This window comes from Pistacia vera, unplaced genomic scaffold, assembly GCF_008641045.1.
Source record: "Pistacia vera cultivar Batoury unplaced genomic scaffold, PisVer_v2 Contig277, whole genome shotgun sequence".
Taxonomy (NCBI): Eukaryota; Viridiplantae; Streptophyta; class Magnoliopsida; order Sapindales; family Anacardiaceae; genus Pistacia; species Pistacia vera.
In genome coordinates, this window is record NW_022196087.1 from 1,211,408 (window position 1) to 1,283,496 (window position 72,089).

The window sequence follows — 72,089 nt, forward strand, 5'->3', positions numbered from 1 at the left end:
AGATCCATTATTAGTCGTTGAAAAAAAGAGTAAAACGGGGTATTGGGCCTACACGGCCTTCTGCCTGTTTGTCATCAGGTTTTCTATGAGATCGACCTTGTTTTCTGCCTAAACTCAATATTGATTATACAAAAAAGAAAACGCTCAAAAATGAGTTCTCGATTGACTTGAAATGGAGATCCATTATCAGCGGTTGAAAAACTAAGTAAAACGATGTATCAGGCGTACGCGGCTTTCTACTTGTTTTGTCATCAGGTTTTCGATGAGATCAACCATGTTGTCTTCCTAAGCTTATTATTTATTATACAAAAAAGAATACACTCAAAAACCAGTGCTCAATTCACCCACAATCGAGATCCATTATTGGTGGCTGAAAAACTGAGTAAAATGGGGTATCGGGCCTATATGGCTTTCTGCTTGTTTTGTCATCAGGTTTTCAACGAGATCAACCCTGTTGTCTGCCTAAACTCAGAATTTATTATATAGAAAATAAAACACTCAAAAACTAGTGCTCGATTCAGCCACAATCGAGATCCATTATCGGTGGCTAAAAAACTAAGTAAAACGGGGTATCGGGCCTTTGTGGCTTTCTGCTCGTTTTTTCATTAGGTTCTTGACGAGATTGACCCTTTTGTGTGCCTAAACTCAGTATTAACTATACAAAAAAGAAAATGCTCTAAAGCTAGTGCTCGATTCAGCCACAATCAAGATCCATTATCGGTGTTTGAAATTTTGAGTAAAACGAGGTATCGAGCCTATGCGGCTTTCTACTCGTTTTGTCATTAGGTTATCGACGAGATCGACCTTACTATTTGCCTAAACTCACTATTGATTATACAGAAAAGAAAACGCTAAAAAACTAGTGCTCAATTCACCCACAATCGAGATCCATTATCAGTGGCTCAAAAACTGAGTAAAAATGGGGTATCGGGTCTATGCGGCTTTCGGCTCATTTTGTCATCAGACCTACGATGAAATCAACCCTATTGTCTGCCTAAACTCAGTATTCATTATATGAAAAAGAACATTCTCAAAAACTAGTGCTCGATTCGCCCACAGACGAGATCTATTATCGGTTGCTGAAAAACTGAGTAAAACAGGGTATCGGGCCTATGCGGCATTCTGCTAATTTTACCATCAGCTTTTCGACATGATCAACCATGTTGTTTGCCTAAACTCAATATTTATTATAAAAAATGATGACGCTCAAGTACAGGTGTTCGATTCACCCACAACCGAGATCTATTATCAATGGCTGAAAAACTGAGTAAAACAGCGTATCGGGCGTATGCGACTTTCTGCTCATTTTGTCTTTTAGTTATTAATGAGATTGACCCTGTTTTCTGCCTAAACTTAGTATTGATTATACTAAAAACATAACACTCAAAAACTAGTGCTCGTTTCACACATAATCGAGGTCCATTATCGATGGCTAAAAAACTGAGTAAAACGGGGTGTTAGGCCTATGCGACTTTCTGCTCGTTTTGTCATCAGGTTCTTGATGAGATCAACCCAGTTGTATGCCTAAACTCAGTATTGATTATACAAAAAAGAAAATGCTCAAAAAATATTGCTTGATCCACCCACAATAGAGATCCATTATCGACGGCTAAAAAACTAAGTAAAATGGGGTATCGGGCCTACACGGCTTTCTGCTCATTCTGTCATCAAGTTCTTGATGAGATCAACCCCACTGTTTGTCTAAAATCAGTATTGATTATACAAAGAATAAAGTGCTCCAAAAATATTGCTCGATTCACCCACAATCGAGATCCATTATTGGTGGCTGAAAAACTGAGTAAAACATGGTAGCGGGCCTATGCAACTTTCTTCTCGTTTTGTCATTAGGCTTTCAACGAGATAAACCCAACTATTTGCCTGAACTTAGTATTTATTATATGGAAAAGATGACGCTAAAAAACCAGTGCTCGATTCACCTACAGATGAGATCCATTATCGGTTGCTGAAAAACTGAGTAAAACGGGGTGTCAGGCCTATGCGACTTTCTACTCGTTTTGCCATCAGGTTATTGAAGAGATCGACCCTACTGTTTGCCTAAACTTAGTATTGATTATACCCAAAATAAGACTCTCAAAAAATATTGCTCGATTCACCCACAATCGAGATCCATTATCGGTGGCAGAAAAACTTAGTAAAAAAGGGTATCGTGCTTATGCGGCTTTCTGCTCGTTTTCTCATCAGGTTTTCGATGAGATCGACCCCATCGTCTACCTAAACTATGTATTGATTATACAAAAAATAAAATGCTCAAAAACTAGTGCTTGATTCACCCACAATCGAGATCCATTATCAGTGGCTGAAAAACTGAGTAAAACGGGGTATCGGGCCTATGCGGCTTTCTACTTGTTTTGTCATTAGGTTATCGACGAGATCGACTTCGCTGTTTGCCTAAACTCAGTATTGATTATATGGAATAGAAAAGGCTCAAAAACTGGTGCTCAATTCACCTACAATCGAGATCCATTATCAATGGCTGAAAAATAGAGTAAAACGGGGAATCGGGACATTGCGGCTTTTGGCTCGTTTTGTCATCAGGTTTTCGACGAAATCGACCCTACTAGTTTCCTAAACTTAGTGTTGATTATACAGAAATGAAGACATTCAAAAACTAGTGCTCGATTCACCCACAATCGAGATCAGTTATCGATGGTTGAAAAACTGAGTAAAACTGGGCATCGGGCCTATGCGCCTTTTGGCTCGTTTTGTCATTAGGATTTTGATGAGATTGACTCTGCTGTTTGCCTAAACTCAGTATTGAATATACAAAAAATAAAATGTTCAAACACTAGTGCTCGATTCACCGATAATCGAGATACATTATCAGTGGCTAAAAAACTGAGTAAAACGAGATATCGGGCCTATGCGGCTTTCTACTCGTTTTGTCATCAGGTTTTCAGTGAGATTGACCTAGAAGTCTGCCTAAACTTAGTATTGATTATAGAAAAAATAAAATGCCCTAAAAATATTGCTCGATTCACCCACAATCAAGATCCATTATCAGTGGCTGAGAAACTGAGTAAAACGAAGTATCGGGCATATGCGGCTTTCTGCTCGTTTTGTTGTCAAGCTTTTGACAAGATCAACCCTACTTTTTACCTAAACCTAGTTTTGTCATCAGGATTTTGAAAAGATCGACCATGCTGTTTGCTTAAACTTAGTATCGACAATATAGAAAATAAAATGTTCAAAAACTATTGCTCGATTCATCCACAATCAGGATCCGTTATTGGTAGCTGAAAAACTATGTAAAACGGGGTATTGGGCCTATGCGGCTTTTTGCTTATTTTGTCATCAGGCTCTCAACAAGATAAACCCTGTTTTATGCCTAAACTAAGTACTAATTATATGGAAAAGGTGACGCTCAAATACCAGTGCTCGATTCATCCACAATCGAGATCCATTATCAATGACTGAAAAACTGAGTAAAACGGGGTATCAAGCTTATGCGTCTTTTCTACTCATTTTGCCATCAAGTTTTCGATGAGATTGACCTCGCAGTTTGCCTAAACTCATTATTGATTATAAAAAAAAAAAAAAAAAAAAAGGCTCAAAAAATATTGCCTGATTCACCCACAATCGAGATCCATTATCATTTGCTGAAAAATATAGTAAAACGGGGTATCAAGCCTATGCGGCTTTCTGTTCATTTTATCATCAGGTTTTAGACGACATCAGCCCTATTATCTGCCTAAGCTCAGTGTTGATTATGTGAAAAATAATACGCTCATAAACTAGTGCTTGATTCACCGACAATCGAGATCCATTATCGATGGCTGAAAAACTAAGTAAAACGGGGTATCGGGCCTATACGGCTTTTGGCTCGTTTTTGTCGTCAGGATGTTGACAAGATTGACCATGCTATTCTCCTAAACTCAATATTAATTAAGCAGAAAAGAAAGTGCTCAAAAACTAGTGTTTGATTCACCCACAATCGAGATCTATTATCAGTGGCTGAAAAACTGAGTAAAACGAGGTATTAGGCCTATACGACTTTTGGCTCGTTTTGTCATCAAGATTTTGACGAGATCAACCATGAAGTTTGCTTAAACTCAGTATTGATAATACAAAAAATAAAACATTCAAAAAATATTGCTCGATTCACCCACAATCGAGATCCATTATCGTTTGCTAAAAAATTTAGTAAAACAGCGTATCGAGCCTATGCGGCTTTCTAATCGCTTTATCATCAGATTTTAGACTATATCAGCCCTTTTATCTGCCTAAACTCAATGTTGATTATGCATAAAATAATAAGCTCAAAAACTAGTGCTCGATTCACCCACAATCAAGATCCATTATTGGTTGCTGAAAAACTGAGTAAAATGGGGTGTCGGGCCTATGCAGACTTTGGCTCATTTTGTCTTCCCATTTTTGACGAGATTGACCCTGTTTTCTACCGAAACTCAATATTGATTATACGAAAAACAAAATTCTCAAAAACTAGTTCTTAATTCACCCACAATAGAGATCCATTATCGGTGGCTGAAAAACTGAGTAAAACAGGGCATCGGGTCTATGCGGCTTTTGCTCATTTTATCATCAGGATTTTGACGAGATCAACCATGCTATTTGCCTAAACTCAGTATTTATTATACAATAAAAAAAAAAGACTTCAAAAACTAGTGCTCGATTCACCCACAATAGAGATCCATTATCGGTGGCTGAAAAACTTAGTAAAACGGGGTATCGGGCCTATGCGGCTTTCTCCTCATTTTGTCATCAGGTTTTCAACGAGATCATTCCTTCTATTTGTCTAAACTCAGTATTGATTATACATAGAAGAAAAACCTCCAAAAATGTTGCTCGATTCACCCACAATCGAGATCCATTATTGGTGGCTGAAAAACTAAGTAAAATGGGGTAGCAGGCCTATGTGGCATTCTACTCGTTTGATCATCAGGCTTTCAACAAGATAAACCCTGATGTTTGCCTAAACTCAGTATTGATTATATGGAAAAGAAGACACTCAAAAACCAGTGCTCGATTCACCCACAATCGAGATCCATTATCAGTGGCTCAAAAACTAAGTAAAACGAGGTATCGTGCCTATGCAGCTTTCTGCTCGTTTTGTAATTATGTTTTTGATGAGATCATCCCTGTTGTTTGCCTAGACTCAGTATTGATTATACAGAAAAAAAAATGCTCAAAAACTAGTTCTCAATTCCCCCACAATCGAGATCCATTATCGGTGGCTAAAAAGCTGAGTAAAACAGGGTATTGGTTCTATGTGGCTTTCTACTCGTTTTGTCATCAGGTTGTCGATGAGATCGACCCTAATATTTGCCTAAAATCAGTATTGATCATACCCAAAAGAAAACTCTTAAAAAATATTGCTCAATTCACCCATAATCAAGATCCAATATCGGTGGCTGAAAAACTAAGTTAAATAGGGTATCGTGCCGATGCGGCTTTCTGCTCGTTCTGTCATCAGGTTTTTGATGAGATCGACCCTATTGTCTGCCTAAACTAAGTATTGATTATATGGAAAAAGAAAAGGCTCAAAAACTAGTGCTCGATTCACCCGCAATCGAGATCCATTTTCGGCAGCTGAAAAACTGAGAAAAATAGGGTACCAGGCCTATGTGGCTTTCTCCTCCTTTTCTCATCAGGTTATTGATGAGATCGACCTTGCTGTTTCTTAAACTCAGTATTGATTATACGAAAAAGAAAATGCTCAAAAACTACTACTCGATTCACCCACAATCGAGATCCAGTATTAGTGGCTGAAAAACTAAGTAAGACAGGGTATCGAGACTATGCAGCTTTTGGCTCGTTTTGTAATCAAGTTTTTGACAAGATCAACCATGCTGCTTTCCTAAACTCAGTGTTGATTTTACAATAATGAAAACATTCAAAAACTGTGGCTCGATTCACCCACAATCGAGATCCATTATCGGTGGCTGAAAAACTGAGTAAAATGGGGCATCGGGCCTATGCTGCTTTTGGTTCGTTTTGTCATTAGGATTTTGATGAGATCAACCCTGTTATTTGCCTAAACTCAGCATTGAATATACAGAAAAGAAAATGTTCAAAAACTAGTGCTCGATTCGCCCACAATCGAGGTCCATTATCGGTGGCTGAAAAACTGAGTAAAACAAGGTATCGAGCCTATACGGCTTTCTACTCGTTTTGTAATCTGGTTTTCGATGAGATCGACCCTACAGTTTGCGTAAACTCAGAATTGACTATACAAAAATGAAAACACTAAAAAAATATTGTCTGATTCACCCACAATCGAGATCCATTCTCGGCAGCTGAAAAACTGAGTAAAACAAAGTATCGGGCCTATGCGACTCTCTGCTCATTTTGTCATCAAGCTTTCGACGAGATCAACCCTATAGTTTGCCTAAACTTATTATTGATTATATGTGAAATAAAACTCTCAAAAACTAGTGCTCTATTCACCCACAATCGATATCCATTATCATTAGCTGAAAAATTGAGTAAAACCGGGTACCGGGCTTATGCGGCTTTCTGTTTGTTTTATCATCAAGTTTTAGACGACATCAACCCTGTTATGTGCCTAAACTCAGTTTTGGTCATACGAAAAATATTACGCTAAAAAACTAGTGATCGATTCACCCATATTCGAGATCCATTATCGATGGCTAAAAATTGAGTAAAACGGGGTGTCGGGCCCATACGGCTTTTGGCTCATTTTGTCATCAGGATTTTGAAAAGATCAACCATGCTGTTTCCTTAACTTAGTATCGACAATATAGAAAATAAAATGTTCAAAAAATATTGCTCGATTCACCCACAATCAAGATCCATTATTGGTGGTTGAAAAATTAAGTAAAACAGGGTATCGGGCCTACGCGGCTTTCTGCTCGTTTTGTCATCAGGCTTTCAATGAGATCAACCCAGTTGTTTGCCTAAACTCAATATTGATTATACAAAAAATAATGATGCTCAAGTACCAGCGCTCGGTCCACCCACAATCAAGATCAATTATCAGTGCCTGAAAAAGTGAGTAAAACGGGGTATCAGGCCTATGCAGCTATCTACTCGTTTTGTCATCAGGTTTTCGATGAGATTGACCATGCAGTTTGCCTAAACTTAGTATTGATTATACAAAAAAGAAAATGCTCAAACAATATTGCTCGATTCACCCACAATCGAGATCCATTCTAGGTGGCTGAAAAACTGAATAAAACAAAGTATCGGGCCTATGTGGCTTTCTACTCGTTTTCTCATCACGCTTTCAACGAGATCAACCCTACCTTTTGCTAAAATTAGTATTGATTATACAGAAAAGAAAATGCGCAAAAACTAGTGCTCGATTCACCCACAATCAAGATCCATTATTTTTTGGTAAAAAATTGAGTAAATTGGGGTATCGGGTCTATGCGGCTTTCTATTCATTTTATCATCAGGTTTTAGACGACATCAACCATGTTATCTGCCTAAACTTAGTGTTGATTATGCAGAAAATAATATGCTCAAAAACTAGTGCTCGATTCACTCACAACTGTGATCCATTATCGGTTGTTGAAAAACTGAGTAAAATGAGGTGTCGGGCCTATGCGACTTTTAGGTCGTTTTTTCATAAGATTTTGACGAGACCGACCATGCTATTTTCCTAAACTCAGTATTGATAATACAAAAAATAAAAACATTCAAAAAATATTGCTACATTCACCCATAATCAAGATCTATTATTGGTGGTTGAAAAACTGAGTAAAATTGGGTATCGGGCCTATACGGCTTTCTGCTCGTTTTGTCATCAAGCTTTCGACGAGATCAACCCTATTGTTTGCCTAAACTCAGTATATATTATAAAAAAAATATGATGCTCACGTACCAGTGTTCGATTCACCCACAATCGAGATCCATTATCAATGCCTGATAAAGTGAGTAAAACGGGGTATCAGGCCTATGCGGCTTTCTAGTCATTTTCTCATCAGGTTTTCGATGAGATCGACCCTGCAGTTTGCCTAAACTTAGTATTTATTATACAAAAAAGAAAACACTAAAAAAATATTGCCTGATTCATCCACAATCGAGATCCATTATTGGTGGCTGAAAAACTAAGTACAACAAAGTATCGGGCCTATTCGGCTTTCTACTCGTTTTGTCATCAAGCTTTCGAAGTGATCAACCCTACTTTTTGTTAAACTTAGTATTGATTATAAGGAAAAGAAAACGCGCAAAAACGTGTGCTTGATTCGCCCACAATCGAGATCGATTATTGTTTGCTGAAAAATTTAGTAAAACGGGGTATCGGGTCTATGCAACTCTCTGTTCGTTTTATAATCAGGTTTTAAACAACATCAACCATGTTATCTGCCTAAACTTAGTGCTGATTATGCAAAAAATAATATGCTCAAAAACTAGTGCTCGATTCACCCATAATTGTGATCCATTATCGGTTGTTGAAAAACTGAGTAAAACTGGGTGTCAGGCCTATGCGACTTTTGGGTCGTTTTTTCATCAGGATTTTGACGAGATCGACCATGATATTTTCCTAAACTCAGTATTGATAATACAAAAAATAAAACATCCAAAAAATATTGCTCCATTCACCCACAATCAAGATCCATTATTTGTGGCTGAAAAACTGAGTAAAACGGGGTATCAGGCCTATGCAGCTTTCTGCTCGTTTTGTCATCAGGCTTTTGACGAGATCAACCCAATTGTTTGCCTAAACATAGTATTGATTATACGGAAAAGATGACACTCAAGTACCAGTGTTGGATCCACCCACAATCGAGATCCATTATCGGTGCTTGAAAAAGTGAGTAAAACGAGGTATCAGGCCTATACGGCTTTCTACTCATTTGTTCATAAGGTTTTCGATAAGATCAACCTTGTAGTTTGCCTAAACTCAGTATTGATTATACAAAAAAGAAAACACTCCAAAAAAATTGCCCGATTCACCCACAATCAAGATCCATTATTGATGGCTGAAAAACTGAGTAAAACAAAGTATCGGGCCTATGCGGCTTTCTACACGTTTTGTAATCAAGCTTTTGACGAGATCAACCCTACTATTTTCCTAAACTTAGTATTTTTTATATGGAAAAGAAAACGCTAAAAAACTACTACTCGATTCACCCACAATCGAGATCCATTATCGTTGGCTAAAAAATTGAGTAAAACGGGGTATTGGGCCTATGCGGCTTTTTGCGCATTTTATCAACAGGTTTTAGCCGAGATCAACCCTATTATCTGCCCAAACTCAGTGTTGATTATATGAAAAATAATACGCTAAAAAACTAGTGCTCGATTCACCCACAATCGAGATCCATTATCGGTGGCTGAAAAACTGAGTAAAACGGGTGTCGGGCCTATACGGCTTTTGGCTTGTTTTGTCATCAATATTTTGATGAGATCAACCATGCTATTTTCCTAAACTCAATATTTATTATGCGGAAAAGAAAACGTTCAAAAACTAATGCTTGATTCACCCACAATCGAGATCCATTATTGGTGGCTGAAAAACTAAGTAAAACAGGGTATCAGCTCTATACAGCTTTTGGCTCGTTTTGTCATCAGGGTTTTGAGGAGATCGACCATGTTGTTCGCCTAAACTCAGTATTGATAATACAAAAAATAAAACATTCAAAAAATATTGCTCGATTCACCTACCATCAAGATCCATTATTGGTGGCTGAAAAACTGAGTAAAACAGGGTATTGGGCCTATGCAAATTTCGGCTCGTTTTGTCATCAGGCTTTCAACAAGATCAACCCTGCTGTATGCCTAAACTTAGTATTGATTATACAAAAAAGATGATGCTCAAGTACCAGTGCTCGATTCACCCACAATCGAGATCCATTATAAGTGGCTGAAAAACTGAGTAAAATGAGGAATAAGGCCTATGCAGCTTTCTGCTCATTTTGTCTTCCAGTTTTTGACGAGATCGACCCTGTTTTCTGCCTAAACTTAGTATTGATTATACAAAAAAACAAAACGCTCAAAAACTAGTACTCGATTCACCCACAATCGAGATCCGTTATCGGAGGTTGAAAAGCTAGGTAAAACGGGGTATCGGGCCTATGCGTCTTTTGGCTTGTTTTATCATCAGGATTTTGACGAGATCGACCATGCTATTTTTCTAAACTTAGTATTAATTATACGAATAAGAAAACGTTCAAAAACTAGTGCTCGATTCACCCATAATAGAGATCCATTATACGAATAAGTAAAACGGGGTATTGGGCCTATGCGGCTTTTTGCTCATTTTGTCATCAGGTTTTCGACGAAATCAACCCTACTATTTGTTAAACTCAGTAATGATTATACGTAGAAGAAAAAACTCCAAAAATATTGCTCGATTCACCCACAATTGAGATCCATTATTGGTGGTTGAAAAACTGAGTAAAACGGGGTGGCGGGCCTATGTGTCTTTCTGCTCGTTTTGTCATTAGGCTTTCAATGAGATAAACCCTTCTATTTGCCTAAACTCAGTATTGATTATAAAAAAAAAAAAAAAAGACACTCAAAAACCAGTGCTCGATTCACCCACAATCGAGATCCATTATTGGTGGATGAAACGAGATATCGAGCCTATGCGGCTTTCTCCTCGTTTTGTAATTAGGTTTTCGATGAGATTGACCCTGTTGTTTGCCTAAACACAGTATTGATTATATGGAAAATAAAATGCTCAAAAACTAGTTCTCGATTCACCCACAATCGAGATCCATTATCGGTGGCTAAAAAACCAAGTAAAACAGGGTATCAAGTCTATGCGGCTTTCTACTCGTTTTGTCATCAGGTTATCGATGAGAACAACCCTACTGTTTTCCTAAACTCAGTATTGATTATACCCAAAAGAAAACTCTAAAAAAATATTGCTCGATTCAGCCACAATCGGGATCCATTATCGATGGTTGAAAAACTAAGTAAAACAGGGTATCGGGCTATGCGGCTTTCTACTCGTTTTGTCTTCCGGTTTTTAATGAGATCGACCCTATTTTTTGCCTAAACTCAGTATTAATTATATAAAAAAAAGGCTAAAAAACTAGTGCTCGATTCACCCAAAATCGTGATCCATTATCGGAGGCTGAAAAACTGAGTAAAATAGAGTATCAGGCCTATGTGGCTTTTGGCTCGTTTTATCATTAGGATTTCGACCAAGCTATTTGCCTAAATTGACCAGATCGACCATGCTATTTTCCTAAACTCAATATTGATTATATGAATAAGAAAATGTTCAAGAACTACTGCTCGATTCACCCACAATAGAGATCCATTATCGGTGGCTGCAAAACTGAGTAAAACGGGGTATCAGGCATATGCGGCTTTCTGCTCAATTTTTCATCAGATTTTCAACAAGATCAGCCCTACTATTTGCCTAAACTTAGTATTGATTCTACATAGAAGATAACACTCCAATAATATTGCTCGATTCACCCACAATTGAGATCCATTATTGGTGGCTGAAAAATTGAGTAAAACAGGGTAGCGGGCCTATGCAGCTTTCTGCTTGTTTTGTCATCATGCTTTCGATGAGATAAACCCTTCTGTTTGCCTAAACTCAATATTTATTATAAAAAAAAAAAAAAAAAGATGCTAAAAAACGAGTGCTCAATTCACTCACAATCGAGATCCATTATCAGTGGCAAAAAAACTGAGTAAAACAAGGTATCGGGCCTATGCGGCTTTCTGCTCATTTTGTAATTATGTTTTCGACGAGATTGACCCTTTTGCTTGCCTAAACTCAGTATTGATTATAGAAAAAACAAAACACTCAAAAACTAGCTCTCGAGTCACCCACAATCGAGATCCATTATTAGTGGCTGAAAAACTGAGTAAAATAAGGTATTGGGTCTATGCGGCTTTTGGATCATTTTGTCATCAGGTTTTCGACAGGATCGACCCTGCTATTGTCCTAAACTCAGTATTGATTATACGGAAATGAAAACATTCAAAAACTAGTGCTCGATTCACCCAGAACCCATAATCGAGATCTGTTATCGGTGGTTGAAAAACTGAGTAAAACGGGGCATTGGGCCTATGCAACTTTTGGCTCGTTTTGTCATTAGTATTTTGATGAGACCAGCCCTGTTGTTTGCCTAATCTCAGTATTGAACATATGGAAAGGAAAATGTTCAAAAACTCATGCTCGATTCACCCACAATCGTGATCCCTTATCGGTCTATAAAAAACTAAGTAAAACGGGGTATCGGGCCTATATGGCTTTCTACTCGTTTTGTCATCAGGTTTTCGATGAGATCGACTCTGCAGTTTGCCTAAACTCAGTACTGATTATACAAATCAGAAAATTCTCAAAAAATATTGCCCGATTCATGCACAAGCAAGATCCATTATTAGTGGCTGAAAAACTGAGTAAAACGAAGTATCTGGCCTATGCGGCTTTCTACTCGTTTTGTCATCAAGCTTTCGGCGAGATCCACCTTATTGTTTGCCTACACTTAGTATTGATTATACAACAAAGAAAACGCTCAAAAACTAGTGCTCGATTCACCCACAATTGAGATCCAATATCGTTGGCTGAAAAATTAAGTAAAATGGGGTATCGGCCTTGCGGCTTTCTGCTCGTTTTATCATCAGGTTTTTGACAAGATCAGCCCTATTATCTACCTAAACTCATTGTTGATTATGAAAGAATAATACGCTCAAAAAATAGTGCTCGATTCACCCACAATCGAGATCCATTTTCCTAGGTTGAAAAACTGAGTAAAACGTGGTGTCGGGCCTACGTGGCTTTTGGCTCGTTTTGTCATCAGGATTTTGACAAGATTGACCATGCTATTTTCCTAAACTCAATATTGATTATGCAGAAAATAAAACGTTCAAAAACTAGTGCTTGATTCACCCACAATCAAGATCCATTATTGGTGACTGAAAAACTGAGTAAAATGGGGTATCAGGCTTATGCGGCTTTTGGCCCGTTTTGTCATCAGAATTTTGATGAGATCAACCATGCTGTTTGCCTAAACTCAGTATTTTTAATACGAAAAATAAAACATTCAAAAAATATTGCTCAATTCACCCACAATCAAGATCCATTATGGGTGGCTGAAAAACTGAGTAAAACAAGGTATCGGGCCTATGCGGCTTTTTGCTCGTTTTGTCATTAGGTTTTTGACAAGATCAACCCCACTGTTTGCCTAAACTTAGTATTGATTATACAGAAAAGATGACGCTCAAATACCAGTGTTTGATTCACTCTTAATCGAGATCCATTATCAGTGGCTGAAAAATTGAGTAAAATAGGGTATCGGGCCTTTGCGGCTTTCTGCTCGTTTTGTCATTTGGTTTTTGACGAGATCGACCCTGTTTACTGCCTAAACTCAGTATTGATTACACAAAAAACAAAACACTCAAAAACTAGTGCTCGATTCACCCACAATCGAGATCCATTATCGTTGGCTGAAAAACTGAGTAAAACGGGGTCTCGGGCCTATGCGGCTTTCTGCTTGTTTTGTCATCAAGCTTTCGACGAGATCAGCCCTGCTTCTTGCCTAAACTCAGTATTGATCATACGAAAAAGAAAACTTTCAAAAACTAGTGGTCGATTCACCCACAATAGAGATCCACTATCGATGGCTGAAAAACTAAGTAAAACGGGGTATCGGGCCTATGCGGCTTTCTGCTTATTTTGTCATCAGGTTTTCGACAAGATCAACCTTACTATTTGTCTAAACTTAGTATTGATTATACAGAGTAGAAAACGCTCCAAAAATATTGCTGGATTCACCTACAATCCGGATCCATTATTGGTGGCTGAAAAACTGAGTAAAATGGGGTAACGGGCCCTTGTCCCGGTTCTACCATTCTAAGGACATATATCGATACATACAGATATGATTTACATGAGATAAAACAAAAATGTCTTTTATTGATCAATGAACATTATTACAAAGAGTCAATTCTACAATAATTGATTGGCTCTAGGGCACCTACTCTAGCAGAATCGAGCACTAGTTTTTTAGTGTTTCTTTTTCGTATAATCAATACTGAGATTAGACAAATAGCAAGGTTGATCTCGTTGCAAACCCAATGATAGAGTGAGAAGAAAGCCGCATAGGTTTGATACCCCATTTTACTCAATTTTTTAGCTGGTAACAGATCTCCATTTTGGGTCAATCGAGCACTAGTTTTTTCACCTTCTCTTTTCCCTGTAATCAACACTAAGTTTAGGTAAATAGCAGGGTCGATCTAGTCAAAAACCTGATGACAAAATGAGCAGAAAGCTGCATAGGCCTGATCCCCGTTTTATTCAATTTTTCAGCCGCCGATAATGGATCTCGATTGTGGGTGAATTGAGCACTAGTTTTTTAGAATTTTATTTTTTGTATAAGCAATACTAAGGTTAGGAAAATAGCAGGGTCGATCTTATCGAAAACCGGATGACAAAATGAGTAGAAAGCCACATAGACCTGATACCCTGTTTTACTCATTTGGTCAACCGTCGATAATGGATCTCAATTGTGGGTGAATTGAGCACTAGTTTTTGAGTGTTTTCTTTTTCATATAATCAATAATGAGTTTAGGCAAACAACAGAGTCAATCTCATCAAAACCTTGGTGATAAAACAAGCAAAAAACCGCATAGGCCCGATATCCTGTTTTACTTAGTCTTTCAGCCAGTAATGGATCTCGATTTTAGGTAAATCGAGCACTAGTTTTTTAGCATTTTCTTTTCTGTATAATCAACACTGAAGTTAGGCAAACAACAAGGTCGTTCTCGTCAAAAACCTAATGACAAAATAAGCAGGAAATCACATAGGCCCGATACCCTGTTTTACTCAGTTTTTCATCTAATAATAAATATCGATTGTGGGTGAATCGAACACTAGTTTATGAGCATTTTTGTTTCCATCTAATCAACACAAAGGTTAGGCAAACAGCAGGGTTGATCTCACGGAAAACCTGATGACAAAACTGTAAGTAAGTGATTAGGTTCGCGCAGCGGAACAAGCGTAATATTAAAAACAAAAAGATCACTTACTCGAACTAAGATCCGAGTACAGATTATAACATTTTTCATGCATAAACTAAAACGTAAAATAAAATTTGTTTAAAGCAAATCCATATAAGGATTTAGTTCATAGTGACATTTGGAGGCTCCTTCGAATATCTCTGACTTTGCTTAGGAATACTATTCACCAAGTACTGTTCACTAACACTGTTCACTAATCGATCCAATGTAGAATCACACTCACAAAAATCCACATGAAAATAATCCGAAGAACCAACAATTATTTTACTAGAACAATTGCTGACTTTAAGAATCAAGAACAATCAAAGGGAAAAGAAATTTTTTTCTTTTCACTCAAAGGTGAAAATGTGAGAGAGAGGGAGAGATAGGGTGGCGAAGGTTTTTGTTTTATAAAAGTATATCTTTGTGTTTTAATTAAGTTGTACTTATATAGTCCAACTAATTAAAACCATATTCCAATCAGGAATACCCATGGGCACCAACCCAAACTTACCAAACACCATATAATTGGTATTTTAAATTAATTAATTATTATCATAATTAAAATCAATTAATATATATATAATAATATATTAACATTTAATTAATAATAACAATTCATTTAAATATATGCATACATATATTTAAATATAATCTCACGTATTTAATTTTAATATCAAATTAAATACAGGCAACAACCTCAACAAATTTAATTGCACTGCGAGATTACCAAAATACCCTTTCGTCTTGAAAGACGAAAATACCCTTCTCACAAAATGATTCTTAAATTATCTTCTAAGTGTGTGACCTATAGGCTCCTCATCATATCGGCAGTGTATAGTATTGCGATTAACACCAATTAATCATCTCACTACACATAGACCAAGATTGGCCCCTAGCAAGGCATCATGATCACTCGATAGATTCGGATTCAGCAAAACCGCAGCCTATTAATGATATGGTTACTATGCAATCAAATCCTTTCATCAACTGTTATCTAATCGAGACTGAGGTACAGAAATAGTGTCAATCTCAGATATCCTCGACATGTTTGTATTCAATTACTAAACCAATGACAAGAATATTAAATTGGATTGAGCAACAACTCAATCCCACTGTGGCCACAGATTTAGTGTCATTACCATTTACTGAATTACCTAGTGAAATAACTTCTCCCGTACCCAAGAGTGATGAATCCTTTGTCGATCCACCATAGTCTCGATACACTTCTCAATGTAGTCAATCACTACCGTATTGATAGCTCTAAGTAGAACTACATTGGGCTAGTGTCAAACTACACCAATTAGTACACAAGGCACTCTAGTGATCTCAAGTCTAAGGATCACATGCACCACCATCCGCTAGAGGATTTATTCCGTAGACACTAGGGTTACCATCCATATGGGATCCTCTAGTGGGTCTGTCCAGTGAACTTGCCTCTAGCAAGCACCTATGCGTTGCACCAGGTTATCGACAAACAACCTTGACAAGTGAGATCAGTCACTGCCTTTCAACAGGGCCGTTCAACACTATGATAGCCTTACCATATTATCTATGTCCTTGTTCAGAATAATACTGGGGCTATGGACATTTCTAGAATGGCCACCATATGTGATCATAGGGTTCTCACTATCAAGATTTGAAACACTTGATGCCCTCATCACGGTTCTACCATCCTAAGGACATATATCAATCCATATAATATGATTTATGAGATATAGTGGATAATGCCTCTGATTGATTAATAAACATTATTTCAAAGAGTCAATTCCACAATAATTGATTAGCTCTAAGGCACCGACTCCAACAATCTTCCACTTGCACTATAGCCAATCATTCATGTATTTAACATCGAATGACCCAAGTGCCCATCATGCTTCTGCTCCAATAAAAACTTCAACTGTGGGTTAATAGGTATTCTGCAAATCTGCACATTCAACTGTGGGTTAATAGGTATTCTGCAAATCTGCACATTCTCTTTTTGATTGACTACTTAGATTAGGTTGAATCAACTATGTAAATGTTTAGATTATTGGTGAGACCGTGATTCCTCAACCACAACAATGGCTCCATTGTTATCGCAATAGTACTTTACTGGATCACCAATGCTTGGAACCACATCAAGTTCAGTAATGAACTTCTTGATCCAAACCACCTATATGGCTGCATTAGACAATGCAATATACTTAGCATCAATAGTTGAATCTACTACAATACTTAGCTTCGAACTTTTCCAGCTCACTACAGCTTTATTTAGACAAAATATAAACCTGGATTGCAAGTGAAAATCATCTTTATTTGTTTTGGAGATTAGCATCACTGTATCTTCTTACAGTGAGCTCATCTACCCCTCCAAAATCCAAGAACAAATCTTTAGTCCTCTTTAAGTACTTAAGGATGTCTATTGACACTCATCCAGTGTCACTCACTTGGATTTGATTGATACCTTTTACAAGTACTAAATGCACATAAGACATCAATCCGAGTATATGACATCACATTGCTCACTTGGATCCAATCGTTATCTACTACAAGTGCTCAATGCACATGAGATATTAGTCTGAGCATACAATCAGAGCATCGCTTATTTGGATCCGATTGATATCCCTTACAAGTGCTTAATGCACATGAGATATCAATCTAAGCATACAAGATGGATCCAATTACTGAAGCATTTGGGATCCTCTTCATTCTATCTCTCTCATTGTGTGGTTTAGGATACATATCCTTAGAGAGATAGACAACATGTGCCACCAGAAGAGATCCCTTCTTGGATTCTTCCATACTAAATCTCTTCAGTGCCTTGTCTATGTACTCCGACTTGGGCTAAGCAAACTTCCTGATCTATCATGATAGATCTTCATTCCGAGAATTTAAGTTGCTTTTCCTAAGTCCTTTATGGAGAATCACTTGGATAACCAAGTGTTTATCGACTACAAGCTCAATATATCATTCCCGATCAAAAGTATGTCGTCGACATACAACACCAGGAATGTCACTGCACTCCCCCTTACTTTCTTATAAAAACAGGTCTCACCTTCGTTCTTGATAAAATCGAATTCTTTTACGGCTTTACCAAAGCGAATGTTCCAGCTCCTTGAAGCTTGCTTGAGTCCATAAATGGACCTCTACAACTTGCATATCTTATCAGCTTGTCCATCAATAACGAAACCATTGGGTTGTGTCATATACACATCCTCTTCAAGGTTTCCGTTCAGGAAAGCCATATTGACATCAATTTGCCAAATTTCACAGTTGTGATATGCAACAATCGCAAGCATAATCTGGATAGACTTAATCATGGCAACCGGCAAAAAAGGTTTCTCCATAGTTAATTACCATGAATTTGTTTAAGACCTTTGGCAACCAGTTGTGCCTTATAGGTATGCACCTTGCTATCCATGTCAATCTTCTTCTTCAAGACCAATTTATACCCTATGGGTTTTACCCCTTCTAGTGGATTCACCAGAAACCATGACTGGTTCTGGTACATGGAGTCCATCTCAAATTTTATGGCTTTAAGCCATTTAACGGAATCTGGATCCGTACAGCTTCATCGTAGGTTCTAGGTTCATTGTCTTGGTAGAACAGTACATCACCATGTTGAGTCACGAGAAAACCATATCTCTCAGGCTCACGACATACTCTCCCAAATCTACGTAGCTCTTGTGCTACCTGAGGTGGTTCACTTTGATCCACAAGTTGTGGAGTAACCTCCTCCTGATGTTCAACCACTCCCTGTGGCACATCATCCTGTCCTTCGTCTAATGTATCTTATGGTACTAGAATTTCATCGAGTTCTACTTTTTCTCCCACCAGTACTTCTTAGAAAAAAATTTCTTTTCTTGGAAGACACCAGTACGAGCAACAAAAAGTTTTGTGCTCTTTTGGATAGTAGAAATAGTATCCTTAGGTCTCCTCAGGGTACCTCACAAATACACTTTCGTAGGATTCAAGCCCAGCTTATTCAAAGTCAATTTCTTGATATAAGCTTCGCAACCCTAAATCCTTAAATAAGCCAAGTTGGGCTTTTGCCCACTCTATTGTTTATATGGAGTCTTATCTACAAACATTGGCAGTACATGGTCTAGTGCAAGAGTTGCAGTCTCTAGGGCATAACCCCAAAATTATGTGGGTAGATAAATAAAACCTCATCATGGACCTAACTCCCACATTTCTTTAGGTGTGTTTAACTCAACTTGCCACGTTCGGCGTATGTGTGACTTTGAGAATATTCTTATTGTCTATTTTTGAAAACATATTATTATGAAATAGTTCCATAGAATATTATTTATACTAAAAGACAACAATCCATTAGTAAAGCAATATTCTTACTTGTCCAAAGTGGACACAGAAAAATTATTTCTAGAAACTGAACGAATATCATAACAATCCACAAGTTCCAAGTAACAAGCCCGTAGGCAAAATCAAACAATAAGATCCTACAATTAATGCAACATCATGTGCTCCATCTCCAACTAGTAGGTCCACCTCTCCCTCAGCGAGAAATCTACTCTGCCGTAGTCCTTACACATTAGAACAAATGTGAGTACCACATCATGTTTCAATGACCCAAGATGTTGACGGGAGAAGTTAATCTTAACCAAGAACATACCTAATGAAGAAGTAATATTTTTCTTCCTTTTTGTTAGAAAGGCCTTGCAATGTTTCTTCTAGTGGCTAGGATTCCCACAGTGAGGACAACGCCCTTTTCTATCTATAATAGTTCCTTCCAATGACTTCTGAGCCCTTACCTTCACACTTGAGTTGGCTTCAACCAATGTCAATGTTTCTAACATTCTCATGCTTGACTAGCATTCAACATATCCAAAAGCTCAGAAATGGTATTCTTCTTATCATCCTCAATGAAGTCATAAACAAATTGAGAGTAAGAATCTGGCAAAGACTGTAATATTAGGTCTATTGCTAAACCTTCATTAAGTCCACATCCCAAAATCTCAAGCCTATTCATATACTTGGTCAACTTGAGTACATGATCGCCAATTTTGGTACCCTCTTCCAACCTACATCTAAATAATGACTGAGACACCATATGTTTCTCATTTCTCTAAAGAAAATGAAGAATAGAAGCTAAGTCCATTTTCTGGCACTGCTATCGCAATAATGGTGTCATTGATGCAAGCACAGTGTATCTAGTCATTTTTGCTTTCTTATCAAGTGTATGCTTCACATATACATACCCAGTCTCATGGAAAGAACTATTAGCAGGCTCTGGTGGCAAAGCCTACTCAATGGTGTATAATCTATCACTTGACTGAAGTATATTGTTTATACTTCTATACCAATCGACGAAATTCTCACCATTCTATTTCTCTCCCAGATCGATGATTTGTCGCAGTGATGTTGGGATCATTTTGCTCAATTAAATTGAATCTACAAGTGTAGAATAAAGCAAAATTATTATCATGTTCATTTATATTTTAATAAGGCCTTTTATTAAAAACGCTCCCACAATTTTTTTCAAGCCAATAGCCCTTACTATTAACTCGAGAAAGCCCGTTGGCTTTCCCAGTGGACTGAGATCCCATCTGGCCCATTTCAAACCTTCGCTATGGCGAATAAGCCAAAATGGGTTGATTAGGTAGGCTAACAAACTTAATCCACACCAGTTGATAGCTCCCACTACCAACCTCAAATGTGAAGCAAGCCAACAAGCCAATCACACAATCCAACGGCCTAGCCATCATCTTCAAGTGTGATTCCCAGTATCAGTACAGTGGACACTACATGTCGCCATGTACATAGAACATGTGCACTTCTCTACTAAGCCTATGACTGTTTATCAACCTTCGCTGTGGCGAACAAGCAAAATTGTCATTTTAGGTCGACCCATCACCATTAAGGAAAACTCCAATGAATTTTAACCTCTCACTGGTAGAAGTGTACCCTTCGCTGTGGCAAACAAGGTTCCGACGAATAGTGGTTTGATTAAAACCATAGTGATGGAAGGCATACGTAACTTAATATACTTTATTTGAGAGTTTTTATTTAATGTCTCATCAGATTATTATCTTTGTTAGAATGACACTGTTTGACATGTTATTGAACATTCAACCTTAGCATACATTCTAAACAAAAATTAAACGTGCTGGTACATGGCCCAACTAAAACTGATTTCCTCGAGCCTAGAGGAATCGGTAGGTCAATCTAGGGTTTAAAAGTAAATCTTGGGTCTTCAAGTTATTCCTCTTCATAGATCCTTCGTTTCTTTCTTCACGATCATTACAAAGAATTTTATTACAAAAACCTATTTTAATTTACATCAATAGAATAGATACCTCGCGTTACATACGAGAGGAGTGAGATGAGAAGAAGAAATACATAGAGATATAAGAAAGAGAGCACGACACGCAAGTCCTGTTTCTTTATAAAATTAGAAACAAACCCTATAAACAATAAACAATGGGTCTAAGGCTCATATACCGGGCACCATTCAATTAATATCAAATAAGAACATTGCAGGCTGCGTTTGGCTTATTATTTCTACCCATATTCCCAATCCTATTCTCCAAATAATGTTTGGCACATTATTCCAGAAATATTAGCCTATTTTTTAATTACTTTTAGACCCCATAAGGTTATTAATTTCATTAAATACCCCCTAAAAAAAGTTTAAAAATTAACAAAAACACCCCGTGACCCATACTTGCCAGATTCCGGCAACCACTGTCGGTGGTAGCCAGAATTTGCCACAACGGTGGATTACCAACCGGAACTGGCCGGTAATTCACCGATCTGGCCGGTAATTCACCGATCTGGCCTTTTCCGACCAGATCTGGCCGTCGCTGACGGCCAAAGATGGCTTTCTTTGGCCTTTTTCGACCGTTGATGGCCACATATGACCGTAGATCTGGCCTTTTTCGCCATAGCGACGCCATACCGGCCAGATCCAGCCGGTATGTGTCGTTACGCAATTTTTTGTCCAGATTCCAACGGTGGTGGCTGGAATCTGGCACTGCTGGTGGTGGGGGTCTTTTTTTCATTTTACATATTTTTATGTATTGGGGTATTTATTAAATTAGCAAACTTAGGGGGTTTTTCTATAGATTTTTAAATTTTACCTCGTAATACTCCCATATTCAATTATCCAATACTATCTCCAAAATCTTATCCAAAATAATAAACCAAACGCACCAACATATATTAAAAAACAATCAATTTTTGAATTTGGGTGGCTGAATTATTAATTACCCTCTGACAATTTGCAAATCTACATTTGGTCCAAAAAGTTTTGAAACTTTTCACTTTGGCCCCAGCGCACTCGAAAGTACGCTTGCTGCAGCGATGGATTGTATCACTGCGGCATGTGTTGATTTTCATCACGTACATGCATCACGTGCAATCGTCGCGGCGATGGGTTATATCATTGCGGTGAGCGCTAATTTTCATCAACGCACACCTTAGATTACAATCGCCACAGCGATGGGCTATATCGTCACGGCGAGCGCTAATATTCAATCAGTGATCACGCTAAGGACGATTGCCATGACAATGGTTTATATCGCCACGGCAATGCTGATTTATGATCAGCGAGTACGCCAAACAATGATTGTCGCAGCGAGCGTACACTGATCTATAACAAATCAGTTCAACCAGTAGCAAACAAAATGCCAATCAGATTTTTGCAATCAATCTAAACTTTTGATCTCAACAAAAATCCGTATCCAATATACCAATCTAGCAAATCATCAACAAATTAAATTAATTTCTTAAAACGTGCTTTCAAGGCAGATTTTACGGATTTTAAAAATAGTTTATACTAACATGTTATCAAACAAGCCACATGTTATCAAACATCAGTGAAAACGTTATAGTCTAGTACTCGAGGCTCTGATACCACTGTAAGTAAGTGATCAGGTTCGTGTAGCTGAACAAGCGTAATATTAAAAATGAAAAGATCACTTACTCGAACCAAGATCTGAGTATAGATTATAACGTTTTTCATGCATAAACTAAAACGTAAAATAAAATCTGTTTAAAGCAAATCCATACAAAGATTTAGTTTATACTGACGTTTGGAGGTTGCTCCAAATATCTCTAACTTCACTTGCAAACACTGTTCACTGGCTACTGTTCATCAGTTACTATTCACTAGATACTGTTCACCAGATACTGTTCACCGAACTGTTCATCGAAACTATTCACCGACACTGTTCACTAATCGATCCAATGTAGGATTGCACTAACGAAAATCCACACGAAGATAATCTGAAGAACTGCCAATTGTTTTGCTAGAACAATTATCGGCTTCAAGAATCAAGAACAATCAAAGGGAAAAGAATTTTTTTTCTTTTCACTCAAAGGTGAAAATGTGAGAGAGAGGGAGAGATAGGGTGGCTAGGGTTTTTGTTTTATAAAAGTATATCTTTGTGTTTTGTTGTAGATAATCATGCAAAATCTTATAGATATTGCATGATTAAGTGTATAAATCTATAATAGGATATTAGGATTGTAATCAATACGTAATAGGAACAAATCTGTAAAATAGGAGTGTATAAATCTATAATAGGATATTAGGATTGTAATCAGTACATATTAGGAACAAATCTGTAAAGTAGGAAGTTATATTTTTATTTCCTAGATTAGATTATTTATTTCCTAGATTAGTTCTTTATTTTCCTATATATTGATGTATAATTTGTCAATACAATATGAAAAATATTACAATCAGTTCTCTGTTTGTAACATGATATCAGAGCAATTCTAGGGTGTTTTTCTTTTCAATTCGTTTTTTTTCTTTTCTGCCCAAGTGAGCATTATTTGTAAGTCACCTTGGAGAGTGGCCATTTTTTCTCACCGCCTGCCTAGGAAGAAGCCTCTTCTACCGATCGACCATTCCTTGAATTCCAGTCACTGGAGGGATAGCGCGTGTGTCTCACACGCCGCCTTTTTCATCTGCATCAGTATCCACGTGTGGGCGCGTGTGACAGAGGAAAGTGCTTCGATCACCCTTCTCGGCTTCGTCTTATTATTTCCAGCAATTCTGTGTGATTAGTTCTGTTGAAGTAGGTGCCCTAGAGCCAATCAATTATTGTAGAATTGACTCTTTGTAATAATATTCATTGATCAATAAAATGCATTTTATTCTATGTCGCGTAAATCATTATTATTGCAATATGTATTGATATTTGTCCTTAGAATGGTAGAACCATGACGAGTGTATCAAGTGTTTCAAATCTTGACAGTGAGAACCCTATGAGCACATATGGTGGCCATTCTAGAAACGTCTGTAGCCCTAGTATTATTTTGAAGTAAGGGCACAGATAATACGGTAAGGCTATCATAGTGTTGAACTACCTTTCGAAAGATTGACTGATCTTACTTGTCAAGGTTGTTTGGTGACAACCTGGTGCAACACATGGTTGCTTGCTATAGGCAATACACACCGCAAGTTCACTGGACTGACCCACTAGAGGATTTGATATGGATGGTAACCCCAGTGTCTATGGAACAAATCCTCTAACGAATAGTGTGCATGTGATCCTTAGATTTGAGATCATCGGAGCACCTTGTGCCCCGATTGGTGCAGTTTGACACTAGCCTAACCAGTTCTATCGAGCTGTCAATACGGTGGTGATTGGCTACATCAAGGAGTGTATCAAGACTATGGTGGATTGACAAGGATTCATCACTCCGGGGTACAGGAGAAGTTATCTCACGGCGTAATTCAATATATGGCAATGACACAAAACTGTGGCCACAGTGGGATTGAGTTGTTGCTTTATCCAGATTATAATACAGGTCATGGTTTAGAAACTAAATACAATATCGAGAGTAACCGGTTGACACTATTTCTATGCCTTTGTCTCCGAGATAACAAATGATATGATCGAATTGTACGGTAACCATATCATTGACAGGTAGCTACTTTGTTGAATCCGAATCTATCGGGTGGCCATGATGCCTTGCTAGGGGCCAATCTTGATCTGTGTATTAGTGGGACGATTAATTGGTATTAATCGCGATACTATAACCTGCCGGTATGATGAGGACCTATGGGTCACACACATATAAGATAATTTAAGACTCAGGAAGAAAGAATGGCGTTTTCATCTTTTAGGCGAAAGGGTATTTTAGTAATTTCATAGTGCAATTAAATTCGCTGAGGTCGTAGCCTTTATTTATTTATTTAGAAAAAATTAAATAAGTGAAATTACTTTTAAATATGTGTTCGCATATTTTAATTAAATCATCATTATTGTTAAATGTTATATATATATATATATATTAATTGATTTAATTGAGATAATGATAAATAAAATATATCTAATTGGGAGTGTTTGGTAACATGGGTGTTTGGGTTGGAGCCCAAGCCATTCCATAAGGAAATAGGAATTAGACATTACTATAAAAGAAATGTGAGTTTTTTTCATTATGTCATTTGATTGAAAAGAAAGAAAGCCTCTGGCCACAAAACACTCCCACGGCAGTATTGCATTTTCCCCAAATCAATCATTTGATTTTCTTCTTTAATCTTAAAGCTAAGGAGGATCTAGCAAATCCCTCTTAGTTTTTTGTGATTCTTCATGTGGACTAAGTCGGTTCGATCCTACACTTGGTCGTAGCAAAAACGTTCAAAGACAAATTTGGAGGAGCCTCCAAACGTGTGTATTTTTTTCTAAACTCATGATTAATATTTCTGCAGATTCTTATTATGATAAAATTGTAAAATTATACCCTTGATCTTGGCTCAATGGAACAATCCTTGTATTATGATTTTTGTTTTTCTGCTGTGTATATGGACCGTTTCCTAGCAAGTTCCTCAGTATCTCAGCCAAGTCAGAATAGTTTCTTGGTTTCTGTTGGTATAGAGTTCGTTCTTTGAAGAGTTTTTTGTTGGCTATTTTGTCTTCTTACCATGACTGACAAGTCTATAATTGATATGTCCCTGTAATGTCAAAATTACGAAACATAAGCTTAATGGGTCTGATACATTTGATTGGAGTAAGACAATTCGTCTTTATCTGCGAAGCATTGGTAAAGTAATCATCTCACCAAAGATTCGTCTGAAGACGATTCAAAGCAAACATGGTTAGAAAGATGCTCGTTTGTTCTTGCAGATAAGGAACTCCATCAACAGTGAGGTACTGGGTTTAATTAATCATTGTGATATGTGAAGGATTGATGGACTATCTAGTTTTTTGTATTCTGGGAAAGGAATGTTTCTCATATTTTTTATGTATGCAAACTTTTTATCGAGCTAGAAACAAGATAGGTCTCTTACGCCTATTTTATGGATTTTAAAAGGATATGAGAACTTACATTCTTCTACCGGTGAGTGTTGATGTGAAAGTTCACCAAGCTCACGAGAGAGAAATGGCGATTATGACTTTCCTTGCTGGACTCCCTTCTGAATTTGAATCTGCTAAATCTCAGGTTCTTGCTAGTTCTGAGATCACCTCCCTCCAAGACATATTTACTAGGGTTTTTCGTACAGAAAGCCACTCCATCTGTTCAATTGAGTAGTGCTCTTATAAGTTAGAATCATGACACCGGGTATTCATATAACAGACAATAATAGAGGAGGGAGTTCGAATTATCGTAGAATAGTCAAGTCGAGGGATTGTTGTGCTACTATTGTCATGAACCGTCATACAAAGTGCACATGTAGAAAGTTGAAAAATGGCCTAGAACCTTAGTCAGCTCATGTTGCCACTATTGATACTTCTGAGAAAAGGTTAGATTTCAGCTGATGATTTTACCAAGTTTTCTCAGTATCAGAATCATTGAAGTCCTCATCTACTTACCCATCACTACTCATGCCGAGTCGGTAAACCAAATACATGTCTTATTTCCTCTCCTCCCAATGGGTCATTGATTCTGGTGCCACGATCATATGACAGGTATCCTAGTCTTTTTCATCAATCAGTCACATAATTCCTCGTCTAATGTTACTTTAGCTTATGGTCAACTTCTTGTGTTCTGGGTTTGGGTCTGTTAACCCAATCTGTTAATTTCCCTATCCTCTGTATTGAGTCTACCACAATTTACTTTTATTTAATTTATGTGAGTAAACTCACTCTGCTCTTAAATGTTGCATCTTATTTTTCCTGATCATTGCCTGTTTCAGGATCTTACATGAGCAGATTATTGGTAAAGGCATCAATCCGGAGGGCTTTACATCCTTGACACATAGGTGCCCAGAACCATTGCATGTTCTAGTATTTCGACCCATTTTGAGGCGCATTGTCGGTTAGGACATCCTTCTTTACCATTTTTAAAGAAACTATGTCCTCAGTTTAATAAATTATCGTCGTTAGATTGTGAGTCATGTCAATTTGCCAAACACCACGTCTTTCTTCAAGTCCAAGATCAATAAACAGCTAGTGTCCTTTTGAATTAGTTCATCAGATGTTTGGGTCTGTGTTCTTATGTCTAACCTGGATTTAAATATTTTGTTACCTTGTTGATGACAACTCTCATGTAACGTCTTATTGTAAATGAAAAATCGTTCTGAGTTGTTTTCTCCTATTTTTGTGCCTTTTGTACTAAAGTTAAAACTCAATTTAATACTTTTGTCTAGACATTAGAGGCTATAATGCCAAAGAATATTTTTCGAGTTCTTTTCAGTCGTATATGAGCCAGCATGGCATTCTCATCTCAATCCTCTGGTGTTGACACACCGTCCCAAAATGGAGTAGCCGAGAGGAAAAATGGCACCTTCTTGAAACCGCTCGAGCTCTATTATTTCAAATGCAAGTTCCTAAACAGTTTTGGGCCGATGCAGTGTCCACACCTATTTTCTAATTATCGTTGCCTTCCTCTATTCTAAATGGTTCCGCTTCTTACAGTGTTCTCTTCCCGTCTGAGCCTTTGTTTCCTATTGCCCCAAAATATTTGGTAGTACTTGTTTTTGTTCGTGATGTTCGACCCCAGGTACCAAGAGATTCCAAATCTCTTAAATGTGTTTGTCTAGGTTACTCTCGCCTTCAGAAGAATATCGATGTTATTGTCCTAGTCTTAATAGATCTGGTGTCACCTGATGTTACATTCTTAGAAAACACCTCTTTTTTTCCTACTTCATCTACCTATACACGTTAGGGGGAGGACGATGACTTACTAATCTATACTGTCACATCCCTACCTACCAGGCTCTCCCACACCTAAGGCTTCCCCACCTACTGTTCCTCCTCAGGCACCACCACATGTCCGTCCACTACCTCTATTTCGCATTGTCTATTCTTGTCGACAGAACCTCTTGTACTATTCCCTTCGTCGTTAGACCAATCTCCAGTGATCCTAATCATGTGTGCCTCGTCAAGAAGATAGTCAGACTTCATGTCCACCTAAGACTCTTCGTCGTTAGATCCAACTAAGTGATCTTGATCTTCTTATTGCTCTTCGGAAAGGTAAACGTCAGTGTACTATCCTACTCTTCATTTTGTTTCTTTGATCACCTATCATCTTCTTCTTGTCTTTTGTGGCATCACTAACTCTGTCTCCCTTCCTGCAACTGTTCATAAAGCCTTATCTCATCCTAGTTGGTGTGATGCTATATAGAAGAGATGAATGCTTTAGATGTTAATAGTACTTAGAACTTGGTTGACTTACCTATTGGAAAGACCTATTGAATGCAAATGGTGTTTTGCTGTTAAAGTAATCCTGATGGGTCAATGGCTAGGCTTAAAGCTCGTCTTGTAGCTAAAGGCTATGCTCAAACTTATGGAGTGGATTATTCTGACACTTTTTCCCTGTGGCTAAATTGACTTCTGTTCGCTTATTTTATCTCTATGGCGGCTACTCATTCTTGGCCATTACGTCGTCGTTAGACATAAAAATGTGTTTTTACATGGTGACCTTCAAGAAGAAGTCTATATGGAGCAACCACCTGGATTTGTTACTCAAAGGGGGTTGAATTTTGTCATCTTCACAAATCATTGTATGGTTTGAAACAGTCCACGTGCTTGGTTTGGAAAGTTCAGTGAGGTAGTTGCAAAGTTCGAATGACAAAGAGCAATTTTGACCACTCAGTCTTTTACAAAACATCGACAGTTGGCATTATTCTTCTTGTTGTATATGTTGATGACATTATCATCACGGGGAGTGACACTAGGGATTTCATTACTTAAGTCATTTCTTCACACTCAGTTTCATAAAAGATTTAGGAATGTTGAAGTATTTCTTAGGGGTTGAGGTAACAAGGAGCAAGAAAGGCATTTTCCTCTCTCAAAGAAAATATGTCCTTGACTTATTAACTGAGACAGGAAAATTGAGTGCTAAGCCATGTAGTATGCCAAGTTTCCTATTCGCAACTTACCAAAGATGGTGACTTTGAAGATCCTGAGAGGTATAGAAGACTGGTTAGAAAGTTGAACTATCTAACAGTCACTCTCCTGATATTGCGTACTCTTTTAGTGAATAAGTCAATTCATGTCTTCTCCTACCATTGACCCATTGGGCAGTGTTAGAACAGATTCTGTGTTTTCTGAAAGGAGCTCTAGGATGTGGTATTTTGTACGGAAATCATGGACATAATAATATTGAGTGCTTCTCTGATGCAGATTAGGCGGGTTCTAAAATAGATAGGAGATCCACTATACGGGCTACTATGTTTTTATTGGTGGAAATTTGGTCTCATGGAAAAGTAAGAAGAAAACTGTTATATCCCGATCTAGTGCAGAATCGGAATATAGGGCTATGGCCCAGTATGTGTGTGAAGTAAATATATCAGTTTTTTACTGAAGTTGGTCTTATGGCCTCTTTGCCAGCAAAATTGTGGAGTGATAACCAAGCCGCTCTTCATATTGCTTCTAATCCCGTATTTCATGAATTAACTAAGCACATTGAAATTGACTGTCATTTCATTCGTGAGAAGATACAGCAAGATTTAATTTCTACAGGATATGTGAAGACTAGAGCGCAACGAGGAGATGTTTTCACTAAAGCTTTGAATGGGGTTCAGATTGATTATATTTGTAACAAGCTGGGCATGATTAATATCTATGCTCCATCTTGAGGGGGAGTGTTGTAGATAATCATGCAAAATCTTACAGATATTGCATGATTAAGTGTATAAATCTATAATAGGATATTAGGATTGTAATCAGTACATATTAGGAACAAATCTGTAAAGTAGGAAGTTATATTTTTATTTCCTAGATTAGATTATTTATTTCCTAGATTAGTTCTTTATTTTCCTATATATTGATGTATAATTTGTCAATACAATATGAAAAATATTACAATCAGTTCTCTGTTTGTAACATGTTTTAATTAAGTTGCACTTATATAGTGCAATTAATTAAAACCCTATTCCAATAAGGAATACCCATTGGCACCAACCCAAACTTACCAAACACATGTAATTGGTATTTTAAATTAATTAATTATTATTATAATTAAAATCAATTAATATACATATAATAATATATTAACATTTAATTAATAATAACAATTCATTTAAATATATGCATACATATATTTAAATATAATGTCACGTATTTAATTTTAATATCAAATTAAATACAGGCAATAACCTTAGCAAATTTAATTGCACTGCGAGATTACCAAACTACCTTTTCGTCTTGAAAGACGAAAATACCCTTCTCACAAAATGATTCTTAAATTATCTTCTAAGTGTGTGACCCGTAGGCTCCTCATCATATCGGCAGTGTGTAGTATTGCGATTAATACCAATTAATCATCTCACTACACACAGACCAAGATTAGCCCCTAGCAACGCATCATGGTCACCTGATAGATTCGGATTCAGCGAAACCACAGCCTGTCAATGATATAGTTACCGTGCAATCAAATCCTTTCATCAACTGTTATCTTATCGAGACTAAGGTACATAAATAGTGTCAACCTCAGATATCCTCAACATGTTTGTATTCAATTACTAGATCAATGACAGGAATATTAAATTGGATTGAGCAACAACTCAATCCCACTGTGGCCACAGATTTAGTGTTATTGCCATTTACTGAATTACCCAGTAAGATAACTTCTCCTGTACCCAAGAGTGATGAATCCTTTGTCAATCCACCATAGTCTCGATACACTTCTCAATGTAGCCAATCACTACCGTATTGATAGCTCTAAGTAGAACTACATTGGGCTAGTGTCAAACTACACCAATTGGTGCACAAGGCGCTCTAGTGATCTCAAGTCTAAGGATCATATGCACCACCATGCATTAGAGGATTTATTCTATAGACATTAGGGTTAGCATCCATATGGAATCCTCTGGTGGGTCTGTCCAGTGAACTTGCCTCTAGCAAGCACCCATGCGTTGCACCAGGTTGTTGGCAAACAACCTTGACAAGTGAGATCGGTCACTACCTTTTGACAAGGTCGTTCAACACTATGATGCATTACCGTATTATCTGTGTCCTTGGTCAGAATAATACTGGGCTACGGACATTTCTAGAATGACCACCATATGTGATCATAAGTGGTGTGCTGTCGTAGGCAACCAAGATTAAAAAACTTCCTAACCTAACTACTGAACTGTAAATAAGGTTAGCAAAGGTCGATCCCACGAAGAGTGTCTAGCCGAATTTTCGATGATGTGAATAAGGCTGGGGGTTTTTGAGTAAAACAGAAAACAATCTTAGCCAAAAACAAAAACAATTCAATTCGAAATCAATTAATATAACGAAACTTGGTCTTCGTCAACATCCACCATCGGAATCTTACAACTGATCATTGATACAAAAGTAAATCAATTCTTACTTTGAATATTCACCGTTGGAACTATTTTCCTATCTCTCCTTAATTGTAATTAATTAGGAAACAAGCAATCTTAATTAATCTTACCATTAAACAACCCTAGACAAGCGCTAAAGATTTAATCTAATGGCAACCTTAAGAATTAGAGAGATCGATGAAGCTAAACAATACAAACTCAAGCGGTTGTATTTAATTTAGTCGAGTGTTCCTCTTAAGATTACTAATTCCTGACGTGGCAAATTAATAACCCTAATTGCTTCACAAGTTAGAGGGATCAAACAATTATGGATTTGATGTCTAACTTAGCAGTAGGTTGTAACAAATAATAACCTAGTAGGCCTCCTAGCAATTAAATGAAACAATCATGAAAATAAGCATAGAAGAACATCCAATACTCAAAGAATAAAATTGAACACTGAAATAAAACGGATTAGATCTCACAGTTATTGATTCCAAGGCCTCCGTTTCCTTCGACCAAGTTATAAAAATTAGCCTCTCATGGCCATCACGAAAATTCCAAAGGAAAAGTTACAGAGAAGACAAGAGAGAGGCGTGTGTCATATCTGTCGTAATCCCTAATCTGATCTCTCTTTTAAAAATATCTAAATTCGAATTCGAATTCTACTCAATCTCCTCAAAATATTCTAATATCCTAAAGTAACATTTATCCTAATCTGATTAATTGGAAATAAAATAATAAAGTCCTAAAATAAAATAGGAAAGTGGTGTTTTCCAGCTGTAATTTGCGTGCAATAGGTCTTCAAAACTTCTTGTAATAATCTGCCTATTTGAATTGCATGACAAGGCGGAATGTTCCAGAATGTCGGTAGTGTAGGTGTGTCAACTTCAAGCTCGATTACAACCTTGATCCAGCGATTCTCTCTCCAAACTCAAAACATAAAAGTTGTAGATCTCTTCCTTATCGTTCCACAAAATTTTGAATCATCTCAATCGGAGCTCGGATGAGAGAGTTATGCCCAGATTATGAAACAATGTCGAAACTGTCCGAATTCACTTAATTAGTTCCGTGTTTCAAATATTGATAGTGAGAACCCTATGAACACATATGGTGGCCATTCTAGAAACGTCGTAGCCCTAGTATTATTTTGACCAAGGGCACAGATAATACGGTAAGGCTATCATAGTGTTGAACGACCCTATCCAAAGGTAGTGACTGATCTCACTTGTCGTTTGTTGACAACCTGGTGCAACACATAGGTGCTTATTGTAAGCAAGTTCACTAGATTGACCCACCAGAGGATCCCATATCGATGGTAACCCCAATGTCTATAGAACAAATCCTTTAACAAATGGTGGTGCATGTGATCCTTAGACTTGAGATCATCAGCGTGTCTTGTGCACCGATTGGTGTAGTTTGACACTAGCCCAATGCAGTTCTATTCAGAGCTGTCAATACGGTAGTGATTGGCTGCATCGAGGAGTGTATCAAGACTATGGTGGATCGACAAAGGATTCATCACTCCTGGGTATGGGAGAAGTTATCTCACGACGCAATTCAGTTAATGATAATGATAATAAATCTATGATCATAGTGGGATTGAGTTGTTGCTCAATCCAATTCATTATTTTGATCATTGGTCTAGTAACTGAATACAGATATATTGAGAGTAAACTAAGGTTGACACTATTTCTATACCCTAGTCTCGATGAGATAACAGATGATGAAAGGATTTGATTGCATGGTAACCATATCGTTGACAGGTAGCTATTTTGCTGAATCGGAATCTATCAAGTGGCCATGATGCCTTGCTAGGGGCCAATCTTGGTCTATGTGTAGTAAGACGATTAATTGGTGTTAATCGCAATACTACTTACTACCGGTATGATGAGGAGCCTACGGGTCACACACATAGAAGATAATTTAAGAATCAGTTTGTGCAAGAGCTGTCTTCATCTTTTAGGGCGAAAGGGTATTTTGGTAATCTCACAATGCAATTAAATTTGCTGAGGTTGTTGCCTATATTTAATTTGATGTTAAAATTAAATAAGTGAGATTATATTTAAATATATGTACACATATATTTAAATGGATTATTATTATTATTAAATGTTAATATATTTTAATAAATATATTAATTGATTTTAATTAAAATAATATTATTAAAATAAAATATCATGATTGGGAGTGTTTGGAGATAAGGGTTGTTTGGGTTGGAGCCCAAGCTTATTCCTCATTGGAATAGGGTTTCACATGCGCTATATAAGTGCACGTGTTTTGTGATTTATGTGGTAAATTAATTTTTGTGATTATTAAATAATTGAAAGGAGGCAGCCCTCTCTCCCATTTCTCTCTACTCTCACACCACCTTTGGTTTATTGAATCAAAGTTTTCTTTGATTCAATTTGGTTCTTGAAGCTAAAGAGGATCTAGCAAATCCCTCTTTAGCTATTCGGGTTATCTTCATATAGACTACTGCTGGTTCGATTTTATTTTGAATCGATAGCAAATCCTAGTCAAAGACAAGTTTGAAGGAGCCTCTAAACGTGTGTATGAACTCTAATCTTTACTTTGATCGTTAATGTTACTACAGAATTTTGATTTAACTTATAAACTGTATAATTTGTACTCTGATCTTGGCTTTAAAGGAATCGATCTATGCTTTAAATTTTTGTTTCTCTGCTACGTTTGTTAGATTGTTTCCTTACAGTGGTATCAGAGCCAGACCCTAAACCCTAAACCCTAAACCTTGAACCCTGAACCCTAAAACCTGAACCGTAAACCCTGAACCCTAAAACCTGAACCGTAAACCCTGAACCCTGAACCCTGAACCCTGAACCCTGAACCCTGAACCCTAACCCTTAACCCTTAAACCCTAAACCCGAAACCCTAAAACCCGAAACCTGAAAACCCGAAACCCTAAACCCGAAAACCCGAAACCCCAAAACCCTAAGCCCTAAACCCTAAAACCCTAAAAAACCCTAAACCTCTAAACCGAAAACCCCAAAACCCTAACCTCTAACCCCAAAACCCTAGATGGAAAACCTTCATCAAGAATTGTACCATTCAGCATCCACTTAAGAAAGGGAGAGAGAGAAGAAGGCTATACACTATGTGGGAACTTGCAAGGTTCTACATCAACTATTTTCAACTTGTGGAGATTCACTCAGATATAATTACCAAGGTTTTCTCCCCTGCTTGTTTTGCTCTATATGAAACAACATTACAACCATTCAACATAATGAATAAATTAAAAAGAAGAGGAAAAGAACATAGGCTTTAAATTAGAGATAAACTTAACAAATAAGAGGAGATAATGTGTCACATCAATTTGTGGAGAATAGTTTGTATAATTAGTTTGTACATGTAGAATACTCTTGATTAATTCATGCTTCTATTGTAAAGTACATAAGAACCCTTTTGGGTAGGTTATATATGTAAAATATAGAGAAGTAAATTTCCCAAGGAAAAGATCTAGAAATTCATAAATATCAATAAATAGACTGCTTGGGCAATTATGACTTATCTCACCCATAGATACTCCAAACAAGAAATTCATGTATTTAACAACATGCTCATAAATTTACTTTAATGATATTCCCACACATATGCAACTATTCATTTTTATATAAACTAATAATAGTAATAATAAATTATAAATCATGGGAATAAAAATATAGATAATTCAACATGTATGCTTCAAACAGTATAAAAATCAATGATTCATTGTACATTCCCACTATTAAATACATTATTTCTTATCATGAGAATAATTGAAATATGAAAAATATCACATATGATTTCCATACTTAATTCAATAAATCAATAAAATAATTTTTTTTTCAGGTAAAGCGATAATTGCATAAAAAGAATTAAACAAATACAATCAAATACTCGTAAAAAGACATAAGGATACAATCCATTAAAATCAAAGCCCATAACAAAAACCAGGCCTTGGCAAAAAGAAAGTCAAAAAGTTGTACAAGCTACAAGTAACAAGCCCAAAAGAATCCTCCACGTTCAGCCCATGGCCAAGGAGAAGGGAGAGCCTGTCATTCACAACTAGACCCGATCCAAAACTTGGGAAAATAATACAGGGTGTGGGTCTTTAAACTTCAAATCGTTTTGTATCAACCTGTACTCGGACTGGCCCGTTTTGCCAGCAGGTCACATGAGTCCACCCACGGGTACCCGTTTTTTATCCAAAAAATTAAAAAACCCTTTCCCTTTCCCTTTCATTTTGCCCCCAATCGTGAAACCCAAATGAATCCCTAACTTTTTCTCAAACTCAGTCTCTCATCTCATCAGCCTTCTCTCAAATGTCATCTCTCATTAGCCTTCTCTCAAACGTCATCTCTCATTAGCCTTCTCTTAAAGACTCATTGTCATCATCCGTCTCTCATCGTCAGTGCCGCTTCTCCTGTCTCCATTGTCCACTCTCCTGGCTCCATTTCTCCTGTCTCCATGGCTAGATTTTTCTTTCGCAAAAGTGATTTTCACTTGATGAGAGTGATGAAGAATTTGCAGTTATGGCGAAATTCGAAGGAGGAAGTTTGAGTTTATGGAGAAACGTAGACAATAAATGCAGTAAAATGGACTTGGGAATCTAGGATTGACTTTGGGTTGAGTAGGATATTCGGAGGAGGAAGTTTGAGTAATTGAGTTTATCGAGAAACATAGACAATAAATGCAGTAAAATAGACTTGGACATCTGGGATTGACTTTGGGTGGAGTAGGAAATTATTTATGAATTTTTAATAGATGTTTTGTTTTAATCGAGGATATTATTTGGTGTAGTATTATATGGGGGTGTAATTGTAAAAAATGAAAATCGTAGAAATTTTGGGGGTGTAACTATAAAAATTGAAAATTAGAGAGAGAAAAAACGAGCACCAGCGGGTCCACCTGTACCCGCATATGATGGGGTCTGAGTCTAACATTTTAGACCCGTTTAATTTTACCCGTTTTGGACCCGTACCTGTGAGACCCATACCCATTAGGACTCGACCCCAACCTGGCCTACCCGCCTGTTTTGCTAGGTCTATTCACAACCAACCTCTACAACTTGGTCTAGTCGAGAGTCCTAGACTGACCCAAATCAAAGAGCTGCTCCATAAAGGCCCATAAATCATTTTGCTTCTTCTTCATTAAAAGCCCAGGGAAACCAATAAAATAATCAGACAACAAGAATAGTCACAATAGCTCAGCAAAGTGATGAAGAATGCAGCAACTGAAGATTTGAAACTCTCTTTTGATCTGAATCTGAAGATTGAAAATTCAAATTCAATTTTGTTCAAATGTTGAATGTGAATCCGTTCCGATTCTAGGTAAACAAGTGATTAAATGCTACTCTTATTATTCGATTTTTTCACTTAATTTTGAAGTTCTTTTGAAAAAAATTTAAAATTTGTACAGGTAAAGTTGTTGTTGTGCGCGTTTGAAGATGGCAGATGTTGTGGCAAACCAAGTGGTAATTTTTATTTGTGGAGTGTTAATTGCTTTGGCCTTAATAATTACTAAGAACAAGAATTAAGAAATGAAAATTGAATTAAAGATGATTTCAATTCAAGGAGTGCATTTAAAACTCATCTCCAAACAATGATCTTTTTTTAGTAATACTGTTTAGGCCAATTACGAGTCTTTCTAAACGTTGATAGTTCAAGTCGATGTGTGCGTCTTTATGGGCCTGAGAAAAACATCAGAGAATTTCGATATTTTATCTCTAGTAGCCACAAACATTATGTTTAATGACGTTTGCCACATTAAACATGTTTAATAATTATGTTATTGAGTATATGAATGGTAAAGAATTTAATTTTTATTTCAAAAATTTAAAATTTTTTTTTTAATCCAAACGTGCATAAATTATCTGATTGCATGAAAAAAAAATTTACTAGAATAATTTATTTTTTAAAAATTTCCCAAATTATACATATTTTTCAGAAATATAATTAATGACAGCCCAGAACATCCTTAATTATTTTGTACGCCAATTATAAAACAAAAAATCAAAATAACCTTTAAATAGTTTTTTTTAAGTAAAATGATAAATTAATAATAATTATTACTGTAAAAACATTTTCATTTTTAATTAAAAACTTAAAACATAAAATAAATAAAATAAAATAAAAGCAATCGCTTTCCGGTACCTTTAGATTCCTTAGAGAGAAGAAGAGAGAGAAGGGTTGTTGTTGAGGAACCTTCCCATTTCCTTTTAATCTTTCTGTTTCCTCGTCAACCCTCGCATTTTCTCCATTTCTTTCTTTATTCCTTTTGTTCTGATTTTGATCTCGTCCTTATGGCCACCGCCGGAAACAAAACATCAATGCCAAATTGGTTAGCTTTTTGTAATTTTGATTTGTTTCATTTCTTTATTTTGGTTGATTCTCACATGGTCTGGATCAATTGTTGGCATTTTGTTTTGTGGTTTTTTAGGCGAATTTTGATGGGGTTTGTTTTAATTTTTCAGATTATGATCGGAATTCTGCATGTTCTGATGTGGGTTTACTTCGTATATTGGTATCGATTGTTTGTGCATAATTTTGATGGAAATTCTGATGGGGCTTGCTTTGAAATTTAATTTTGATTCAGCAAAATTCATATAACAATTATGTTTATTCATTAATTGCTATCATAGAGCTTATTTTACCATTTATCTTTTTAGTTTGTTTATGGTGATGGTGTGTTATGAGTTTCATGTTTAATTAAATGTTTGATTAACATGATGGCTACTAAATTGAATGAGTTTTAGGGCAAGTGACTTTTGGCTTGTTTCATTTGCAAAATAATCATGTGGGTTTTCTCTTCACCTCAGCAACTGAAGATCTGAAACTCTCTTTTGATCTGAATCTGAGATTGAAAATTCAAATTCAACTTCGTTCAACTGTTGAATGCGAATCGTTCCGATTCTAGGTAAACAGCAATTAAACGACTACCCTTATTTTCGATTTTTTTCACTTAATTTTGAAGTTCTTTGAAAAAAAATTAAAATTTGTGCAGGTAAAGCTGTTGTTGTGCACGTTGAAGATGGCAGATGTTGTGGCAAAACCAGTGGTAATTTTTATTTGTGAAGTGTTAATTGCTTTGGCCTTAATGAGAATTGGGATAGTTTGTTTGTTGGGATTTTAAATAACAAAATTTATTGTATGTAGGGTGGTTCTTTGGTGATGCAACGATGCCAGACAAATGTGTTTGATTTAGGCGCATTGTGGGGGACTTGAATTTTGAGGAAGATGCAAGTGGGTAAGTTAAGAAATGTAGAAGCTTTTTTGTATAATTTATGTAGAATTTTGTTCGTTGATTTGTTTAAGATTTGATATGTGTTTCAGAGAATTTGACTATTCTCAAGTTTTCCTGAATGTTTGAGTAACAATAGTTAGTTAAACTAGCATAAAATAAGGAATAAATGGTGGGTGATTGTAAGTTCTTGGGTGAGTTGATTGAGGTGCTGAAATCTTGGAAATGGCTGGAAACTTGAGAGGGTACTTTGGAAGCCTTTGCCGGTGACCAAGTGTCACTCTCTTTCAATCATGTAGTGATGCACTGAATTTAATTTGTAACCTGGAAAAGAAATAAATTTTCTTTCCTTTTTAGAGATTAGAAGATTCTTAGGAAAAGTTTGTGGGATAGGTCAGGAGAGTGCTATTAACTGTAAGGGAAGAGTTGTAAACTGTCCTGTATTTTTGTTCAGACTACTAGATATTTTTTGTGAAGATGTTGATTGCTGTTGTTGTTTTTGGCAGATGATAATCACTAGAAGGACTGAGAAGGAGCTTGAAGAATGTAAAAGCTATGACGTGAGTAACTTCTGTGTTGTTTTTTTATGAAGCTATAATCTCGTTTTTTGTGGTTTTTGCATGCTAGTTGGTATATGGGGAACTAGGGTAAGGTAGCATTGTATTTATAACTTACTGTTTGAGATAGGATCCTGCTGGTTGAGGATAACAACAGTGAAAGTAGGGTGGGTGATCTTGTTCTTTAATGTTTGTGACTCCTTGAGTTGACATGGTGTAAATTTGTACAATAGGCTACATAGATTAGATCTATGAGTTCGTATGCTTCTTGGCTTTTTCATGATGATTATTGTGTGAAAACACTATGGAAAATTGTGATATCTTGATGTATGATAGAGATAATCTCTGATGTTTGTTAAATTAGGGTTGTCTTGTTCCTCAGAGTTGAAATTTTGCCTATAGTGTCTTAAGTATTTGCAGAGCAAAGTGATTCAGATGTTAGTATAAAATAAATTGTTAAATGAGAACACAGGAAGCGACAAATTGCACTATCTAGTTAATTCTTTTAAGAAATTTGAGAGTACTTATCAATAAAAGGAATAACGTGTCGGATTACATTTCTTATTATCTGGTAGTTTGGTCCGAAGTCTGCATACTATGATCTTCTTGTACTTGCCACATGAAGTTTGCACTATCCTGTCTTTAGTATTTTATATTTGTTTCCATAATTACTTTGCTTAACTTCATATTTTATACCTTAATGTATGAGTCTATGTGTTCATATAGGTAGTTGAAAACATATTGTCTAAAGGTACACACTAAGGGAGTACACGAAGGGGGTTGAGAATGATCTACGCCAAGTTGAGTTGGACTCTATTCAGGTCCGTGGTTATTTTGCTTTGCTGAGATGCTTTGTATGTAATGCTGTGGTGTCAATTGATAAGATCAAGTACTTAAGTGTTTTACACATATTTTTTTTTTTTTTTTTAAACAAAAGTAATTCAGTTATTTTATCTGTGTTTTATAAAAAATTGTACTGAATCATTTATGCCTTTGTTCCTTATCTTCGATTTCTGGTGTGCCTATCACTCAGTGAGGGTTATGTATAGCTGAGATGCTCTTTAATTATCTTCTTGTATCTTACTTTTATGGTTTTTCATTTATAATTATATTGATTGATGCTAGAACTTTTTCAATGCTGCAGGATATATTAAGGAAAGTGATAACTTGGTGTCCCTTCATGATAAATGTGATTGCGATGCTATCTTGTCACAGATGGAGACTCTTCTCAGCGGTTTTCAGGTACGTTAATTCTTGCTGGGCAAGCCAGAAAACTTGCATTCATCGTCTCGAGATAACAGCTTTTATTTGTACTGTTGAAAAAAGTATTACAGTTACACTTTTTAAGGAATGTTTGTATTTACTAGTTGCTAGTTAATGAATAGTAAAGTTCTGAAGGTCAAGAATTATATATGACTGATTACATTAGTGTTGTTCCAATGTTGTGACTTGAAACTCCTGTTTGACCTTAGTTCGTAAGTGCTGTATGGAACACTCTCATGTAGTAGTTGATGCTTATTTATGCAACTTTGCAACTGAAAAAAAGTAATAAGTTTTGCAAAGGGTCAACATTTTCAGTAGTAGAACCTGTCATGGATTGCAAATTGTTACCAAGTTGAGGAGGAAAGGAGCAAGAGGAAATTTTCTTTGTTATTCTTGATAGGAATCTGTGTAACAATGAATGCTGGATGCTAAAATACTTATTGCTGTCAGAGCGGTTGAATCATTCCATATAATAAAATTAGGTTAGGGACTTTGTAGGACACACAAAGAATATACCAATCAGTTGCTATTTCTAAAATTGCTTGGTATAGCTGACAGAACTACTAGCTTCATATTTGCTGCAGCTCGAAGAAAAAGGTTTAAAAAATATGGTCTTACTTTCTGTTTATATCACAAGACCCATGACTAGTGGTAAAAGTCTGTTGAATAGCAAAAGTCACTGCTAAATGTCACATAAATGGTTCAAGTTCGAGAGCATCTCCACTTCACACAAAATGCTGAAAAGGACTCTTTACTAATTTAGCCCTCCCAGGATATGAATTCATTGGTATCATACATGATACCAAATAATGATCCTTGATACAAGCATTATTAGCATCTGAGAATCGCACATTAGAGGCTTTATTCATTTATTTGGATAAGAACATTCAGGATATTTCAAATATTATCCTCTCTCATTCATTCTTCTTTGCTTACATCAATTTTTCAAATAGGTTTCTGGTGTTTATTTACAGTTTGTTGCTTAGCTTTTTAGTTGTCTTGGTAATATTGTTATTATGGTTATTATTATTCAAGGGAGAGCCACCTCTTTTAACTGTGTTTCTTTGTTCTTGTTTTAATTAGATCTTGTATGATCAGGAGTACTAACCACTTTTAGCAATTTTGTTCTAGTCTGAGATTGGTTCTATAAGTTCAGACATAAAAATACTCCAAGAGAAGTCAATGGATATGGGTCTGAAGCTGAAGAATCGCAAGGTATGGTTTCTATTGGGGAAGTTTTGTATCCCAGAAAATTCTGCTGTTATCTTAAGTCAATGGAGGCTATGATGGTGTCAAGGAGCAACATCCAGTTCTGTATTTTAATAAAATTAGTTTTTTCCTCAGACTTTGTTAATCATATTGCTCTCTCAGGGAAGATGTTGCTCAAAGAATTGTTTTAGGTGGTCTAGCTAAACTTTTCAGTGGGTGTCCTGTCCAGTTTGGAAGGAATTTTTCTGTTTAGGAAATATTAACCTTTGCCTTCTATTATATTAAAAAATTTGTACCTACCTTTTTCCCTTTTCTTGGTGTGTGGGATGAACATGGATGAACTCTATGCCTATGAGTATCATTTTTGAGAAAATGCTGCTCGTCAGATAGTTAATTAAGTTACAGCATCAGTAGTTCTACAAAAAGAACTTATGCTTCTGAAGTACCTTTATTAAGCAAGACAATCAATGGGAAGCGGTTTTGGGTTAATTTTGTGCTTGACGTTGATTTTTGAATTGTCCTGAGCTTTGTTTGAGCTTTTCATTCTGTTGTATAGATTTTTTTTGTGATCCTCTAAATGGATCCTAACTTTTGTGGACAATTTGTTCACTGTTCTGTCATTAATTTTCCAATCAATAGTATTCTCTTTATTTCTTTCTTCTCAAAAGAATTAAAAAAAAAATAATAATTGTATATTATATCCAAAAGGTGTTGTTTTCATATGTGGGATTAATGGAGGGACCTCTAAGTGTTTTTTTCTCTCTTGCAATAAATTATTTCATGTGAATTCGTGAAAAAAAGTGTTGATATTTTATTTGGTTGTTTTGATTAGTGTAAAAACGTACTAAGGAAGAATATTCACACTTCTCATTCATAGATTAAAAGTATACATATTTATATACACTTGTAGTGTTTTAAACTAGGTAGGTGATCAATTCCTATTAGGATACAAGATCAATGTGAACCCTATAATCCTGGATATCAATGTGATCCCTATAATCCAGGATATCAATGTAATCCCTATTATCTAAGAAGTTATATACATCTGTAACACTCCCCCTCAAGCTAGAGTATAGATATCAATCATACCTAGCTTGTTACAAAGATGATTAACTCGAATCCCAGTTAGAGCCTTTGTGAAGATATCTCCCAACTGTTCTCCAGTCTTCACGTACCCAGTGGAAATCAGACATTGCTGTAGTTTCTCACGGACGAAATGACAATTGATCTCAATGTGTTTCGTTCGTTCATGGAACATTGAATTAGATGCAATATGAAGAGTCGCTTGGTTATCACACCATAATTTCGTTGGTACTGAAGTTTCAAGGCCTATTTCAGTCAGGAACTAATATATCCACATTATTTCACAAACAGCTTGTGCCATAGCCCTATATTCCGACTCTACACTTGATCGTGACACGACATTCTGCTTCTTGCTCTTCCATGATATTAAATTTCCTCCGACAAAGACACAATAGCCTGATGTGGATCTTCTATCTACCTTGGAACCTGCCCAATCTGCATCTGAGAAACATTCAATATGAGAGTGACTATGATTGGCATATAATATACCACGTCCAGGGGCTCTTTTCAAATAACACAAGATCTGCTTCAAAGCCGCCCAATGATGAACTGCTGGGGAGGCCATAAACTGACTAACAACACTTACTGAATATGCAATATCTGGATGAGTCACTGTAAGATAGTTCAACTCCCGGACCAATCTTCTATATTTCTCAGGATCTCCAAATAGTTCACCATCTTTCGTAAGCTGCATATTAGGAACCATCGGAGCATTACATGACTTTGCTCCCAATTTCCCTGTCTCAATTAATAAGTCAGGCACATATTTCCTCTGAGAGAGGAATACACCTCGTTTGCTCCTTGTAACTTCAACCTCCAAGAAATACTTCAATATCCCTAAGTCTTTTGTGTGGAACTGGGTATGGAGAAAAGACTTAAGAGATGTGATGCCCACACTATCACTCCCAGTAATAACATTATCATCCACATACACAATTAGAAGAATGATGCCAGTTTCAGACCGTTTGTAGAAAACAGAATGGTCAGTTTTACATTTCAACATACCAAATCTCTCAACAGCCTCACTAAACTTTCCAAACCGAGAACGAGGACTCTGTTTTAAACCATCCAGAGATTTGCGAAGATAACATACTTTCCCATACTCCCCCAGAACAACAAACCCAGGAGGTTGCTCCATATATACCTCTTCCTGAAGATCGCCATGAAGAAAAGCATTCTTGATGTTTAGCTGATGCAAAGGCCAATCATAAGTAGCTGCCATAGAGATAAACAGCCAAATAGAGGTGAACTTAGGCACAGGGGAAAAAGTATTAGAATAATCAATTCCGTAGGTCTGAGTAGGGGTATTCGGTTCCGGGTACCCTACACTTTTTGAAGGAACCGGAATCGGAACCGACGGTTCCTTGAAGTTTGGAACTAGAACCGGAATCGACGGTTACGGTTCCGGTTCCGGTTCCTAGGTATCCAGAACCAAAACCTGTAACAACGGTTTTGGTTCCGGTTCTAGGTACCCTGTAAAATTACATGAACCCCCAAAAGTTTTTAAAATGGAAAAAAAACCCTTAAAAACTTACAAATACACCCCCCCACCAGACACTTGTTAACAAAAATAAAATTACAAATTATAAATTCAAAATTACAAACTCCATTACTTTGTAAAGGTAGATTCTCAAAAGTCAAACCAACTTACTTTAAATGTTATTAAATGTAAATATAAATGTATTCACATTACTTTTTTTACAAAAGTTTTTATTAACCCCCTGATATTTAATTTTATTTTATATTAGTTTCGATTCCTGGTTCCTGGTTCCGGTTCCTGTTTCTAACTACCAAAACCGGAACTGCATAGTAACGGTTCCAAAAATTTGGAACTGGAACCTACCCATTGACGATTGGTTCTGGGTAGGAACCGGAACCAAACCTAGGGTACCCGCCGGTTCCGGTTCCAACCGGTTCTTTTGAACACCCCTAGGTCTGAGCATATCCTTTAGCAACCAGATGAGCTTTTAGTCAAGCAATTGACCCATCTGGATTAACTTTAACTGTAAACACTCATTTGCATCTAATTGCCTGTTTCCCTGAAGGTAAATCTACCAATTTCCAAGTACTATTGTCAGCTAAGGCATTCATTTCCTCTATCATTGCATTACGTCAACCAGGATGAGAAAGGGCTTCATGAACAGTTTAAGGGATAGTAATAGAATCAAGGGAAGCAATAAAGGAGCATGATGAATGTGACAAATGATCATAAGAAACACAAGAAGAAACAGGATAAGTACACTATCGTTTACCTTTTTGCAATGCAATAGGAAGATCATCACTTGAAACTGAATCGGATGACGAAGAAGTTGGTGTCGGACATGAAACAGGAGGAGGTGGACGACGAGAGTAGAATTTCATAAGAGCAGGATCAGAGATAGGAGCCGATGCAGGAAGCGCAAGAATAGTGACAGGGAGCCGGTTCAGATATCAGTGCAGGGAAAGTGAAGGTATAAACTAACAAGTCATCATTATCATCATCCTTCTGACGATCTGCAGGAGAGGACGGAAAGTATGGTGTGTCTTCTAGAAAGGCAACATCAATAAAAACAAGATATTTATTAAGACTTGGACAACAACACCGATATCCTTTCTGAAGTCGAGAATAACCAAGAAAGACACATTTTAATGACTTGGGATCTAATTTAGTGACTGATGGTCGAACATCCCGAACAAAGCAAGTGCTACCAAATACCCTAGGTTCAAGAGGAAATAATGCTTTGTTAGGAAAAAGAATACTGTACGGGGTCTCACCATGAAGGATAGAAGACGGCATGTGATTAATCAAAAAGCAGGCGGTGGAAACTACATCAGTCCAGAATGGTTTAGGAACATTCATTTGGAATAATAAGGCTCTGGCAGTTTCAAGAAGATGTTTTTTTTTTCCGTTTTGCTATTCCGTTTTGAGATGGAGTATCAACACATGATGTTTGATGAAGAATGCCATTCTGAGTCATGTTATTTTTAAAAGAAATTGACAGATATTCTTTTGCATTATCACTGCGCAATGTATGAACAGAAACATTGAATTGAGTTTTAATCTCAATACAAAAAGCACAGAAATAAGAAAACAAATCAGAACGATTTTTCATTTAGAATAACCAAGTCATACGAGAGTAATCGTTCACAAATGTAACAAAATATCTAAAACCAGTTTTAGACAGAATTGGATAGGGACCCTAAACATCTGAGTGAACTAATTCAAAGGGAGAATTAGCTCTTTTATTGACTCTAGGACTAGAACTGACACGATGATGTTTAGCAAACTGACACGACTCACACTCTAATGTAGACACTTTGTTAAACTGAGGACACAATCTCTTAGTGAAGGAAGAGATGGATGGCCCAAACGACAATGTGCTTGAAACGGGGATGCAACGCTAGAACTAGTGACAGGTGTAGATTTTGGTCTATCAAGAATATATAAACCTCCAGATTCATGTCTTTTACCAATAATCTTCTTCATCGTAAGATCCTGAAACAAGCAATAATCGGGAAAGAATAAAACACAACAGTTAAGAGCATGAGTAAGTTGGCTAATAGAAATCAAATTGAAAGAAAAATCTGATACATGTAAGACATTTGACAAGGGAAGCTGTGGGGTAGGGGTAACTGTGCCAGACCCAAGAACGCAGGATGGTGACCCATCTGCTAAAGTCACATTCGAAAGGGTTTTTGATTAATAAGTAGCAAAGAGACTGGGATTACCTGACATGTGATCTGTTGCACCAGAGTCAATGACGAATTTGGAGGATGAGGAAATGAGACATGTATTTAGCTTACCTGAGTCAGCCATAGCTGTGACAGGAGTAGATGAAGCTTTTAATGATTCCTGGTACAATGAAAACTTGGCAAATTCATTTGTAGAGATAAGAACTGACTGATCTGAAGTATCATTGGTGGATGCAACATGGGCAAAGGGATTTCTTTTATTTCTATTCTGAAGCTTTCTAAAATCACGCTTCATGTGTCCTGGCTTATGGCAATAGTGACATAATTCCTCCTATATTACTATTTGACCTTTCTCCTTTGTTGCCACTTCCAAATTGTGATCGCCCAGATTCATAGTCATTCTTTTGACTGATGAGAGCACCACTAAACTGAGTCAGTGGGGTACCTTCTGTGCGAAGTACCCTACTAAAGACATCTTGCAATGAAGATATCTCTGGACTGGCTAGAACCTGAGACTTAGCAGTCTCAAATTCAGAAGGAAGACCTGCTAGAAAACTTGTGACTGCCACTTGCTCCCGTTGTTTTTGTTGATCTTTGACATTAGCACTTAAGGGTAACAACATGTTCAACACTTCACAAGTCTTCGTAAACTCCATAAAATAAGCTGTAAGAGACTTATCTTGTTTCTCTGCATGGTAGAATGCCTTACACACTTCATAAATATGAGAAACATTCCCTTTTCCAAAATACAGAAACTCCAAATAATCCATCAGTTCTTTAATAAACTCACAATGATTAATTAGGCCAAGTACCTCACCGTTAATAGAGTTTCGTATTTGTAGAATCAACGAAGCATCATCTTGGAGCCATGTCTTTTTCGAATCATCCTTAGGTGGATCATCAGTCATATGATCATCTTTATCAATACACCGCAAATACAATATAATAGTTTTACGCCAATCATGATAATTAGTTATACCAATGAGTTTATGTTCTGTAATTTTCAACATCGTCAGTATCATTTCCATCATTAGCTTTGTATCAGACATGTCTTAAACAAACTATAATCCCAATGCACACCAACAAATGGTTAAAAAAAAAACAAACTAACCAAACGTTAGTGACACATCAAATCAATCAATAGCCACCACCAACCAGAGGCAAAGCACAACAACAAAAAAAAAAAAAATCCAGTAACCAAACGAAAGCAGAGTGCCAAAAAATCACAACTAAATCCTCATAAATATCCAAACAAAGAATAGCAATAACCGGTAAGAGATTACCCAATCTAGCACGAAAATGTGTTGTACAAGTGCTGGTGAAGCAGACGAAGAGAGTCGGAGGAGACGTCAACGGTGGATGCGCTCTCACGCGCTGGCATGTGGTACTGTTGACCGGAGTTTCGGGTGGTGCGTGGAGCTCACTCTCGGGGATTCTGATGATCGGAACTCAGGGTTTTGCCGATCGGCGGCTTCTAAATCTCCTTAGGGTGGCGGTGTCGAACAAATCTCAAACTAAACAAGTGTTCCCAATTTGAAAACCCAAACCCTAATTACTTTTTTTAAGGCTCTAATACCATGTAAAAACGTACTAAGGAAGAATATTCACACTTCTCATTCATAGATTAAAAGTATACATATTTATATACACTTGTAGTGTTCTAAACTAGGTAGGTGATCAATTCCTATTAGGATACAAGATCAATGTGACCCCTATAATCCTGGATATCAATGTGATCCCAATAATCCAGGATATCAATGTAATCCCTATAATCCAGGAAGTTATATACATTTGTAACAATTAGAAAGCAATTGCCGTGTGGATTATCAACATGTGGACTGACTAGGATACAGAACACTAAGTTTCAATTGCTGTTCTCATATGCACCTTATGTTTCAATTTCTTAAATGTTTGTTGCTCATTAAGGGAAATGATTTTTATGCCACTAGGTCAATACTATTATTATTTTCTCATGCATTTCCATCTTTTGAATATATGTGGTAATTGGTTATATTCTTTGAATAGGTGGCGGAGTCGAAACTAGCAAAATTTGTTGAAGACATTATAATCCCTCCAAGGATGGTAGATATAATTGTTGACGGAGAGGTATTTTGTTGTTTATTTGGATTCTCATTTAAACATGATGGTTTTATTATTTTATTTTACAACTGCTCATATGTTTTCTTCCTAAAGCTTTCCTGGGTTAGTGGCGCTCTCTTTATGTGGTCGAAGTTTATGTGTGCAAGTCCTTGTCATGATTCAGTTTTTGATCCATATAGATTTTAAGATATCTTTTTCTTGGGAGGGCATGAGTTGTAGTAGTTACAAAAAAATGTATTGTGTTTTACTTATCTCATCACTTGTGTGTTTGTGTGTAAAGGTGATGGAGAGTATCAATAATACTATCTGTCTTCTCACTGAAGTTCTGATGTCATCTCTTTAGAGCAGCTAGGTTGGTGAGGGTCATTATGAGTCTTGTATATTCTTGATTTGGGAGTATTTCTGCACTTTGGTGGGGCAGAAAATCTAAAAGTTTTTATAGCGATGTTAGTGCTTGCAACCCTTTGGATGATATGGATGGAAACGGATTTTGGAGGATGCTATAATAGGAGAGATTTCCTTCTTGTGGGCAGAGCTTGTCTTTTGATATCCTTACAGGTTTTTTAAATAAAGAATTTCAGGATTTTTCTTTGTTTTTCATCTTTGGAAAGTGGTGGCCTTTTGTCCAGTAATGTTGGATGCTGAATTGTGTATTGAGATTATAGAGTAGAGGCATTTTGTACCACTGTTGTTTTGTATGTCTTCTCATGGATCAATGGTTCACCTTACTGTATAGCAAAAAATATTGTACTGTATCTTAACCCAAAAAATAAAAGTTTTACCGGTTACCATATTTGTTAGGAAAAGCTTTGCAATACTAGTACTTGTTCTTAGGGTTTTCATGAAATCTATGTGTAAGCCTTATCGATTTTAGATGGGATGCAGACCTGAAATGGAAATATAACCAATTGAAGATTGTAAAAGATTGTTTTAGATCATCTCTATTTTGAGCACTCCTTCCTTTGAACTCTATGTTCATCCCTTCTTTTTATAGATATAAAATATTTTATGTACTCCTTTGGTCAGTTTGGTCTTCTTTCTTCTTTGAAGTGCCCTAACCCCTAGAGCTTAAATCATATTTATTGAAAGATCTAGACTTCACTTGTTCCTTTTAGTTCATTTCTTAAATCGTAACCTATGATTGGTCAAATTCCATAATTTCACCTTATACGTGGATACATACACATATATGTCCTCAAGTATTTCCTTATTCACCATAAATGTTGCTTTGTTATCCTATTTAATGTGGAAGCCACTGGTTTTCCTTTCCTTCATCATACTAACATATTTTCAGTGGAATTTTCATTTAGGTCAACGAGGAGTATATGAGAACACTTGAGATCTTAAGTAAGAAGCTGAAATTTGTTGAAGTGGATTTTATGGTTAAAACTTTAAAAGCCCTTAAAGATGTTTAGCCGGAGCTTGAAAAACTGAGGCAGAAAGCAGTTTCAAAGGTAGTTAAATGGTGTTCCCAGGTGTTCACCTGAGCTTGGTTTAGAATTATGACTTCTCTTACGAAAACAATGATGATAGTTTTGAATAGGGAAGTAAATGATGTCAAATGACCATGCAGTGAACTTTTCTTCACTGCACCTTTGTTTGCTAACAAGGGCACAAGAATTCATTGTGACTATCTTTATCGTTTTGCAGGTTTTTGACTTCATTGTCCAGAAGCTTTATGCATTGAGAAAACCCAAAACAAACATTCAGATCCTTCAGCAGAATGTTCTTCTTAAATACAAGTGAGCTATCTATATGGTGCATTTATCTTTTTGGTCCTGTGTTTGATCATTTTTCAATATCTTGATTCTACTCTATAACTAGAAGCGTTATTGGAGTTTATCATAACTGAACAGTTTTAGTTTGTATGACATCTGATTTATGTGATACCATTAGCTACTGATTTAAGTTGGATGCTATTAGTAGTTTGATTTTTAAAAATTATTTTAGTTTATTTTACATATTGCACCACTGTTTCATGGTTGTTTGTCCTTGATAGGTTGGTTAGTAGTGTTATTAAATTGTCAGTAAAAAAGTGTCACTATTCTTTTTAAGCTTTTAATTTTTTTCTTGTACTCTTAATTTCACTCTTTTCACCATAATTTGATGAAAAAAACTTGACAATGTAGGTATGTTATTTCTTTTCTTAAAGAACATGGCAAGGAGGTTTATAATGAGGTTCGTGCTGCTTATATTGACACAATGAACAAGGTGATTGCTTTAGAACTTATCATGCATTTGAAGCACAATTTTGCCATGACTGCAACCTTTAGATTTTTACTATTTGTGTGGATTATTTGGGCCATCTGCTGTTTCATATGTTAACTTTATAATTGTTCCTTGTTTTATACTTTTTTCAAAATTTTCCCTTTATCTTCTATTCTTGATTTTTTATGAATCAGGTAATTTGTATTAGTTTTTTTTTCTCCTCTCTGGGAAAGGATTGCACCATACGGGGGAGCATTTGTTCTGAAACTCTATGAAGAATTTAATAGTAACAATAGTTATTCTGCTTAGTAATTCTTAGCATACCTATCAATCATTTTCTTGTCTTTATGGCCACTAAAAAATTTTAGTGAGTAACCAATTGGTCGGGAGAACTCAACCTTTCTTTCTGTTGAAGTTTAGCTTTCAATATTTCTCTTGAAATATGTGGAAGTGTATTTTCTATCAAGCTAGCAAACTTTGAAGATAATTTAATCTCAAAACTTGACTTGGGACCTTAAAATTGTAGTGACCTAGTCCTAAATAGGTACTTCTTTTAATCTTTTTGGCACGTACCAAAACTACCACATTTTTTAATTGGTTCCGCTGAAAATACAATTTCGGAATATCTTTCTTGAATGAAGAGTTAGTTCATCATATATCTTCAAATTAGTGCCCAAAAACTTCAGACTTTTGGATGATGTTCTTTTAGATAATTGACACTGCTTACCACCTGTATGTTGTGCTTGTTCTTTTTGTTCTTGTTTAAAATATTAATACCTGTACCTAAGGCTTCTGGGCTCAACTTTTTGTTTGACCTTTTTGCCATGGTTGCTGATTCTTAATGGCAAACTAGCGACTATGAAAGGGTATTACTTGAAGCTCATTTTTTGAGTAAATAAGCTCACACTGTGCTTTGATTTGTGGTGGATTTATTGAGGACAAGCTTAAGCAAGTAAAGCTGGATTCATTTTAGGTTGTGGAAAGTTTGGATGGCTATTTTGTAACTTCTTGTGTTGTTAACTTCAAAAGCTAAGAGATTTTTTTTTAAAGATCATGGATTAAGTAGGTAGCTATGTTGCAGCTGGATATAGAAATATATTTGTTAGTGCAATTAATATGACTGTTGTTTTGATTTACCGTATCCAATAATATGCCACTTAAGTTTTGCTGAGATACCTATCTCTACTTTGGAAGGACAGAATGGTGGATCTATTTTGAATTTCTGTGTTAATGGTTGTGCTGCATATATTACAGTGCTAAGATTTTATGTATCAGATCACTTCTAATGTAACTGTTATTTAGTTAATCACTTCCTGAAAGATAAGCATATGTTGTTCTACATGTATTACACCCATGTTTCTTTAATTGCTATCTGCATATGATGAGATTATGACATTTTAACAGATGAAAAGATCAGGATGATTCTTACAGATTCTAGTGTAAGAATATTCTCGCATATATTGATACTTTGCTGTTCCATTTGCAGGTTTTAAGTGCACATTTCCGTGCTTATATACAAGCGTTGGAGAAACTCCAGTTAGATATAGCAACATATAGTGATTTGATTGGTGTAGAGACTAGAAGCACTAGTCTTTTTTCAAGAGGAAGAGAACCACTGAAGAATCGTTCTGCTGTTTTTGCTCTGGGGGATAGGATCAACATTTTAAAGGTTTAATTTTATTTCACTGACTGTGAAATATTGTTTGCCCTGATATTTTGGATTATACGTTGAGTTTCTCACTGGATCGCATGGTAAATCAAATGTGTTGTGATCTTTAATCACTGATTGTTTTACCTTGGCCTCTTCTTGGGAATATTACAGAAAATATACATGTCTGATTCTTATTCCAATTTATTGGATGGGCAATCTTTGTTAGGTTTTGTTTTGTAGCAGTCTTATTTAAATTTTTATGTTTTGATTATAATGGATCCAATTCTCCTCAATTGGGCCAATATAGAAACATAGAATGCCTGTTGAAATATATCCTTTCCTGTCTTTGTTGCTTTGGTTAAGTAAATACCAAAGACAATATAGTAGTAAAGGAAATCTGAGCCTATTTTTCACATACTCAAAAAAATGTGGTGTCTGATAAGATAAAGAATGTGAATTATGCTGTAAACTTGTGTTAATTACTTTTTGCTGTGTTTAAGATTTTAGTGGCATCAGGTCAGGTTATGATTTTGCAGTGTGCAGAAGAATTGGAATATTGTTGAAAATAGGCTCTCTTAAGATTTTTTTTCCCCTGCTATTTCATAGTCGTTTCTGTTTCCTACTTTTCTCAGTTTTCAAACACCTGCACCCCCACTTTCCCCACTTTATAATTAGATACGTGTATTAAACTTTTTGTTTTTTCCTTAAACTGTCCCTAAATTTATAATTTATTATATCTATGAAAGATGACAGTTTTGTAAAGAGATGTGAAATGATGATATCTAGGGGGGTGGGGTGGGAAGAAAAGAAGAAAAGTGATGTGTGGGATATGTCTCCTGTGTATGAACGAAATGTTTCACTATTTATGAAATCTATCATTCTTTGCTGGCAAATGAGGTTCCATGGTTTGAATCTTTTTTTGGTTTCAGGAAATTGATCAACCTGCCCTGATTCCACATATATCTGAAGCCAGCTCCTTAAAGTATCCTTATGAGGTCCTTTTCCGGAGCTTACACAAGCTGCTTATGGATACTGCAACTTCTGAGTACCTTTTTGCCCTGCTCCTTGATTTTGTTTTCTAGATGTAAAGTGAATGTCAAGTCTGTTGTATAGTTTATGACTCTTTTGTTCTCTAATTTGCAGGTATCTTTTCTGTGATGATTTCTTTGGGGAAGAATCTATATTTTATGAAATTTTCGCAGGTAATAAATAATAAGGTCAAGATATGCATCAGAAGAGGCCTAGCCTAAGAACATGTCTAGTATGCCAAAAGAAAAAAACATCAAAAAAAGAAAAGACAAAATGCAGAGGAGAGAGAACAGTATATTTGACATGCAACTGATACTGACTTATTTGCCTTTGATAATCAATGGTACTGATAGGATTGTTATTTGCATTTATTAAAAAATCCAAGGGTTGGGCATAGTGGTAAAATCCCTTAATTGTAACTGAAGAGGTCAAGGATTTAAATCCCCTAGGGGCCACCTACTTGGTATATTATATATCACTTGTTTTCTGGGTAACAAGGTTGTAGGGTTGGGAAGTAGCCTTTAGTTTAGATTTCGATGCCCATGCAGGGAAAACTTGAGGGATTTCTGGGTATAAACAAAATGCATTTAGTAAATGTATATTGTAAATGCACTTAAGAGTTTTTCCAATAATCTTGAAGTTGTAAATCATTTATTTGCCTGATGGACTGAGGATGAATATCATATTTTTGAGTACGAGACATTATATAAGAACTTCTCATGTCATCTTTGATATTATCAGGTCCATTTGCAGTCATTGATGAGCACTTCAACTCAATACTGCCAAATTGTTATGATGCTATTGGGTTAATGCTTATGATTCGCATAATACACCAGCACCAGGTGATGTTACAAGCTCTTGTGATTGCAGTGTTCTTGTGTTAAGAGTCTCTTAAAAAGTCCTATTTTCAAATTGTTAAAGACTCTCAGCATATTTTTGCAGTGTCTTTTTTCAAATTTGCACTTTTAAAAGAGAGCTAGTAGAGTTGTCTTTGCAATTACAATCTGAACTTGCCTCTGATGTTCTTTTTTCTTTTTCATTTTCTGTTACAGCTCATCATGTCTCGGCGGCGGATCCCATGCTTGGATTCATATTTAGACAAGGTCTGTTATCTTTTGTACCTTGCAGGCAAAAGTTATCCCAAAATAGGCTAACTTTTTTACTGAATATGAGCAGGTCAATATTTCCCTGTGGCCTCGTTTTAAGATGGTTTTTGACTTGCATCTTGGTAGTTTGCGTAATGCAAATGTGAGGACACTGTGGGAAGATGATATTCATCCTCATTATGTAATGAGGCGTTACGCTGAATTTACAGCTTCTCTTATTCACCTCAATGTTGAATATGGAGATGGCCAGGTGAGATGCTTTTGAGAAACTGAACTCATAAACTGTTATTTTGTTTGACTGTTTCAGTAAGAGTACTTAAATATGCAGCCTTCTGTATCTGCAGCTTGAATTGAATATGGAACGGTTGAGAATGGCTGTAGATGAATTGCTTATGAAGCTTGCAAAAATGTTTCCAAGACCAAAATTACAGATTGTGTTTCTGATAAATAACTACGACATGACAATTGCTGTACTAAAGGTGAGAACTATGATTCTTCATGCTGGCTATTACAAAATTTTCATATGCACAGAGGTGGAGATCCTGTAGGGTACTTTTTGGAGAATTTTCTTGGCTTAGGCTGTTGTACCTTTTATAAGGAGAGCAGTTGCTCCTGTTGTGCAGAACAATTATATTATTATGCCTTGTGGGGCTCTCTGTTTCTAATTAAATTGTCATTTGGATGCCAGGAAGCTAGCCCTGAAGGTGGGAAAATTCAAATGCACTTCGAGGAATTGTTGAAGAGCAACACAGCATTATTTGTGGTAAGCAATGACTAATTCAAGTTCTAGATTTTGTTTGCATGCAAAATGAAAATTTATTGTTGATAGAAAAATTTAATAATGGCAGCTAACCCTTGGCTGCAAGTTTTCTTTTCTTACTGCTTGTGTTAAAAATAAGAACATAAAGCGAAGCAAAAGGAACGGAAGCTACCTTTTTCTGTTACTAATTCTGAAGGATTGAAAGCAATCTCCTTCAAACTTCTAACTTGCATTCTTGTTCATGAAACACACATGTTATGTTTGTCAAAAAGACCCTTTTCAAAAGATAGTGTTACACCCCAAAGCGGACTTACGTTTTTGGTTCATGGCTGTGGCCAAGTCTCTGTCTGATTTTGACTTTAAGCTTGTAGGCGACAAGTATAATTAATAAGTAGAATGGACTGGTTGTATGAAACCTGGATTTACAGAGTTGTGAAAAACAATTGCATACCTGCTGGTTATGAACCTCTTGTTTTAGTGGCAAAAAAGTGCTAGTTATCATGTTGGATGTAATCTCATAATTTTGCATGGTGGCATAGAAGGGAAGAATAAGAATGTTTTTAAGAAGATTTCTTATCTCAGTTATATACGTCGTTAAGCTCTTTTGCCTCTCTTGAAAATTCATTCCGCAATGTGCTTTATTGTGACCTCTTTTATTTGCAGGAAGAACTGCTGCTGGAGCATTTTAGTGATTTAATCAAGTTTGTGAAGACTCGAGCCTGTAAGTTCTAACCCATTTGTTATTGTGACGTGCTAGTAATCTTTTGGAAATGATCTTCTTGGCCCATTCTCTTATCAGCGGAGGACCCAAGTTCTAGTTCAGACAAACCCATATCCATTGCTGAAGTCGAGCCACTTGTTAAGGACTTTGCGAGCAGATGGAAAGCTGCAATCGAGCTGATGCACAAAGACGTCATCACTTCTTTCAGCAACTTCCTGTGCGGTATGGAGATCTTGAGGGCTGCATTGACACAGCTGCTGCTTTATTACACCAGACTCTCTGACTGCATAAAGAGGATTAACGGTGGGTCTGCACTGAACAAGGATCTTGTCTCCATATCTTCAATCATGTATGAAATCAGGAAATACTCGAGGACGTTCTAATATCACCATCATCATACAGAACCAAAGCATCACCCAGAGAATAACCCCATTTTAGATCAATGAGAGAGTTCATTTGAAAGCGTCACTGCTATCTGTTGCAGCTAGTCTATGAACTGTTAGAGAGTCCTGATCGAGCGAAATGATACAGAAATTATGTATATGTTAGAAAATGCAGAAATGATTTTTGAAGGTATTCAAAAAATTGATGGGAAAATTACAAACAGTTTTGGGTAATCTATTGCAATATACAGGAGTGGAGATGGGAGACTTTTAAATTTGCAATGGTGGGGAAATGAGTTGATCTTTCCCTATATGTGTTATTTTTAATATTTGTTATTGAGTTTCAATTTAATGTAGCTACAGAAACAACATAGAATTGCATTTTTTTTTTTTTAATAAATACATATCAAATTTCGATTTAATATTGATCTAGTAACGTTGCCGACTTCTTGTGGAATGTAGTCTCGTCCATATTATGAAAGAAGTACTATAATAATGAAAAAAAATAAAGATTTTTCTTAAAAGATTAGATTTAACCATTAAATTACACGATTTAACCTAATTGCCTTTAAATTAAAATAGCATGATTGTATCGACTATTGAGTTTAATATAATCCAGCGTTATATATTACTGATATAACTTTTATTGTTTCGTTAAGAGTATAATTGGAAAGTCACTAAATAGGGGGGTTTATCTGAGTTTATATGGTAGTTAAACTAGTTTATAAACTTTAAAATTAAGTTAATATATTTGTTTATAATTTTTTTGGACTTATAAGCTGAGTTTATAAAAAAAGAAAAAAAAAAGTTGGGAGGAAGGTATTAATTTTTTCTTTTCTTATAAGCATTTTTTTTATAAATTACTTTGACAAATTATATTACAATATTATCTCTTTTTTATTTTAAAATTTCATCTTATATTCTTATTTTTAATAACGTAGTATCATTTTTAGTCATTTTAATAGTAAAATGTATTTATAAGTTACATTTTATTAAACGCGTCAACTATTTATCAATCATTTATAAGTGCTTTAACCAAACTTGTAACTGTTTGAATTATTTAATAGCTAGATTTACGATGAATGAAATTGTGAAGTTCGTAGGAAGCATTATCTTGACTAATGCATCATTCTTCTATAAATTAAAAAAAAAAAAAAAAAAAAACAAAAACGAAAAAAAGAACCTGAGTCATATAACCAGTAAAGTCCAAAGGTTTATGAACCGTTTTGAATTGGTTTGTGTAACTTGCCCATGTCTTCTATGGGGGGCATTTTATTAAAAGGCCATTTGAAGTTAAAATTTAATTAAAAGACTATATAGTTTGTAAGTGTTAACTAAATAGCCTTGTTTTTTATTAAGGTTAATTAAACATAATTAGGGGTTAATTAGGATTAATGAAGTATTGTGTAATATTTTAAAAATTATAATATGTCCCCAAAGAGCCAAAATTCTTGCAAACAAACCCAAACACCTTCTTCTTCTTCCTCCTGCATCATTAACGCATTCCTCCCCTGGTTGTTGTTTCTTGTAAGCTTCGTCTACATCCTCTTCTTCTTGTACATCTTCTTCTTCCTCCGTCCTATACATCTTCTTCTTCTCGCCATTAACACTATCTTCTTCCTCTGCCATTAACATCTTCTTCGCCACAAATCCTTCTCCTCCTCTTCCTGACATTTCGTCCTGGTATGTTTATCTCCCCTTTCGATTTTATATTTCGATTTACAAAGATTTAAGGATAGATTGAGTTTGGGTTATGATTTTGATTTAGTTGTTTAGGTTGTTGGGTTCTGTTTGATGTAATGGAAGTTGAAAGGAGTGAAATTTGTTGAATATTTTCTTGCATTGTGGGTAGCTGGGGGTGGTAGCACCGATTGTAGGTGGAGGTGACTGAAAATGTGTTTTGGATATGATGGATCGCTTAAGCGATCTGGTGTATCGCTTAAGCAATTTGGTATGTCTGGTATAATGCAGCAGTTCGTAGATTGCTTAAGCGATATTTAAGAGATCTGGTGTATCGCTTAAGCAATTTGGTATGTCTGGTATAATGCAACAATTCGTAGATCGCTTAAGCGATTAGGTATATGGCAGAATATAGCTTAAGCGATCTGTTATAAGCCTGGTGTATAGCAGCAGATCGCTTAAGCGATCAGGTAAATGGCATAAGATTACTTAAGTGATCAGGCTTATTTATACCGAATTGCTTAAGTGATCCAGTAAACGATATACTGAATCGCTTAAACGATACACCATATCACTCAAGCTACTCTGCAGATGCTTTTTAAAATCTTTCAACCCTTAATACATCAGTTAATAATATATTTTTTTCTTGCATTATAGGTACTTGGCTATTATTAGACATGGGACAAATTGTTTTGGGTGTTGAATATTTTGGTGAGTGGGTGGAGGAAGAAAGTTGTTGGAAGTGGATTGGGAAAAGCAAAGAAGTTAGACCAATTGCTGTGAACACAGAGGTTTGTTTTGATGAGTTGATTGATGAAATAATTAGAAGAGGTGATTTGAGTTGCTCACATAGTGATATAGTTTGAAGTGTGTTTTAAGCAGAGTTCCTAAACATTATAAGGTATCTCCTGCTATATTAAAGTCGGATGAAGGTGTGAAGTTATATATGATTGATATGGGCGATAATGGTTCGAGGCCGATTTTAAGGGTTTTTTTTGTAGATAAACCATTGGAAGTTGGTTCAAAGGAAGGGGATAACAAGGAAGTTGGCAGAGATTTGGATGGTTTTAATTTGAACTACGAGGGCATTGATTTGTTGGTTGAAAAATCAAGAGTAGGCGGTGATTTAGGTGGTGAGGAGGACACTGTAGAAAAGGTTGGTCATGTGTGGCATAATGAAAATGTTGAGGAGGAGGACCCCGTACATGTTCCCGCAGATGTAGAGATTCCTTTAAATACAGATTATGCAGAAGGTGTAGTTTGTGAGGAAGAGAACACTATGGTCCTTTACGCAGGTTCAGAGGGGGCAATTGCAGGTAGTAGTGAATCAGTTCATGTTTTTATGGATAGATCGGAGTTGTACATAGGGTATTTATTTTACAACAATGAGGAAATTATGAGGAAGCTAAAACTTGTTGTCGTGAGAGGTAATTTTGAGTTCATCACCAAAAAGTCTAATTCATCGATTGTGACGGTTGCATGTCCTTTGTGACGGTTGCATGTCCTAAGCAAATGTGCAAGTGGCAAGTTTATTGTAAAAGGTTGGCAAAGTCCGAAAAATTTATTCTTAGCACATATACGCGTGAGCACACATGTGGTTTGGGACATATTTCAGGTGAGCATCGACAAGCCTCCACTGATGTTATTGGACAATTTGTCAAAAGTCAGTTCGTTGAAGGGAAATGTCCATCTCCTAAAGACATTCGGAGACTTGTGTGCATAGAGTTGGGATGTGCTGTTAGTTACTGGAAATGTTGGAAAGGGAGGCAACATGCATAAGATTTTGTGAGGGGCACGCTGGAGCACGGGTACGCAGTATTAGAAGCATACAGTTATATGCTTGAGTTGACAAACCAAGGTAGCAAGACGGCTTTGAAGTGGGACAAGAATATGATGTTTAAATATATTTTTTTTGTTGCTTATGGTTTTGCTATAAGGGCGTAAATATGAGAAAGGTGTTGGCTGTTGATGATTGCTTTTTGACTGAAAAGTATAGAGGTACATTGTTGGTGGCCACGACACAGGACAAAGAGAATCACACATATCCCGTTGCATGGTGTGTGGTTGACTCTGAGAATGGCAAGTCGTAGACTTGGTTTTTTCAGCAATTATGTACGATAGTGCCTGACAGTGACGAGTTGTGCATAATATCCGATAGGCACAACTCTATAAAGAAGAGGATTGCCACTATTTACCCTCAAACGCATCACGGATTCTGTATAAGGCACCTTGGTGAGAACATAAAGCAAAAGTTTAAGTGCACTGGCCTCCTTCAGACATACTACATGGCAACAAAAACTTATCGAGTTGATGAGTTCAAGGAGCACTTTCGGAAAATCCGAATCAAGGATAATAAAATTGGTAAGTATCTTGAGCATGATGTTGGTTTCAAGCGATGAAGTAGAGCTTACTTTCCCGGAAGAAGGTTTGATATCATGACCACGAACATAGCCGAGTCCATAAATTCGAAGTTGTTAATAGAAAGAGAGTTTCCAATAGTTGCCCTTTTTGATACAATCCAGAGGACATTGTCACGATGGTTTCATAAGCGTCGTATGAAGTCAGATAATTTTACTACAACCCTGTTTTGTTAGCTGAAAAATTATTGCGAGAATGTATGGAACTGTCAAATGCACTGTTTGCCTATCCTATTAATGCTCAAGAGTTCACCGTGCGCGACTATAGTCCGGATGCCCTAGTTAACCTTATTAGTAAAACTTGCAGCTGTAAAGGGCTTGACATTCAACGTTTACCTTGTCCTCATGCACTAGCAGCATTGAAACACCAACAAAAGCTGGATTTTGGTTCAAGAATTTACATGGAACTTTGCTCCCCTCTCTATACGGCAAATCACTAGATGTTGGCTTATTCAAAAACAATATATCCAGTTCCTCTAGAAGAGCAATGGGTAGTGCCGCCAGAGTTAGCTAACATTATCATCCATCCGCCATTCAAGAAGATAGGAAAAAGGAGAAAAAGAGTTAAGCGTATTCCATCAGCATCTAAGGTTCCTCGGAGGATGAATAAGTGCTCAATTTGCAAGCAACCTGGCCACAAGAGAAGCAATTACTAGAATCAATCACATGCAGATCCAGAAAATTAGGTTCGATAAGGGATGAAATCGAGAGAGTTGCCAAGGCCAACCGTTAAGGAGTTGTTGTTTTCAATTTTTTATGTTTTAAATTTTATTGTTGCCTTAAATAAATCATCCTTGATATTTAGTATTCTTGTTACATGGCCTTGTTGTGTTGATGCAATTAGGTTGTCAAATTCAGGAGAAAGTATGGAATTAATATGTGTTGGTGATTTTGGTTTGTCAAAATTCAGGAGAAAAGCTGGAAAAAAAATGTATTGCCCATGATCGCTTAAGCGACATATAAGCAACTAGAATTATCGCTTAAGCGACAAAGGGTTTTTCATAAAGGATCGCTTAAGCGAGAAAATAAATCGCTTAAGTGATCGTGCATCTGGACAGAAGCTTATATTGTCATGGACTTGATCGCTTAAGCGATTTCTTATCATAAAATCGACTAAGGGTAAAAGCGTAAATCACTTAAGCGAGCATGTGAATCGCTTAAGCGATCGTGCATCTGGGCACGTATTGATTATGCCTTGTACAAGATCACTTAAGCGACCAAGGGTAAAAGTGAGGCATCGCTTAAGTGATCCTGATCCTCGCTTGTAAGTGATCGCTTAAGCGACTTTACCTTATCACTTGAGAGAGACCTAGGATCGCTTAAGCGATCCACTGTACTCGAATGAACTTGATTCTGCCTTGTACAAGATCGCTTAAGCGATCATTGATCGCTTAAGTGACCAAGGGTAAAAGTGAAGCATCGCTTAAGTGATTCTGATTCTTGCTTGTAAATGATCGCTTAAGCTACTAACTCTGAACATTCTGGATCGCTTAAGCGACTAAGGCTAAATACACAGGATCTCTTAAGTGAAATAATATATCGCTTAAGTGACCAAGGCTAAATAGACGGGATCGCTTAAACGATACCTTATATCGCTTAAGCGATAAAGGTAATTTACTTCAATATTTCTTTTCCAAGTTTATGGACCATGTTTAATATGGACATAAAAGATCTAATTTAATTAAAATATAATCATGATCATGGTCCACTGAAAAAATCGTACACCATAGATGTTTAATATAGACGTAAAAGAACTAATTTAATTTAAAGAGAATCGATTAAGTGATATAAATAACCAAATCAATTGACACAAGACAAATCCTAGTCCATTGAACTAATCATGCACCATATATGTTTAATATAGGCGTAAACATTCTACACCATGTATGTTTAATATAGACGTAAAAGAACTAATTTAATTTAATTTATAAAAAAATCGATTAAGTGATATAAATAATCAAATCAATTGACACAAGACAGATCCTAGTCTATTGAACTAATCATGCACCATATATGTTTATTAAACATTCTACACCATGTATGTTTAATATAGACGTAAAAGAACCAATTTAATTTAATTGGTAAAAAAATTGATCAAGTGATATAAATAATCAAATCAACTGACACAAGACGGATTCTGGTCCACTAAACTAATCGTGCACCATATATGTTTAATATAGACATAAATATTCTACACCATATATGTTTAATATAGACGTAAAAGAACTAATTTAATTTTAAAAAAATCGATCAAGTGATATAAATAATCAAATCAATATGGGGCAACCTATTTCAAAAAAAAACATAAAAGGAATCGCTTAAGCGATCTTGTCATCGCTTAAGTGATCCAGTGTTGATAAGCTTTCATCGCTTAAGCGATAACATTAATCACTTAAGCGATCTTGTGAAATGCAATAAAAATAATCCGAATACACTAGATCGCTTAAGATTTCATTTCTCGCTTAAACAATCCTCTGTATTTAGCCTTAGTTGCTTAAGTGATCACGTACAAGCAAATCCTAATCACTTAAGCGATGCTTCACTTTTACCCTTGGTCGCTTAAGCGATTTCGTCCGAGGCAGAATGAAGATCTGCCAGATGCATGATCGCTTAAGCAATTTACACTATCACTTAAGTGATTCATCGCTTTTACCCTTGGTTGCTTACGCGATTATGGATCGCTTAAACGATTAAGTCCGAGGCAGAATCAATGTTTGCCTAGTTGTACGATCACTTAAGCGATTTGTCAGTTTTACCCTTGGTCACTTAGGCGATCCTAGATCGTTTAAGAGATCAAGTCCGAGACAGAATCAAAATCTGCCCAGGTGCACGATTGCTTAAGCGATTCTTCTCTTTCACCGTTGGTCGCTTAAGTGATCGTCGATCGCTATCGCTTAAGCGATCATGTCCGTGGCAAAATCAAGATCTACCCTAGTGTACGATCGCTTAAGCGATTTATTGTATCGCTTAAGCGATCATGTCCGAGGTAGAATCAAGATCTGCCCAAGTGCACGATCGCTTAAGCGATTTATGGTCTCGCTTAAGCTATTCTTCGCTTTTACCCTTGGTCGCTTAAGCGATCAAGTCCGAGACAGAACCAAGATCTACCCAGTTTCCCGATCGCTTAAGCGAGAGAATAAATCGCTTAAGCGATTCTCTGTTGAAAACCCTTTGTCGCTTAAGCGATATATTTAGTCGCTTATATATCGCTTAAGCGACCATGGGCAATACCTATTTTTTTCACTTGTTCTCCTGGATTTTGACAACCTAATATTATCAACACATATTAATTCCATATTTTCTCTTGAATTTGACAACCTAATATCATCAACACATCAAGCCATGTAATAAAAATAATAAATAAACTCAAACTCAAAAGAGGGAGAGAAATACTGAATTGCTTTTGTATTAATTTGAAATGTGTCAATTACATTGCATGACAACATTATGTACAACAAATAAATAAATCTCTTATATACACTGAAAAAAAAAAGCAGGGCACACCTTCAGCATCAGCACCACAACCCAAGTATCAACAAATAAATCTTCATCATTCTATTCAGCCACTTTTCCATCCTCCAAAATTATCCAGCACACCTTCAGCATCGGCACCACAACCCAAGGATCAACGGCCTGACGCCTAACAACACCAGCTGATCCAATTCAACACAATCCAATTATTCAAGACAACCCAATAAGACAACATCACATAAACTACAAAATTCTAAGTCCAACTTCCATACCTTTTGATGACAGCATCAACAATGACTTGGATTGGGTTCTAGTCAGTCAAAAGGGATCCATATGCCCATGGAAGCACTCAACAGCCCAGCGCTCCCAACAGCTGCTCATTGTTTCGTCATTCAAGCTATCCATCAAGGTGTTGGTCATGTCGAACTCAATAAATTTCAGTGCATATGCCCCACAATCAGCACTACAATAGGAGGAAGACATTAACGTTAGAATCAGCTTATAGAAAAATTATATTATGTAAGTTTTATACAAGTTTTACCCTAAGTCATTTCTCGGGACGTGAAGGCGCTTGAGTGGCCATTTTCTCGTCAGTACCTCATCACCGAAGTGCTAAAACATCCCGCTGTTGCACCACAGCCATGGGAACAATACGCACAGTGGCTCCAACTCCGTCTCCAACTACCTCTCTCGACAAATACTTGGGTTGCAGTCAAGGATCTTTAGCAAGCCTTACTCTAGAAGTGCGACGATAGTTATCCAGTGCATATCCTTGATGTTGAAGATGCAGTATACTCTTTTAAACTTTGCCCAGCTGTGGCCATGTTTGGGCCTTTCCCCCCGTACATACTGCATGATCCTATCATCAAACTGAAAATCATCAAGGACGCCGTCGAAGTCATCAGTGCCCAATCTTTTTCGCTTGGCTCCTCTTGCTGCACCTCTACCAGTGGCCTTTTTCACTAAAGTGTCATATGTCGTTACTAGCGTTTAGCCAAAGGCCACATTGGTGATGGCACAATCAGAATACAATATATCACCAGTACTGCTTTGTCATAGCCTCATGAGTGCCAATACCTCATCGATGTGATGCATCAAATAAAAACAACATGATAAGTATATATACCTCATGGAAAACATAAGCAAAAATAAGGGAAAATAACTCACTAAGTCGTCAAGCCCCATCGTTAATATCTTTTCAAACCAGTCCCGGGGATAATCCCCGGCCTTGCACTTTACATGGGCATTACTTCCATATTCATTGTAATAGGCATAGAAGAGCTTTTTCTTTCCCTCCTTTATTGGCCTATACAAATGGACCTTTAACTTCTCCGTTTTTGCTTGCACACTTCCTCCCCCTTCCTCCATTTGCACATCCCCACTTCCTTCGCGTCCCGCCTCACCCTCTTCCATTATCACTTCCCCACTTCCTCTAGCAACCTCCTCCATTTTTGCTTCTCCACTTTCATGGACTTCCTCAATTTTTTTCTTCATTTTTCTCTTCTTTCCATACGTTACTACGGTGTAAGGAGATTTGACAAACTTACTCTTTCAGCTTTCTCTTTTCAACTCAGGTTGCACTTCAACCACTTTCAATACTCCACCAACTTCCTCCTCCACCTTACCAACTTTCTCTGCCTCCTTATCAACTTTCTCCTCCACCCTTTTCATCCGCTCTTCCATCTTCTAAAACCTTTCATAAACGGTTGTTATAAAACTCTCAAACAGACTGTTTATGAGATCAACCATCTCATTCTCCAGACCCCGACGCCTTGGCAAAGCTGTACTTGTTGTATCAGTTTGCCAATTGGGTGGAGGCATACGAACCTCTTCCTCTTCCTCCTCCTCCTCCTCCTCCTCCACCTCCCTCCTGCCGATTGGAGCTTCATCATCCTCGACGTCAACAACATTCTCAAGCAGTGGACTTGCAACTGCACTCACATGCATGACCCATTTTAGGTCCCGCATTAGGCGGTCTATCCATTCATCTGCTTCATCCTCCAATGCTTTGAAGGATGTAACATACTCCTCTCCCGTTTCACCCCTAGTAGCAATGAGGAAAGGATGGACGACTCCCTGCAATAAGAAACAAAATCAATCAGCTTTAAGCCACATTTAAAAGCAAGTGCATATTCAAAAGCTTAATCCTTTAATCTTACCCCAACCACTTGAATTTTGATTCTATTTTGTCGTAATCCCAATGGGTACACTTCTCGATGTGCCATCGCAACATCCTAGGAAATTGCGGTCGCTCATCTGAAGTCTTCATCCCCCCCCCCCCCCCCCTCTCGCCTTAGCCAGGACAGGGACGGCCTCATACATCCAAGCCTACATTGTAAAAAAAAAAAAACAGTCCATATCATAATTAAAACACATATAATACAAAAAATATAACAAAAAGCCCCTAATATTTACCTGCATTCCCATGGGAAGCCAAACAAATTGTACGTGCTCAGTCTATTCTTCTCGACAGATTGGGACTGCTTCAACGCCATGTCTTTTCCTTGCAGGGAGTCCATGGTTAGCGTAAATGATACCCATCCCCATGGATAAGCATTAAAGAAGTCCAAGTTGCTTGCAAACTTCACCCAATCCATATTAATGGCTTTTGTTGAGTCAGAAGCCATTAGGATCGAATGCACGAACCATACCAAACATATTTTGAACCTCTCTGAAGAGGTATACCCACCTTCTTCTAATCTCTCCATAGACGCTTCACACCCCCCCCCCCCCCCCCCCCCCCTCCCGCCCTAGCCAGGACAAGGACGGCCTCAAACCCCCAAGCCTAAATTTGAAAAAAAAAAAACAGTCCATATCATAATTAAAACACATATAATACAAAAAATATAACAAAAAGCCCCTAATATTTACCTGCATTCCCATGGGAAGCCAAACAAATTGTACGTGCTCAGTCTATTCTTCTCGACAGATTGGGACTGCTTCAACGCCATGTCTTTTCCTTGCAGGGAGTCCATGGTTAGCGTAAATGATACCCATCCCCATGGATAAGCATTAAAGAAGTCCAAGTTGCTTGNAAAAAAAACCAAAACAACTAATAGGCTACCAACATACTTTGTAAACAAAGAAAAAGTATCATACAATCAACTTTTCAACTAATCTTTTCACGTGTATGATAAAAAATAAAAAAAAGGCTTTTTGTGGTTTCATTAGTTCTGTTTGATTTAGAAATTATGGTATAAAGTTGAGTGGTGATGGTGGGCCAACCTAAAAGTAGTGACCTTCTTCTAATAATAAGCTGCCTAATCGTATATCAAAAAGGAGGAGTTTGTGTATCTCAAAGCATCACTTTTTTTTTTTTTTTTTAACGTACAGATTCCTAGAAAGTTGCTCAAGTTATTTTCAACCAATGATCACGGCTAGCCCCACTATTATGTGGCTAGTATCCATGACTATGACTCTTGCAAGTTGGCACTAGGGGATACATCTCTACGGAATATTGGCCAAAATATTTTATCTTTCAACTAATGATACTATGAATACAGATTATGAAGGAGCAGCTGCAAACTAAAGTGTGTTTTACTTCTTATCTAGGATCAACATTATATTTCTTCAATGTGAACATCTTCCTTTCTCCATAACAATAGTTCCTGGAATAGTTTCTAAAGTCGTAAACATTATTCTTTACACTTCTTAAAAGAGATACCAGAATTTAATGCTACAGCATCATCAAGAAGGAATGGTGGGCGGTACATTTTCAAGAAGTTTCCTATGCTTGCTGCCATTCTGTTCCTTTCAACTCTTAATTTTAAAAGTCGGTTATGTAAATTCTAGAAGCTCCAAATGAACTAAATCAAAGTCTATTCGCAACATTTTAGCAAACAAAGGACAATAGGCAGGGCTAACTCCAAACCAACTTACAGCTCAAATCCATGGCACCACAACAACCGCCCACCCAATTCAGATGTCAAAATTCAACCTTATATTCCAAAATCCAAACAGATATTTAGTCATAATAAATTCTATCATTTTCTTGATTGAGATAAGACTGCATACTGTTGTTATGGTTCAAATGTCATTTCTCTGGAGAACCTAAATACTTAATAGAACATTAGATGGTACATTGGTATATTAATTGACCAACAATATTTGAAGTGATATGTGATAAAAGTGGGCTTAGATGGAATTCACTCTCAAAAGCTAGTTCACTTTATCAACATGCATATGTGAAATGAAGATATGATTTTGTAGTAAACATGAAGGACTCATAGCATCAATAACTAGCTTTAAAAATCATCTTGGAATTCTACCATGGCAGCCCACCAAATTTGGCCACCTCCTGCCCTCCCCAACCCACCAAACTCCCTGAAACAACCTCCCTTGCCTCCCCCTATCCTCTGGAACCCAAACAAAGCCACTCCACCAAAGCCCACCAATTGCTTGACAAAATGCCACAACCACATCTCCCCCAAATTCACACAAATCAATCCATTTTCTCATCCAATTCAAAAAAACAAGTAAAAATATGTACCATTTCTTCACCGGCGTCCTCCTCTTCATAACTGTTTTTTGATTCTTCTCTCTGTTCTTGTGCCGCAGTCGTCTCCTCTGCCTGTAGACCACCTTCACTCATCGGATGATCCACCGGAGCATCGTCTTCGATAACCTTTGAACTGCTAGCGTCGCTGGAGTCTAGGATTCGAAGTGGGGTTGGGTTTTCCTCCTCTTTGTAAATGTCAGCCATGGTTTTGTGTGAGGAAGCTTTAGGATTGAAAAGAGATTGAAAATTTACCGGAATTTAGGCATTGTAGTCGCCGAAAATCACAAAGAAATGAATCGTCTTCGTCTGTCGTTTTTTGGGTAACACCTTCGATTAAGCAATTTTGAAGGGTGGGGGCTCATTTTCAAATTTCAAAATTTAAACAACTTTCGTTAATTATGATTTTACCCACATATGTTTAAATCTTTTCAGTTTAACCCATTTTACATGTTTAATGAATCCTAAGTGTGCCACATTAGCTTTTCCAGATTAAAAAAAAAAAAAATCAAAAAGATTTTAAGGGTCATTCTGTTAAATGCAAACTTGGGATGTCTAGGGAGTTAAATTTCCTCCTTCTATGGCCAACTAAATAAGTTTTGGGGTTGCCTTGATGGGAAAACTTCGGCAATTACATTTACATGGTCTCCAGTCACACATTTCATTGGAAGTGTCTTGAAACTATTAATTGATTATATTAGGAAATTTTTTTGGTCTCCCACCAGCCTCCATCTTTTTTTGTCTTTACAGTTTACATTGTTTATATCAAGAAAATTTTTTGAAAGAAAGAAACAACAATTATGAGAAAATTTCAACCCTTTAAGATTTTCTAGTTTAAACTTACAAGTCAAATCTATCTTATTAATTGCAATCCCCTAAAATTTGAGGGTTTGCTATTATTTTCCTTTTCTGATTTCTTTATATTGGTGCCGAATTGGTCTATAACACAAAACTGTTGAATCCTATTTGGGTTATGAAATGAAGGTACGCTAAAACCCTAAGCTTGGCTATTCTTTATCTTCTAGTTACACACGACACACTTCGTTAGGAGAAGAGGGGCCACTACCACGGGGGATTTTATTAAAAGGCCATTTGAAGTTAAAATTTAATTAAAAGGCTATATAGTTTGTAAATGTTAACTAAATAGCCTTGTTTTTTATTAAGCCTAATTAAACATGATTAGGGGTTAATTAGGATTAATGAATAATTGTGTAATCTTTTAAAAATTATAATATGTCCCCAAAGAGTCTAAATTCTTGCAAACAAACCCAAACACCTTCTTCTTCTTCCTCCCGCCACATTAACACATTCCTCTGCCATTAACATCTTCTCCAACACAGATCCTCCTCCTCCTCCTCCTTCTAACATTTCATCCAGGTATGTGTATCTCCCATTTTGATTTTATATTTCGATTTACAAGGATTTAATTATGGATTGGGTTTGGGTTATGATTTTGATTTAGTTGTTTAGGTTGTTGGGTTGTGTTTCATGTAATGGAAGTTGAAAGGAGTGAAATTTGTTGAAAATTTTCTTGCATTGTGGGTAGCTAGGGGTGGTAGCACCGATTGTAGGTAGAGATGACTAAAAATGTGTTCTGGATATGATGGATCGCTTAAGCGATCTGGTATGTCTAGTAATGCAGCAGATAGATGGCTTAAGCGATCAGGTATGTGGCATAAGATCGCACATAAGATCGCTTAAGCGATCTGCTAAAAGTCTGGTGTATAGCAGTAGATCGCTTAAGCAATCAGTAAATGGCATAAGATCACTTAAGCGATCATGCTTATTTATATTGGATCACTTAAGCGATACACTAGATCCATGCAATTATTGTGCAGATGCTTTTTAAAATATTTCAACCCTTACTACATTAGTTAAGAATATTTTTTTTTCTTGCATTATAGGTAGTTGGCTATTATTAGACATGGGATAAGTTGTTTTGGGTGTTGAATATTTTGGAGAGTAGGTGGAGGAAGAAAGTAGCTGGAAGTGGATTAGGAAGATCAAAGAAGTTATACCAATTGTTGTAAGCACAGAGGTTAGTTTTGATGAGTTGATTTATGGAATAATTAGAAGAGGTGATTTGAGTTGCTCAAGTAGTGATATAGTTGTGAATATGTTTTAAGCAGAGTTCCTGAACATTATAAGGTAACTCCTGCTATATTAAAGTCAGATGAAAGTGTGAAGTTATATATGATCGATGTGGCCGATAATGGTTCCAGGCCGATTTTAAGGGTTTCTTTTGTAGAAAAACCATTGGAAGTTGGTTCAAAGGAAGGGGATAACAAGGAAGTTGGCAGAGATTTGCCTGGTTTTAATTTGAACTACGAGAGCATTGATTTGTTAGTTGAAAAATCAAGAGTAGACGGTGAATTGGGTAGTGAGGAAGACACTGTAGAAGAGGTTGGTCATGGGTGGTAGAATGAAAATGTTGAGGAGGACCCTGTACATGTTCCCGCAGATGTAGAGATTCCTTTAAATACAAATTATGCAGAGCGTGTAGTTTGTGAGTAAGAGAACACTATGGTCGTTTATGCAGGTTCAGAGGGGGTAATTGCAGGTAGTAGTGAATCAGCTCATGTTTTTATGGATGGATCAAAGTGTGCATAGGGTCTTTATTTGACAACAAAGAGGAAGTGGTGAGGAAGCTAAAACTTATTATCGTGAGAGGTAATTTTGAGTTCATCACCAAAAAGTTAAATTCATTGGTTGTGACAGTTGCATGTCGTGACCGAAAGTGCAAGTGGCGGGTTTATTGTAGAAGGTTGGCAGAGTCAGAAAAAATTATTCTTAGCACATATATCCATGAGCACACATGTGGTTTGGGATATATTTCAGGTGAGCATCGACAAGCCTTCGCTGATGTTATTGGACAATTTGTCAAAAGTCAGTTCATTGAAGGGAAAGATCCTTCTCCTAAAGACATTCAGAGACTTGTGCGCACAGAGTTGGGATGTGCTGTTAGTTACTGGAAATGCTGGAAAGAGAGACAACATGCACAAGATTTTGTGAGGGGCACGTCGAAGCATGGGTACGTAGTATTAGAAGCGTACTATTATATGCTTGAGTTGACAAACAAAGGTAGCAAGACGACTTTGAAGTGGGACAGGAATATGATGTTCAAATATTTTTTTGCCGCTTACGGTTCTGTTATAAGGGGTTTTGTAAACATGAGAAAGGTGTTGGCTATTAATGGTTGCTTTTTGACGGGAAAGTATGGAGGTACATTGTTGGTGGCCACTACATAGGACAGCAAGAATCACACATATCATGTTGCATGGTGTGTGGTTGACTCTGAGAATGACAAGTCATGGACTTGGTTTTTTTAGCAATTACGTACGACAGTGCCAGACAGTGACGAGTTATGCATAATATCCGGTAGGCACAACTCTATAAAGAAAGGGATTGCCACTATTTACCCTTAAGCACATCATGGATTCTGTATGAGGCACCTTGGTGAGAACATAAAACAAAAGTTTAA

The 72,089-nt window shown here is 36.7% G+C and overlaps 1 protein-coding gene and 1 long non-coding RNA gene across 2 annotated transcripts; both read left to right on the forward strand.

Annotated features, from left to right (window-relative positions):
• Nucleotides 1-37,735: 37,735 nt before the first annotated feature.
• On the forward strand, nucleotides 37,736-38,619 carry LOC116133891. Its single transcript, XR_004128618.1, has 3 exons — nucleotides 37,736-37,903; nucleotides 38,382-38,479; nucleotides 38,567-38,619. It is a non-coding gene; the product is annotated as an uncharacterized LOC116133891 (long non-coding RNA).
• A 1,937-nt stretch (nucleotides 38,620-40,556) lies between these two features.
• On the forward strand, nucleotides 40,557-56,967 carry LOC116133908 (vacuolar protein sorting-associated protein 52 A-like). The gene is given in 15 exon segments (XM_031419579.1): nucleotides 40,557-40,602; nucleotides 48,613-48,693; nucleotides 49,998-50,141; nucleotides 50,338-50,429; nucleotides 50,817-50,898; nucleotides 52,382-52,564; nucleotides 53,476-53,591; nucleotides 53,690-53,748; nucleotides 54,317-54,417; nucleotides 54,628-54,678; nucleotides 54,752-54,931; nucleotides 55,026-55,160; nucleotides 55,370-55,444; nucleotides 56,105-56,162; nucleotides 56,241-56,967. Coding segments are annotated over 15 exon segments (1,689 nt in total). The 5' UTR covers nucleotides 40,557-40,575; the 3' UTR covers nucleotides 56,546-56,967.
• Nucleotides 56,968-72,089: the final 15,122 nt, after the last annotated feature.